Genomic DNA, 67,206 nt, shown 5'->3' on the forward strand with positions numbered 1-67,206 from the left:
TATCTGTCCTCGGTCAACATCCCTCCGCCATCCCTTCGAGTATTGAGGCGACTGGACCGAACTCAAACCAAAATTATAGCCGCACATGTAAAAATATTTAGTATAATAGGATTTTTAAGCAGCCCTTTCAAAACAAAACGTATGAATGAGTTCAAAAGGACTTAGTTTACTGCTGCAGTGGCTCTGTGAGTCTGCAATGGTCATTAAACATCAACCAATAACATGTCAGGAAGGGCACTTTTAGAGAGCAGACTTCTGATAAGATCTGCATGGATGTTTCATCAACAATAAAAATAAAATATATGATTGTTAAAAGCTAGTTTATTGTAAAAACAATATGAGCAATTATGTGTGTGTCATACCTTTAAACAGACTTATTTTGGTCATATCGACAGTGAGGATAATTTAGACTTTAATTATTTTGTTAAAACCTGCTCCTTTGACACTCCTGATAATGTAAAACTAGAAGATCCCATTGACACATGATTGAAGTCCACTTCATAATGCGTGAAACATTACTTCTGGTCAAAATGATTGATTGTTTTTTAAATTTTATTGTACTCTATTAATCCCCGAGGGGAAATTCTTTCGCTGCAGCAGCATCCCGAGGGGGAGCTGCTGCAGCAGGCTGCCACGACCGCGGCGCCGACTAACCTGAGGTGCATGTTTTTGGGTGATGGGAGGAAGCCGGAGAACCCGGAGAGAACTCACGCAAGCACAGGGAGAACATGCAAACTCCGCACAGAAAGGCCCAGGACCGGATTCGAACCCGGAACCTTTTTGCTGTGAGGCGACAATGCTAACCACTGCACCACTGTGCCGCCCTTTTTTTTTTTTTTAAATGTTTAATATTTTTTTTTTTTTTTTTTTTTTTTTTTTTTTTTTTTTTTGAGTGTAAATGTAGTTTGTTTTCTCCTCAGTCTCTCTGGGGGAGTTTATTGTATTTGTTATGACACATATATCAGTTATAGCCACCTTAAACTCTGAGTACATAACAGATAAAAGCTGAGAGAATGACACAAAGCTGATGAGGCTGTGAGGTGACAAATTAAGATGCTGAGTACCATCTTGTTACTCAAATCTAAATATTTATGTAAAAGGTGGTGTTTTCTCTGGTGGCTGGAGCTTTGTGGTATGAAAATGTTTTTAATCTGACAATGTCAGGATGACAAAGTCATTGGGATTCTTGATTGAAAAATATTGATGTTGGGGTTAAGAAATGTTATTGATAAAATTTTAGCTGTAGTTTTAGTCTCTGCCCTTTGAAACACATAAATGTTGAATCTATCCTCGAATAATTTTTTATAGATTAGAGCCCTCTGTGGTATGTAAAGTCCGTCTGTGCTCCCCACAGGCTGTGCTGAGCCTTTAATTGGGTGACACTCGTTCCTGTTGCTCTCTCCTCTCTGTGTTCCTGTTTCTCTGTTTCTCTGTTTCACAAGCAGACAAAGTTATTCAAATCGCTTTGATACTTTCATCTCATATTCTCTTTGTCTCATTGTTATGCAACCACATGGACTCAGATGTAAAAGACACTAAGGCTACAAAGAGAGGAGTTTTCTTTCTGATTTTATGCATCACTTCTCTTCACATCTTGCATTCTCTCCAGACAAATTATACTCCAGATATGAAGTGGCGGCGAGGAGGGGCAGCCGAGGTCGAACAAGGCCAATTTGTTTAAAGGCCGGTCTTGAGGATGAAGTGCACCACAGAGCTATATTCATACATTACATTTGCGTTTTTACACTTCTGACGGGTGCTCTATCGTGTGGCCATTTTCATCTCTGTGTTTGATGATGGTTAAAGGAGAAGGCAGGCATTGTCCTCTCTGGCCTGCAGGCTTGTTTTCAGCTACGCAGAGTGAGTCAATGGAGAGTCGGGGGCCAGCTAAATGTCAGGCGCACATGGCCACGCTTGCATAGCTTAATGCAGGCCTGTGTCTGGCCCTTGTCCCCCTCCGACTCTGCGTGTCTTTATCCCTCTGTCTCCAGCTCCTCTCTCTGTCTCAGATGTACATGCCATCTGGTCTGGCTCCACATCTGTGGATATCCTGTCTACAAAGCCCGGACAGCAGCGCTCTTTGTGCAGCAACTCTTTTGCGTATATAGCGGCTCTTTGCACTCCGAGGCACCTGCCACGGCTTAAATCACTTTACCCATGCAAAAGAGGCAAGCCCCATTAACAGTGTCCACCGTTAAACATCGCATGTTGTAAAGCACTCGCAGGAATATCGTTTATAGCCTGAGGCTGAGATGCAGCTCTGCCTAGGAATACCAAAGCGGCTCTAGAGAGGAAGACCATTTGCAAACCTGTCAGCGACCTGTACAGCTACAGAGCACACAGTCATTACAATGTCAACCTTCTGCCAGAGAGGGAAACGTGCCAGGAACTATAGAGAGGAAGACAGATTGTGTTTGAACAAAAAGTAAACACAGTTCAACCATGAATTAACATTCATCCAATGAGCCTAAACTTTCTCTTTTTATTCCCTTTTTTGTTGGCATCAAACAAAGATATGAATGCAGACGCATGCAAAGACTAATTACCTGTCACTGCGTTTGACCTTGGCACCACTTTTCTCCACAGATGTGTTCAGTGTGGGAGCAGTCGCAGTAAGAACAAGTGTACCAGGAATGAAAAGCCGTGCACCGTGAATCCTTCCCACTGGGACAAGTGAGTAGATTTGTAGACAGCACTACAATATATAAGTTTGTTTGTGAAAGGCGTCTTTGTGATTGCTTTAAAGACTTGTGTCAGATACGTTAATAAACTCCACATACATATACCGTGTTTTTAGGATTTGTTTCCTGGTTCAAACTCACCCATTAGTCATTAGATGTTGAATCATTAGATGTAACTTGTACAAAACAGATCATTTTAAGATCGAATCAAAGGCCAAGCCATTTATTTATTTTTGTTGAGAATATGCTTCATCATTCCCACCCTTGATGGGAGGTGTTTACATGAGATGAAAAATAATAATTTTGTGAGTTGCACTGATGACATTGTTGATGAAAATAAATCTTTGATCACTTTATTTTGCTCAACTGATGAACATAAACATGTCAGCAGTCATTTTCCCAGCAGCCTTTAACTTCTTCCAGCATTTAGCTCTATTTGTATTAAAAGAGCTGTTCCGTTTTTTTTCTTATGTTGTAAATTGGTTCTTCAGAAATGTCCTAAGAAAAAGTCAACATCAGATTCATGATGTGTTCTTAAACTGCAAATATTTGGCACGTGTTCTTACAATGATGAATCCTCATACAGAGAAAGTGTGTGCCAGTTGTTTACAATTAGGACAAGAAACGCCCTGCCAATCCCCATAAAGGCCGTGTGCATGGGGAATCACAGAAAGGAAATAAGAAAAGAAAGCCGAGAGAAACATAAATAATGCCGAAACAAAAATCCAAAAACGGTTGCCCACCGGTGTCCAAACAGGAAGAATAACCACAGAAACATTTAAAGAAATGAATAAAAATCATAAAATACACTGACACCTGTTCAGTGAATGAGGCGGATTATCTTCATGTGTCAAATTATTATTGCAATGTTTTATTACATTTCTTAATATACTGCATGTGGCACCTTTGATATGACTGAAGCAAAGTGCAGCGGTGGGTAATCAAACCATGAAACAGTGCTGTTTGGCAAAATGATCAAACATTTATACTATTCCAACAGACTTAAGCCAAGGCAACTCAAGAGAAAGAGGAAAAGACCTTTATTAAATTGCTGGTTTATAACAATAGAAGCTCTGCCCACTACGTTTGTTTTCTGGCCTTCATTGAAGGGTGAACAACTATAAGACACCAGATGCAGACCTATGCAGAGATGGATTCTTCTGCAGCATTGCACAAAAGGGACACACAGATATGACCCTGACCACGGAGACAACATTTTAATGGAGTTTCTTTGTGCAGAAATTTTAGCTTTTATTTTTATCCATCATGCAATACCATCATGGAGGCACCTGATTGGACCCAAATTCATTCTACAGAGAGACGAACCGGAACATTCAGAGTTGTCATCAGCAACAAGAAGAACAAATCCTGCACCAGATTAATGTAAAGACTGTCAATTTAAAATAATAGTGAAATATTGGCAGCATTTTAGTGTTCATGTACTCTAATTTAGTGTTGCAGTTTATAACTGCTCATTGGATTATAGTATATGACAGCAGATTAGATGAAGAGACAATTTCTCCAAGAGTCTTGGAACAACCTTCCCGTCCAGGTACCTTGGAGTGTACAAAAGAATTGGTGCTGTTTTAAAGGCAGAAGCTTGTTTTATTAAATATTTATATTAATTAGTATTTTTCAGTTTGCTGCACATTGTATCATGTTAAATAATGAATAATTTAGTATCCAAAACATTTACACAGTGCTGTATTGTAGTGTGGTCTGTCAAAAGAAAACCAATTTAAAACACGAGAACCTATTCCTCACACACAGCTTTGTGTGAAGTAAAAAAAAAAAAACTGCTTCAAAGACTGTAAATCAACTGCTGCCATCATTTTCATTTCATGATGTTTACAGAAACACGCTCAATAGTTTAATGCATTCTTTTTATTTACTGTGACTGAAGACTGTCCGAAACAAAAATGCAGCTTATAATGACTCACATTTATGTTTTAAAGTTAAGCTGCCTCTGGTGGTCGTACACTTAACGACAATCTGGTGTTGAGAAGTGACACAGTTCAGATGACATCTATATAATGTGAGTTTTTCCTTGTTGGGTGAATGGTTCGGTACAACAGAGGACTTGGGTGCAGGAGAACGCCAGTCAATGCCAGTCAGAACAGATTATGACTTTAGTGAATGACACCATGACTGGTGGAGAAAATGTATTGACTTTGTATTTTATGAGGGAAGTTGAATGGGTGTCTTTTTTGGAGTCAACTTTTGACTTTTGGAAATTTTGGAAAGGAAACCCGACGTCGTGCTGCGCTGGCCAATCACGTAGGCTGGCAATCGGACAGAAAGACGCTCCCGGGAAGAAGAACCTTGTTCACCTTGTAGCATGTAGCAAAAGCTAGCAGCATAGAGGACCAAAACACAATCGAGTGTAACGTTATGGTTCACATGTACTCGCAAACTTTTTGCATTGTGCACCAGTTTTAAACCTACCACAGGGAAAAGTCTTGCATCCTGGATATTTATTGAAAGTAAATTTGTAGTTTTTATCTTGTAGGACCGGGCGTGCCAGCAGCATGGCGAGCAAATACTGACCACAACAACAATGTGGACTTCCATGTTTGTTCCGTCTTAGATTTATACACAGTGGACTATATCGTTATAAACAGCAGTTTAAAACACGTCATGAGTTCCTATTAGTTGTTATTATTAATCATAAACATTCATGTTCTTTCTCATCTCTTTTCTTGTTTTATGGCATTTAGTAAACAACTTTTCGGTGCATTACTGCCACCCAGATTCAGGGTTTAAATTTTACAACATGACATCATACAAATGGGCCATGCAGCGACAGTGACACGCCCACACCTCCACACAGCCCTGCAGGAAGGTGCCGCATTGCCTGATTTGGTGTGAGTGCAGCCTGAGGCCAGAGGGCTGCTTACTCCTCCGAACATGAATCCATGGACTCTGTACTTTTACAGCTTAGCAGCGCAAACATGTCAGAAATGACGGAGCTCATTGGTTGTGAACCCATATTTCCGAGAATTAAGGGAGTAAAGTGTATTAGTTGGCTGGTAACCTAAAGCATCATCGTCCTGGCGGCTTGTTGATCTACTTGCCTTTTTTGGTTGCCTTCTGTCTGCCTGCAGAGATATAAGAGCAACATGAGTTTGCCAATATTTGATCCAAAGCTGGAGTGGAGGGGTGTTTTCTGCTAATATAAATACCACAGGATACACCCAAATGTTACGTGCTTTTCAAAACTACTCCCACGTTGTCGACACGTCCTTTTTTGGCAGAAAAGCAGGGCGATAAGTATGCGCACGTGCACACACACACACACACACACACACACACACACACACACACACACACACACACACACACACACACACACACACACACACCAGTGGCAGATCAATCTGCAACTTCTCATAGTTTGCTGGTTCCTCTCAGTTTTTGGAGGTTCTGTTTTATTTTGCAGGAAAAAAAAACACATCTGGGATCAGAAGACCAAAGAGACAACACTCAGGCTCTCAGTGGTTTGATGGTGGCACTGAAGTCCCTTGGGCGTGGCAGAGTGGTAACACCACCCCGTTACAAAGCTGACATGCTAAAAGTGATTGCCCAGTTAATTAGTGTTGTGTGTGTGTGTGTGTGTGTGTGTGTGTGTGTGTGTGTGTGTGTGTGTGTGTGTGTGTGTGTATGTATATATATATGTATATATATATATATATATATATATACATATATATATAAATGTGCAGTGGAGAGCTGCAGGCTGCATACAACCATTGTGCTGTAATCTTACCCCTGAATCTCCATCAAACGGCCCTAGTCGGGGAGACTGTGATCACAGCGAGCTGTGTACTCTCTGATAATGCTGTTTCAGACCCCCTGCAAGCTAGCACGGGCCTTTCATATGTGTTATTTATGTAATTATTATCCTCATGAATTGCGGATTGTCAACAGTAGTTTGAAGATGAAGCGCTGTGTCAATTAAAGTGATCCGCATTTGAAGTCCGCATCATCCACCACTACAGAGGGAACAGTTCCTCTGATGTGCAGGCATGAATACACGCAAATGCATGTGATTAAATATTGTTTCCTATTATTGTTTACTTGGAGATTTCTCTGAAGTTAATTCAGAAAGTCTTTCACATTGAATCACTTTGAGCTGCACATCAGAGGGAGAACTTGAAATCAAATGCTTTTGGTTCTCGGCTTTCTTATGGAAAGTTATTTGAGAGATTTATTTCAAACAGTTACTCTTGTCAGGCTGATCTAAAGCTTTGGAATTTCAGAAATGTGTGATTCTCTCCAGAGCCATCATCAAACCAGACTGAACTCAAACTTTCCACAGCATGTGTTCAGTCAAACACATGTTGGCTTGTCTGAATTCCTCTCCAGAGTGGACATGTGCATCGAGGATTGTTGTTCATGTTGTGTAACAGTTGATTTTTCATTTAACAGCACAACACACCTCAGAGTTGGAATTCACTGGAGGTCTCAGACATCTTGACTCCATTTACACAACAAGGACTCCAAATTCAACAATATAACACATTAAATCCCTCCAGGATGACATGCAAGCATTTTCTAATCTGTCACCAGAGTGGAGAGGAACGTTTAGGCACCAACACTTTGTTAGTACCGGGGAAATGTCATGGTTTGAGTAACTACTTTGTTCAGGTTAGCTTTTGTCATCATGGGTACAAAAATAATAATTTAGGGTAGTGAATGATCACATTCATTGTGAAAAGTAAACAACAAGAGACAAAAAAATTGGCGTTGTGTTGAAGTCCAGCGTTTTGTTGACCCATCCATCCACCGCATCCTGCCAACACCTTGACTGGATCTTAATATGCTAATTTGGTAATGTTTGTAGACAGTTTAAGGGAAGCAATGCAGCTGATTTATGAAAAAGATGCCTTCTGAAGAGTTTTGATGGGTTTACTTTTATAGCAGGGAGAGAAAGGATTAGGGGAACCTTCAGTTTGTTTGGTATCTTTTTCGTTCAAAGAAAAGTTTAAGATTTTGTGAAATATCTACTTTCAAGAGTTAGATAAGAAGATGAATACCACTCTCATGTTTGTACCTCCAGCATGGAGTTAGAGTCAGGAGTTCAATATTTTAGCTTAGCATAAATGACTGGAGGCAGGAGGGAAGAAATCACAAACTGTGTTGTGCTGTAACTATTTCTTGGCAAGCAGCTGTCTCTAACACTGCAACTGTTTCTCATTGGATTATGGATAAAAAAATAAAATAAAAAAAGTGTAAATCAGTGGTTTAAAAGATGCTGTTACAGGCAGACTTTTGAACTCTGGACAGACTCCATCTGTTTTCTTCTGCTTCCAGTCTTTAAGCTACACTCATCTAACCTGGCTCCGCCCACCGATTGCTCACAGCTTCAGTCTTTGCTGTTTAGAAACCAATCAGCGACCAGTGGAGGTGGTTAAGTGTGATGTAAAGTAGCACAGCACTAAGTTATTGTTTCTAAATGTAGTTCTAGCAATGGTGACACTGCTGGAGTTTCGGTGCACAGCATTTTACATGGTGATCAATGGCAATTGGTGAAAGGCCCCTCCAGTAGTTCAACCCGAGGTCTACCGTCATTTGGCGGAAACGATTGGAAAAAAAAAAAATCCCAAAAGAGGTGTGTCTAGACCCTTATATTGACACATGAATTAGGGTCTGACAATACCAGGCTGATGCTCATTGGCTCCAGCTGCATATTTTGTGGTCTTGATTCTATAACATGAGTGTATTTAAGAAAACATTAAACTATTTCATTAAATTTGTGCCCTGTCCAAACAGCACAGGCTTAATTTGCACTTGACTGAGAAGTGATCACAATCCAGTCCAGAATACCTCCAGGTTACAGTGTGCTGTGTTCATTTCCACCTGCATCAATGTATGTTATTCACAGATACAGATGTCATGACAAACAGATTTTGTGTAAAAAGGGTCCTTAACCACCACGTTGTTCCTAATAATCTCACACTCTCAGGGTCAAGGCGTTACACCGTAATATTGGCACCATGTGATCATTTCTTTTATCAGCTGTTTTACATCTAATGTGTCCACTGACCCTGCTAATATGTCCAGCTTTGACTTTGTCACATGCCTTATTGTCAGATGGCTGTGTGTCTAAGATTTAAAACATTCAGTGCTGAAACATATCTGCAGATCTTCAGTAGATCGGCGCTGACGCAAGCGTTGATCTTGCTTTCACAGTGACTCGGAGTGAGTTTAAAGGTTTAGTATGATGCACAAAATTCAACAAAACATACCGTAGCTCTGGTCAACGTGGAGGAGCTCTCTAACCCCTCGGCCACCCTGTCATTGTCAGCCTCTCCTACTTGTAGACTTTTCAGTTCTGGTTCTCCATCTCGTTTGGATGTGCAGCGCACCATGGATGCTCCAAGACACAAGTGTTTACAGTTTTCACACAACTCACTGACCATTTGTTCCAACAAAAGAGCTCGGCAACACAACGCAATCCCAGCGCACAGCTAAGCATCACAGCAAGCCAAGTAATTAAGAAATAACATTGTACAAATTCTCTTTTAATAATAGAAGGAGGAGGAGACGGAGGAGAGAGGAGCAGGGGTGGGGGCGCTGAAGAACTTTGAGCTTTCTGAACACAAACTTTGCCAGGCATTCTTAAACTTCGTTTGGCCAAGTCTGAATCAAAGCGAGCGGACAATCTTCTCTTTCATCTCTGTGAGGCTGTGAAGGAACGGACTGTGTCCTGCCATGGCTGTGAACTTGTACGGCTTAACACTGAGGGCCATGATGTTTTCTTTTTTTTTCTTTTTTCTGGGGGTTGTCCTTCGAGTGTATTTTTTTCCCCCTCTCTAACCTTTTGATCTAAATCTTCTTAACTTTAAATGAAGTGCTTCACCCTCTTGAAGATTCAGAGCTTTCATGTCACTGTCTTGAGATGTAAATCCTCTCGGAGACGTGATGACTTGACCATGTTGATCAAGTGCGGTTAGAACTTAAGTATGGACACTTAGCCTCTCTGCCATGGCTCTATTCAGTAAAACTAACCTGTCTTACTAAAAGACAACGTTACTTCACTTTAGGGATGAAGACCAACTCCACGTCTGACATTTGGATGTTTTTATTTGATCTACAGTTACTGTACCGAGGGTGAATATGTTCTGGTGGCCAAAGTGTATTTATTTAACCTTTTAATCCTGCTACTACTAATGTAATACTTAATACTTTTTGTACCTTTACATACAGATATGGTAAAAAATAACCACTGTTGTAAATAGTTTCCTATAAAATAATTGTAATGATGGAACCTAACAGTCTACTGTGAAAATGGGGTCGAATTCCTTTTCAATAAGCTAAATTAAATTGTCAATTAACAGCTGGCTTATTATACTGCAATAGTCTGATTTTCATGGGTTGCAAAGTGTTTATGGGAAAACATAGAAATGTTTTTAGTTTCTCTGCATTCCCAAATAAATCTACGTACTTGAAACATTGTAACATTAATAATAAATGCACATCCCAGGTTTGAGGTTAAATGTATTGATCAATAAAAAATAAGGAAATAACAGTGTTTTCACTCTTATTAATGCTGATTACCAAAAGACAGGAAAAAAATACTCATAAAAGAAAACCATAACATAAAACTATAGTCCATAGTAAAAACGCTAAAAGCTGTTGAAAACCCCTCTCTGGACAACAACTATTTATATATATATATAAATATAATATATATTTACAACATTCTGGTTCTGCTGCCTTTCGTCCCGTAGTATAAAGACTGATCACTGGCCATAACCTCCACACCTAAATGTTTTCCTTATTTACCATTACCTAGTGTACTTACCTATTTGCTGCTAACTCAGTAAGATTAACATGCAGGTGAGATTGAGATGAGTTTACAATGAGAAGCTCCTGATATGTATTAACACAAAAACAATAACTGTTCATAAGTGACCATATGTAACAGTTAGACAGATAGAAATAATAAATAGTAGAGGGCCCAGGACGAGGTCTTGGGGGGGAAAAACACAGGAAAGAAATACTGAAATGATGACTTCAATCCTCCCATTCTAAAAGAAATGTGTCTATCAGTAAGGATGCAAACCATAAAGAGCTGTGTCTGTACCGACCAAAAAGCTTGTGTGATCAATAGTATCCAGTGAAGTACTGAGGGAGGCTGGAATGAACACAGCCGAGTGTCAGCAGAGCTTTCTCTCTGCTGTGTGTGTCATAGGAAAAACAAACTTGTGTACAACTGGAAAGTTTTCTTTTTATGTTCAGGTGTAACATGTTCATCCCTACTATGATCTGCTCGGCATGTCAACAGCACATGGATCCCTTCGTGTCCGCTTGGACAAATAGAGGCAGAGCATCAGTGGTGGGAGCAGCCTCCAAAGGGGCCACAGGAGCCTACAGATCTCACTCCTCCACATATTCACCATGCTTCATGTGCAGGACAGTGAAGAACAGACATTCCTGCACCCAAACCCATCCTGACCGAACTGTGCCAGTGTTTGTCCGGGCAGCCAGAGGAATAAAAGGAATCCCTGGTGCTCTGTGCTTAGTGCTGCTAAACAGGCTTTTGTATGTGCTGTACACAATACTGCACCACTGGCACTTTGGACAGCGTGAGGGCTCCGCTGCCAAGGGAGCTCCTAGCTGTTGTTCCTTTCATTTAAGTTAAGCCACTTGGCCCGCGGCAGAATGGACATGGTGAAGAAAAGACGAGCAGAGGGGCTTGTGGGAGATGGCAGGATTCCTCCCAGCCTCTCTCTGGGACACGTTTCCCTTGCATTTCATCCTCACACTCTTGGTCTGATTCACCATGAATTCTTTGGAACACTTTGGTACCGCTTAATTTACATGTATGCCAACAGGCTTTTAATGTATTTAAAACTTGGATGATGTTCAAAGGACGCTATAATTCCTCTGAAATAGGCCTTTTGAAGGCTTTATCTTGTTCTTTCTCTTCTGGCTAATCTTGGAGCCCCTCAGTATGCCAGAGCAATTTTTCTAATGCCAATTAAGCTTGACATTAGCATAAAACAGCTTTTTAAAGTTTTTTTTTTTCTTTTTGAATGAAAGACTCGTGTCAAATGGACACTTATTTACACTCCAATCGTCTGGTTTTGGAGTTTCAAGAGTGAGCAACCGCAGTAAAATAAAGGATGCCGCTCTTTGTTTCTTTTGTCAGGATATTAACAGATGGGAATATAAAGAATTCTCTCAATAACAACTCAACACATTTTTTTGCAAATTAGCAGCCCCTGTGGTACGACATCGCACATTCTGCTTTGTGTCCAAATGAAGGTTATGCTATTAATGCAGAACATGTTGGCAGTCTCTTTCATTTCTCCCAAGAACTGCATAATTGCCACACAGTGTTAGGAATCAATTAATTACCATTAGGGCTTCATTCCAGAGCCGAGTGAAACACACAGCAAATGGTTTTTCATTAGACACAAATGTTCAAATGTGACCCAGAGGAGAAACAATTCTTAGCAGATTTCTTGCATTTCTGAGTGCGAGTTAAAAGGCGGGTTCTTTCGCCACATGGAGAGCAGGGACACATTCCTCTCCCAGGGAAAAAGTACAGGTCCCTTTCAGCGGATCGCTGTGGAGATACTCAAGCTGTTGTCTCACTTCGATCTTGTTTTTCAGAGTCGAGAACAGAAGCACCAAATAAATATGCAGCATCACTTCTGTTACTTTGTGTAGATTATTTAAATGATGATAAATGGCGTCACTAATCAAATCCTTTGAAGTAATGTCATTTATTTAGTCAACTTCACAAAAGAGTAAACTGTGAAGTAGAAAAGGAAACCTAATAAAGCGGAGCTGATGAGTAACTTGTTGCAAGCTCGTACACATTTGTGAATACTTGCTATGAGTTTATCTTTTTTTTTTATAGGACGCAAGAAAACAAAGGTCGTTCATGCCAACAAGCAGCTATTTGTACGATTGCCTTCGTAGCTGAGGAGGATGGAGGTTGGTCAGTCCACTCACATATTTCAGACTGAATTTATACTCAAACATGCATTGATGTATTTGTTATTTTTAATAGTGTCATTTTTGCCATTATTAAGATGGTGCAGTGTAAAGAGAGCAGGTTAATGAGATACAATGAAGGTCTGCTAGGTGGGATTTGAACAAAGGACTCACTGCTGACACTTTTTGCACCCATGTTATTTGTACCCTCACCACTATCGGGTCACACTGATGTATAGGTGTGTTTTTGAATGGTAACAAGTGAAATCTTATTATTTCTGTTGCCTCCGGGGGATTATTAAAGAGACAGAAACCAAAACAACCTGTTCCACACAGACTTGCTGAACAAAATGGCTCCGTAAAGTGCCTGTAAGAGATAAATAAGAGTGTTTTACGCTACAACTCATGCAAAGATATGCCAGTAGAGCTCCCGGATAAATGTACAGCCCTGGAAATGTGCATATGCCGCGCTTTAAGCCAAAAGGTGTTTTGCATACATCTGACTGGGAAAGAAATGGAAGAGCGCATCTATTTGTCTGATTGAAAGTTTTAATGTTTATTTAAATAGAATATAGTCTGCAGATGTTTTTTTTTTCTTTAAGAACAACCTTAAGCCTGTTTTGCCTGATCAAACATTTTGAGAAAGTGTGAGTTGAAACCTCCCAGACTTTCCTGTAAGTTTGTTTCCACTTGATGGCTGTGCCCAAAACCATCGCCTTGTTCACTTATTCCTTATAACAGACACTGCAGTGCAGTAACATTGTAAATTTCCAACAAGTGTGACACATTGCATTGTAAGATTTTTGTTTTTGTTTAATTGTCTATTTAAAACTTTTTCCACAGCAGACATTTGGTTTGTCATTGCAGGAAAAGCACAGGTTTAACTCATAACAATGAAAATCCCTAAATTCCAGAGTCCTGGTAATGAGCATGGTTTACGGGGACACTTAATGCAACTGAGCCATTGTTGGCAAAATATGTTTTACTTGTACTTTTCCTGTTTTGTATTAGAGACTGTTCTCAGTTGACATTTTGTTGTTAATTACATGAAAAAAGTTGTTTTCTATTAAACTATACAAGTTCCAAGGCAAGGGCATTAGTTAATGTCTGCTATATATGTTTTTTTTGTTTTTGTTTTTTTTTATCAACCAAGAAAGTTTTCTAATAATATTTCATATTTTTTTCAATCTTGTAACAGCAATCTCGAGTCATTCAATTCCTAAAAGTAGTTTTTAACTTATTATTTCAGTCATTACTGAACAATCACCTGACTGTGATTTAAAATGTTACCAAAGCACTGTATGTAACACACTCGACAGTCAGTTATGAACCTTTTGAGACGATCTACTGTATCTTAAATTATAAGCTGCACATCCTGCTCAGTAACTCCCCTTCCACCCTGAACATCTCACCCTTCCCTGCAGTGTATTTATAGACCGGAGTAGCAATCTTACCCTTTTACTCTATTTTTAGTATGCTTTTTTTTTTATATCACTCTCCTTTGAAAAACTGTAATTTTACATCCAACCTGTATATTGTGGTAGAGGTAAAACTGGACAAGAAGCTACTGTACCCCTGCTGAAATGTTTCCATGTAATTAGTGGGGACCGGTTAAGTCGTAAATGCAAGTCAAGTTATTTTCATTTGAACGTATTTACTCAAAAACTTTAGGTACAGTTTTAAATTCCTGAAGTGTTATAGGTGCAGTATTTTAACGGTATCCTGCATGTGCAACGTAATTCATTTTAATTACAGGCTGTAATCTAAAGTCATAATTTTTTTCTTGTGGCGTTTATTGATGGATGACAGAAGTGCTCTGAGTGTGTCAGACTGACCATGAATAGGTAACCATCCATTTAAAAAAAAACAAAAAAAAAAAACATTTTCAATGAGCATAAAAAATAGAGAATATAAGTTTATATTTAAAGAGAAAATAAAAGATTTTTCTTGGGTTGGCTGAGGTGTAAATGTTGGGATATCCACACAAACAAAATGTGACAAATTACAGTGGACGCATGTGACTTAAATGTCATCTAAAGCTTCTGCTCCAGTGAATAGAAAAACTACAATTACCACTGCGTGGTTGTCTGCCTCCGCCCACCAGTCAAGCTGCAGTTTACATCCAAGTCTATGCAGACTTAGATAATATATGTTGTCAAAAGTTGGAAAAAACATAATAAAAGTATATTTTAGGGATGTGTAAATATAATGATTTGACTTGACTTTGTAAAGCTTTGTTGTTCTTGTTCTGCTGTGTTGATTAGAATTCCTTGTATGTGTTTACATTCTTGGCCATGCGGGTTCTCATAGAGCACAAAGTTATAGCCATGACAGTAAACAATGCTTCAAATATGGATGTTGCTGCATAGAAAATAGAAACTCTAAAAAACAAAATCAATGTCATGAATAATATAATAACATAATAATATCTGACCACATATGAAACATGGTTACAATCTTACCTTCTGTTCGCAAGTTATGGTGTTGAATAATGGCCAGAAAAGTACTTTTGCAAAACATATGGCGCCACAATGAAGATAACCTTTGACTTTGTAATATAAAATGTCATAACATTATCATTTTATCTGTTAGACATTTGTGTGAAATGTTGTCATAATTAACGTATGAATTCTTGACTTATGGCCACAAACGTGTTTTGTGAGGTCACAGTGACCGTAACCTTTGACCGTTGAAGACCAAAATCTTATCAGTTCATGTTCGAGTCCGAATAGACCAAATTTGAAACAAACGTTCACATTAATTGGGCAGGCAGATGGACAATCAAAAAACATAATGCTATGAAAATAGTGGTCGACAAAAACATCAGATCTTTGTTGGGCAATGAGGAAAACATAAAGCTAAATGTGTACATGAAACAAACTGGAATTTGCAAATTCACTTTTCAGTTAGCTTCATAAGATTATTGTCTATTCTTCATTGTCTTTCATCATTTGAGGTTTGGCTGGATCTCTGTTAAATTCGACATCTTGTTGCCTCTTCTTCTGCCATGATTTCTAGACATCCAGCTGGTTAACTCAACTACTAATATTTGCATTTCAATATACAAGTCCAATAATTCACATTTTCTTTTGTGGCTTTTCTTGAAATATGGCTAAACATTGTGCTACATTTTAGATGGAAAACTGTTACTTTTCATTCAAGTCACCAGTCAGCTTACCTGCCTGCTGAAGGGGAGTTTATCCAATAACAATGATGCAAAACCATCGCAATCTTTACATATTTTCGACCAGCTGATCAGTCTTGAAGCTGTTGTGTGAAAAATGTAATTATGTTTATGCCATACAGCCACAAGGTCGATTGCCAAAGCAGCACTTTACTGCCACAGCAAGTGTAATGGATCCACAAACAGGCACTTCAGTGGTATCAGCTAAGTGGGAAAAAGTGAGCAATCCATCAACAACAAGGGATGAAAATATAATCAAATGAACTGTGAGGCTGAAGTGTAAAGCTTTTGCTCTTCTGGTTTCTGAGTTAAGTGAACTCAGTACAGAGTGCGGCTCACATGTTCCTGAAAAAAGTGTGAGAGTAGTGCTGACAGGGAACAGGTCTCCGAGTAAAGAGGCTTTGAGATCACTTCTGAGGAGTCCGCGAACATGTCTCTCAACACTCTCTTGTCTTTCTGTCTCGTTATCTCATTCTTTAATCGCATTTCTGTTGCGCTGTGACAGTGCTATGCCGCTGTCACCTCACAGCTACTGTGGGGTACCGTTTCCAATCCGAGCCGATTCACCGCCTCAGAACAGAGCAGCCGGAATCACAGTAAGAGAGATTTAAAAAGAAGAGCGACATAAAGCGGGCTGTCATTCTGTCTCAGCAAAAAAAACAGAACAATACAAGAGCAAACACTGTAATTTGCCAACTTCATAATTTTCTTGAAAAGAAATACAGAAGAGCTGCTGTCCTTATTTATCAGACAGATAACCCCCCCCCCCCTCCTCCCTCCATCCACACACACACACCAAAAAAATGGGAGTGCAACCCATTAGCAGCAAGTCACTCGCACTGAACGTCAGCATTAGAAAGCGCTTTCAACTCTGCTGGCTGTCAGCAACTCTGGCAGCTTCGAAGAGCTTTAGCTTCGACTCAGGATCTCAGCGAAGGGGCTGTGGTCGGCGGTGACAAAATCAGTTTGAACTCTTGTGCGGAGGATCTGTTAAAAGGGGTTTCGGATCAAAGCAGCCTAAGTGGGTCAAAATTACCTTGACCATCTGAGAACAGTCACATTTTGAAGGGGGCGGGGGAGGGGGGGGTAATCTGCAATATAGAGGGTAGATTAACATTTTGCCGAGAAGATTCCTCCCGAAGACGTCAGATCAAAGCGGAGCGAAGCTTTTATTTCTTCTCTTCCGACGTTCCACCGACTCTGTTAATTTGGTAATTTGGCTGGCGCTTTACTCTGCGTGTACAGCAGGGTGAAAGTGTTTACCTTTTCAGTGTTTGGAGAAATTGTCTGGGGGGCCTCTTCTGCTGTGCTTTTCACATGAAATACAACAAAGAATCCAACGTTTATTTTGGTTCTGAGGAATATGAATGTGTTCAATAGCACCTCCAGTATGTGATGGTGTAAACCTTTCAGAGCGAAAGTGTTTTATTGTACACATCAGGGAAACTACTGCAAATGTAACACGGTCTGCTTTCATTTGGAAGAGATACTGATAAACAAAATTAGAAACAGCAGAGTTATTATTTAAAAGGAAAGACCAAAGATCAAGGTTTGCAAAAGGAATTTGACAACACAGTTGTGTGGACAGTCGTTTCATCACTTTGGTTCAATTAATCAACCATGTGCAAAAACTCATGAGACATGGGACCACCTACACATGTGATTGTCCACATATGGAACATGTATTTTGCCCAAAGGAAACCTGTCGTTTGGGAACATTTTCATGGTATATTGTGTGAAGCCCAAGTGGATTACCATGTGAAAACTTTTCCACATATTTTCCACATGTTATCATATGTTGCAGCATGTGGTAAACATATGTCATACGTGTCATAGAGAACATGGCAAATTCATGTTTTTTCCATAAGGATTGGGTGGATTGTCATGACATTTTTTTTTATCAACTTTTGTGTCCCCCACAAGTTGAACTGTAATAAATGTGGTGACTTTTCATCTAGCACCATCATCAGGTCAAAATTTGAATCTTAATACTTTTATTTATGACCAAATACCTGTAAAACTAATGACACTCTGCTACTGACAACAAATGTTAGCATGATAAACCAAAATGGTGAAAATGATAAACATTATACCTGATGAATGTTGGCTGTGAGCAAATTGATTGTAAATTTTAGCCCATGCTGACGTGGGCATTCAGCTCAAGGGACCACTGTGTTTATAAGTACAGCCTCTTAGAGCTGCTAGCGTGGCTTCGTTTCACTTCTCTTTCAGTTTTGGGCCGGTGATCTCATCCCTGTTCCGATTAAAAACTGATTTTTTTTTTGTAAATTTCTCTTTCTCTCACCTTACTTTTCCAAAAGGTCAAGAGCTGCCCTTGCCTCACACACCACCAGTGTGAGCTGTGTGGAAGAGAAGCGAGATCTCAGGCAAAACCTAATCCAATCTGTCCAGGCAAAAAAATGTTTGGTATTGAAGCAGTAATGAGCCGTGGCAGTTACTCAATGGGAGCTCTGTATGAGCAAATGGACAAGAGTAGAGGAGCCATAATAGATTAAAATCACACAAAAACCTGTATTGACAAATCACTGCAGCTCTTCCTGTGCTTTGGGCGAAGGAGTGAACAAATACCTGTTTGCTTCCCCTCCTCCTGAGGACCTGTCTGCTCTCTTTACACCACCCTTGGCTACGTGAACTGTAGCTGCGGTGCTTTATTTTAAGTCTACATTTGCAAACAACAAACAGAACTGTGCTGTGTCAGCATGAAAAATAAGCATTTTCACAACAACACATATTTGTCTGTATTTAAATCTGAAAAATACACATGGAGGCCTATTTTTTTTTTAGCTGCATTTGCTTCACAAATATCTGTGGCTTATTGCATGTTTACTTTAAATAATGGTAAATGACACATGTAAAATATTTTGTTTAAACAGAAGATTTACTGAAATCATCCTTGGTCTCGGATCATTAGCAGAGGTAATTTCTGTTTCGACCTAGACCGTGCTAATTCCAGCCTGGCCTTTGGTACAGGCGAGGCAGCCCTTTAAAGACGGCTCGCTTTTGAAGCCTGCTGGTCGAGCTGTTCAAAGCTGCAGCTGTTTTTGGTGGTGTTTGACAGCTTTAATTGATGTTTATTTTGGCATCGAGTTTCATTCCTTTCATGCAAATGTCCTGCATGCAGCGAAATGGGTCAGGGCAGCACTAGGTGGGCACAGTTTGTGTGTACTAGGATAAGAGCAAAGTGCTTAACGAATTTACATTTTAGATCACAGAATCTCAACGAGCGGAGCGCAACAAAAAGCAGCCTCACTAATGCTTAAAATGAAAAAAAAAAAAAAAGGCTTCACAGGTCTGCCTTTGATTCGATAATGGATGGTGAAAACATTTTGCAACATATTTATGTCTAAAATTACAAAGAGGCCTTTTCTTCAGATACCAGTACCAGATAACGAGGGTATGATTTCCATGTTCACCTTAATGTTCTGTCAGAAAAATATCCAACCCTTTTCTCTTTTAATTAGGAATTTTCTTTTGCAAAATGTTTCTTCATGTTTGATATCTGTGTGTTCGCCTTGGCTCGGCTCACCTGTAGACCTGCAGAGAGTCGGCCGCCTCTCAGACATTCTGGCTCACCGCGTGTATCCGCTCCCCCTCCCCTCCCCGCCCCTCCGCCCCCCACCCACCACCGCCCGTATCCCGCAATCCTTTTCCCTCCACCAGGGCTGACATCACCATGGAGGCACGCAGGGGCCTCCTCATCTGCTCCCAATTACAGCCTCGCAAACTCCTCCACGGAAAAGACTTCAAACTGCTGTGAGCCCGAGAGGGAACAACCTGAGACCTCGAGAAAACAAGCCGGCGACGAGGCTCGCCACCAGGTGTGGATGTGAGTGTGTTCATCCAGCGACACTTTGCTTCAAATTAAGGCATCCGCAGGGATTAGAGGATATTATTAGAGGCAGTGTTGTGGTTGTGGAAATGGAGGACACAGCAAGCGTATGAGCAGCAGTCCAAGTAGGAAAGAATCGAACTATGTTGTCTATTGTCCGTCCATTCCCACTGACTTTGTGTGAGAACAGACAATCTGACTGACTTGTTTTTGAACCCCTGAGTCGTCGTGTGCCAAGTATAGAAGACCATAAAATCCAGAGGGGTCAAAAATGGAACGCCACGAGTGGCCTTTTCATATTTGTTGCTGTTTTTGGTTCTATGTCAACGTCTTTTTATCCTCGCTGATTTATCCTGAGCTGTTTCTCAATTTTTCAGAAGCATTTCAGCTTTGATAGATGGAGGCAGATTTGTACTTAGTCCTGAGAAAACATGTCTAATCTTGGATTAAGCAGCACTATCATTTTAAGGTCAGAGTTCTGCGAGCAGCCATCGTGCATCAAAGTGAGATACAAAAGAGAAGAAACAACACAGATAACACAGAGGGTCCTTTTTGAGTCTGTTCTGGTCGGCAGGCTAAAAATGGGTGATTTGGATGTTCCTCTGCACATGGACAAAGGGGATGTGCACCACTGGTGAGTTTCTGCTGTTTATCCATCCCATGCTCTCTGTGTATCGTTATCCAAGACGGTTTGAGCTAAACACTTCCATTCATGTAGGGATTTGATGCTTTCATCGCAAATGGAAGCACCCAAGTGTTTCACCTGTGTAAATCAGACCCAATGAAAGTGCAAAGCTTCAGCGCAGATAAGAGTTATGGAGGTGGTTAGCATATATGAGGAGCGATCAGAAATAGCCTGTAACAACCAATAATCATTCCTGGTATAAATCTGGCTCCCTATTCCCTTCAAATTAGCCCTCTTGTGTAATGATATACCACTCCCAGTGCAGTCAAAACAGACACCTTTCAGCTTTCCAGTCCAAATGTTCAGGTCATTTGCGCTGTGAGCTGAATCAGAACGTCGCAGGAGAACTCCGTGTTGACAGTCTGACTTTGGGGGACAAATTCACGATGCACAACCCTGTAAATATGAAAGGAAACCTACCCTTGACCTTACACTCCTTCTTTAGTCTCTGACAGTGATGCTCTGCTCCTCTTTGCTTCATTGCCGTAGGCTTTCTGTCTCTGAAGCAACATTTGATGAAAATCTACTCCAAGTTTCAGGTCAATGGTAAAACTGCAAATGCACACGTACCAGTGGTCACAAAAATGGGTAACTGAGGTGCTGATGTTGATCTGGTGACATCACTTGGACTATTGCTCACAAAGGTTTTAACTTCCCGATGCTTCATAGGAATCGCTGTGTTGCGCTCCATTCAGGCACAACAGTCTTAAACTTTTTAATCGCACCTTTTATTGAGTAGCTTGCACACAACACTTTAACAAGTGATGGGAACATTTATCACCACCATTGACAATCTTAATCAGAAACTGGCGTGACCCATACACTTTCCACTTGTTTCCCATCATGCAAAGAGAGACAGACTTGACTCATCCACCGATACAACACATCTGAAAAGCAGAAAGCACTCGGAAGGTGCATTCCTCAGCCAAAGATTCACAATAAATATATTTTTAGAAGTAAATTCATGAGCCGCAAATGACATGCCACAGTCAAAACAGTAAAATATGTAAATGAGAACAACAATATTGTGATTTTAGATGCATTAAAACACAGTAGAAGTGATCACAGAGAGCATACAGACCGGATGTAGCCTGGGGGGAGGGGGACGGTTCTTGCTCTTCTTCCTCTTCTTCTATCTCTCTCTCAATGATTGCAAACACAAAAAAAATGTTTTGCTGAGTATATGTGAAAACAAGTCAGTATGAAATGAAATGCATCATTAAAATTTCATTTTGGGTCTATAACCAATGTGCTATTTCCAGTTCCTGCTCCACTCTGAGTTTTCTCTTTGTATTAGGGCAACAAAAGGCACAATCTCCAGCAGAATGACATGATGGACCCTTCACCTCCCCCTTCTCTTTACCTTCACCCCCACCCCCACTTTCAGAGTCAGTGGTTGGACTGCAAGCCATCCAACCGGCCAGCCTTTCTCTCTCTGGGAACAAGACTTCATTACGGAGAAGAATTGTCTTATTGTAAAGACCCAACTGCCCTGTCTCGCGGGAGTGGGCGGAGCCTCTCTGGACACAGGGGCATCATGGGGTGACCTGGCTTCAGGGGTCAGTTCACTCACTGTTTGGAAAGCATCTCACGTAACGCATCACTGGGTGAATGCCCCCTCTTCTCAGCCCGGGGCTCTCACAGCCCCACCGAGTGACAGTGTACTGAACATCATTATACATTCCTATTACAACTAAAATATTCTAAATGTGTATTCATGTGTGCAGATGAAAGAACTTTTTAAAATTGGATTCCTGATGAATTTCAACAAAAAGTGTTGCCTCTTTCCAGGTTTTGTGTTTAATATGTAAAAGTCATGTACAAATTCAAGTATGTCAAATTAAGTTTAATTCATGCACCTTAAATTTTATTTTTGTTTTACTCTTCAACATGACCCTAAAAATTCAACCTCCTCACATTATGAAAGGAGGATTTTGATGGTAATTTCCTGGCACAGGCAAAAATTTGACACCTTTGATGTTTTTTTTTTTTTTTTTTTAATTTTTTTAGGACTAACAACTAACCTTGGTTATCCTTGAAAGAGGACAATTTCTGCACTGTCATGTCCAGCCAGCTTTACCAGCCGTGTATTGAAAATCAATGCTTTTTTTTAAAAAAGTAGGCAGCAGACATGCAAACCCTTGGAGGCAAACATCTGTATAAAGAGTTAGGCGGGTTGGAAAGCATTTTATCAGCTTCTGGAGGAAGCAGCAGTTTCCTCCTGTGGAGGACACAGTCCAAGTACGCAAGTGTAAACTGTACAACCGGAGAGTGTGACATAGTGCTGCGAAAGTGAAAAAAAAAAAAAAGAAAAGATAAAATAAAGACCCAGCCATAGTTTTAGAGTTATACCCTGCTATCTCCTTGGGGTAAAATTCCTGGTTCCAGCCAGTTGAATTAGTGGTTTACTCCAGGGAACGCCGTGACATCCCTGCTGGATGGAGCTACAGACAAAGCTCCCTTCTGAGGTGACAGGCGTGAAGCTTTCAACCAGAGAGGGCAGTGTAACACACGGTGTTAAGTTACTGTCGCGTCTCACCAAAGCAGTATATAGGAGCAAATGTTAGCATGCTAACACGCTCAACTAAATTGGTGACAAAATTAACACTGTACCAACTAAAAAGCAGTCCATCACAATGATGCTCCGCCATTTTTTTTTTCTTCAATAAGGAAATTAGATGTTTGCACTTTTCTTGATTTGCTCCCATTTGCTCTCTTAAAGTTACTGCTGTTGGTATAAACTCAACACTTCCCGTATTTGTTTCTAAATAAAAGCCCTCTGGTTTTCCAGTTAACAGAAACCTGCCATTTTTTTTTAACAGGGCTTTTATTGCGAAACGTGCAGTAACAGAAATCGGACAATAACACTTCAGGTGATAAATCAGAACAGCTGAAATGAAAACGGAGTGATTATATGGTTGAGTCATGAAAATATGTATGTAAACTTCCCAGCGCAGGAATTATGCTTACACAACCTTACAAACAAATATGCACGTTCAATGTGTGTGCGAGTCAGGTGCACCGTGACACTTCAAATAGCACTACGCCCCTGATTGCTGGTAAGTGAGAGCTGATACTAGCATTTAGTGTGTAGCTTTGCTGCACAGCCTCACAGAGCCAGAATTGTGGCTGTGCACTTTTGTTCAACTTGTTTTAGCAGGGAAGTCAGTTGGTGAGTATACCTGTTGTTTCTTTGGCACAACTTAGTTTCATATTCTTAGCGTTATGAACATCAATGAAACTGTCCACTGTAGTAACGTATCCATAAATATGTCATGGGGGAAAGAGCTGAGGCTCCCCAACGATTTCTCTCAATACATAAATGATCAAAACCATGACAGTTTTGAAAGAAAGACGCCTGCATAGAGTTGAAAACTTGAAGTCAAACTTTGTTCTGTCATTAGTTTGACCATATTACACTGGTTTGGCTTTTGACACAAGGAGCGCTATAAAAGGAATCTGTATGCTTTATTATTTATTTGTTCATTGTATCGTACAGCAGTTGAAACATTTTATAGAGGTAGAAACCAGCTAGTAAAGAATTAGTGTTGCTTTTATTGCTTTTCTTCTGAAAAGCTGCTCTCTTGCTGCTCTCTTGCTAAGCATCTACATGCAGAACTCTGCGGGCTCGGCTGTGAGCCAACTCAGAAATGTTTTATTGTTGTGGAAAAAAACATATTTTAAGTACTTGCTTTACAATGCTGCTTGAGGCATGCCTGTTTCTGCTGACAGCACTCTGCAGCTTTTGTCTGGTTAAATGATATGCGTTACAAGATGTTTTTTTTTTTTTTTTTTTTAAAGTAAACACATAAAAAGAACACAGACACAACACTGTCATGAAATACTCTTTGGATTACTTCTTTTGAGAAGGTGACATGTATAATGTATTTTTCTGTGGATTTATGAACGTATGACTCTTTCTGTGCACCTGATCACTTCTCGGCAATAAACTTCTCTGTTAAAAGTGCAGTTTTCAGGGACATTTTATGTTCATGCGTGCATTAAAAACAACCAAATTGAATTCTTAAGAGTAACAAAGAACTCACTACGTCACACATATTCATGACACAGAAGAAATCTGATTTTCAACTATTTGGAGAGCTGCATGAACCCCTGTTGTCGTGCCCGAGATCTGTCTTGCTCTCGAGACCACTTTCTGACAGTCTTGGTCTCGTCCTGGAATCTCCCACATTTTTCCTCACTCTTATCTTGGTCTCAGACAAACAGGACTAATTTTAATGTCACTGTTAAAAGCTATCCCCACCCTCCTTCACACACGCTCCAAGAAAGTGAATGTCAGACAAGTGAAGAAGCTGCGTGAGTCTGGGAGGAGATGTTGGTCAAATCTTCTTTGATGCGCCAAATAATGCAATGCTCACTGAGACAGTTGAGACCACATCAAACTTTCATCGGCAGCTAAAGGAAGCATCAGAAAAAGAGCTTGCTAACATTAGCAGTCTGCTTTTGTACACACTGTATGTTTCAGAGCACGACATTCAGTTGCTCTCCAGCTATTTGCCTACTAGTTTGGTGTGCAAGTGAACTATACTCACATGTATATGGAGATCAGAGGTGTACCTATAGTTTACATGTTTCACATTTTATTGTAAGAGTGTCATGCAAGGTGGGAATCACGTGAGTCTGGTATTGGTCTTGACTTGGTCTCAACCCTTGTCTCGGTCTCAATACACTCTTGTATTGGTCCTGACTTTAAGTTGTCTTGACTACAGCACTATCATGAACCGCTGACGTCTCGTTCCCACACTTAGGCTGTTTGGGTCATAGTCTCAATTTCTCCAGCTTAGTATGCCACAGCTGCACAAAGAAGCAAATACACAAAACATTTATTGCAAATTTCAGCCTTTGCATTGAAGTGATTCTGCTCATTTCTGCAGAATTTAAAAGTTGTTGTTTTTTTTTAAATCTGGGTTGCAGTGACCAATGCAGTGGACAAGTGGACTTCACCTTTATTTATGTCAGGAACATTTGTTCAACACCATACTAACTTGCAAAGATGATGACCCGTGATATCCTTCAGTGCCTTTACAGCAGAGGTTTGACTTTTGTTTTTCCCAGACAGAGAAACCGTCCTGCACGTTTTCAACGTTAACATTACAGCGGCTCAGCTCATTTTTGCAGCATTTACAACTTTGGTCTTCACTTTGATGGTGGGATGGAAGATCTGTAGGTGAAAGGTCACATGTCTGTGGACAGGAAGCCTGACTGCGCCAAACCAAAGCCTCTTCACGGGGGAAAGTGCTGCTAAATATTTGGGTATTAGCCTGCCATAGTTTTCCTGTGAGGACCTCTGTCTCACTTCTCAAGCCGAATGCCCCGAAGATGATATAACGCTCGACACGCAACTTGATCGTGGCTTCTGCGATTGAACCCAAGCAGAGAGTGCAATTTCAAAGCCTGCTGAAACTATTCAAAACACCAGCGGCCCGTTAACGGCCCAGGATAATGAATTCCATGGCACTGCGGGCCTCTATGTGTGGGAGACTTGCAGCTTAGCTAAATAAACCTTGTCTGGCTGAGTGGCCCCACTGGTGCCTGGCCCTATGGGGACGAGAGCGGCCTGGTCTCTCACAGGTCACTGGATGGGCTCAGTGTTAATGACAGTCTCATTTACCCTAAACTCACCGTGACATCCACTAGCAACATCCCACAAGTCACACCTCTGCTCTGTCACAAAGGATAGGCTACTGTTGGCAAGGGCATTGTTAGCGGCTCAGCTTGAAATGACAAACTGCATCTACAGAGAGTTCACAGGAGTTGTGCTGGTTGAGGCTGATAGCAGAGATCACTAGTCTTCCCTGTGGTGGGAGTGACAGGCTCTGATTTTTTTTCTTCTCTCTTCATTAACTATTCACATTTGCACCTTATGTGCAGATCACCATTGCCACTCGACGTGAGTCCAAGCAGTTCAAAGACAGAGTTGCTTGGAAGTGTGCATGCCACCCCGGGAGTCGCCGGGCCTCGGTCGCCTGCAGAGTGGTGGGTGCTGAGAGCTTGGGCGTGTTCAGATCAGGCCCTGAATTTTCCTCTGAAGATGAGGAAAAGGTTTATGGCACGCTCCCATGAGAGTGTCTCCTGCTCTTTGAAGCTCCTGTCTTGGTGGCTGCTCTTATCTTTGGGAAAGGATTATTTTATCTCCCCCTGTTCATTTCTTTTTTTCTTCTTCTTCTCCTTCTTCTTCTTCTTCCTCTCTTTCCTCTCTTCCCATCAACTCAGGTTTTGTGCGGATCTCTTAGGAGATCTTCTCCTTGCCCTTGCTCTTTCACTCCACTCATTTCCAATTTCTCCCCTTTCAGAGTTCACCCAGCCATCTTGCCACTACCCCCACTCTCTTTTTTTTGCTTCCTCTGCTGCACCCCACTCTCTTTCTCTTTTTCCCTCTATCTCCTCTATTCTACCCTTCCAACACATGACAGACTGTGTAATTAATGAGCATCATAAACCTCTCTTTCTATTAGCTACCCATTAGTAAACCTGGCAAGCCTGTCATTTTGGACAAAAACACACAGCTCCTTCATTTGATCCCCACATCAAAGGGGGAACCCCACTGTTTTCGGCTGAATACACTAATTGTGTCCTCGTTCTGGATGGGGCTACACCCCCACCGCTTCAAAAAAGCAGTCAGTGCCGAGTGCAGATAGCAAAGAGAAGTACAGAAGCAGAAACTATTGATTATTTAGGCCTAAATTTTGAGAGCTTTTCGATGTTGGCAAAATTACTAGTCGTTCAGCGGCGCCCCTAAAAGTCTGCACGTGAGTGCACACCATTCACTGTCTTCATCACTTGCTTTATTGCAGACACATTTTGCCAAAAAAAGAAGAAATGTCAGTGGGCTTCAGGCCCTGTTAGGGCGTTTTATATGCCGCTGTTAAGATAAAAAGGAATTTTTAAGTGGGATGGTAAGGGTTCCCCTATTTTACACTACAAACCATTAATGTAAAGTACAAGATCAGCAGTCTTATTCAGATAAGAAAGTCCCATCTGGAAGATTTTTTCAAAACTCATGTTTGCATACATTATTATTTCACCACTTCTGCTAATTTTGTGCGGTTAAATAAAAGATTTTGCCACCACGACAAAACAAATTAAGACCAAAACAAGCTTAGAGGGCTTACTATAACTACGTAAAATACTACTTCCTGAGTTTTTGGTGAAAACTTCACTTTTTACACAACAAGGGATTTTTAATATATAATGCAGAGTGTTTTAAATAGTAAAATAGAGGTTTTGTTGATAATTTCCAATGCAAAGTTTTGTGCCTGTTATATATTTTTTTTTTTATTGCTTTTTGTCCTGCCATATAATATGACATGATATGTTTAAAAAGAAGGAGCTGCCACCTGCCACTTAGTTTGAATAAATACAACGTTGTACATCAAAGCTGTCATTAACAGTGTGGTTGCATCCCATTTGACCCAGAATTTTACTCAAAATGCTATATAAGGTCAACATTTAAAAAAAAAAATGGATCCAGGAATATTCTGAATCCAGATTATTTCCATTACTTGCAAAATGCAGAAAGGCCAACGCATGCAAGGCTGCCTTCCCTTCCCTGCAGACCCTTCGCCTGACACATCACATGCTGGGCCGCCACAATGGGCTGAGTCACAACCGCTGCAGGAATCAACACTGTACTTCAGTCACGATTGTCTTCTGCCCTTTACAACATCCATGCCCTTTTGTTCCTCAAGATAAAGGCAACAGTCACATGTTTGAGCTTTAAGCGGCCAGCAGCTGCTCTTCTCTCCCTCTATATGCTTCACATCCCCCTCCTCACCACCAGGCAGCATTCCCTCCGGTGGGCTCTCCAGGCATCAGGCCCCCTAACATTGTTACAAGGACATAAACACAGACAAACCATTAGATCCCCCTGAATCTGGCTGTCTGAATGCCCCCCATTATTCCTGTTTCCAGGGAGAATGCCCGTTTTATGGTGGAATGAGCCCGAGTTGGCCACCAAGGTAGGCGCTCCCCCTGGCCAATAAATACCTACATCAATCAGGCAGGTGTCTGAAGAATTTGGCTTTGTTCTATGAAGCTTTTTCGCCATAAAGGAAGAAACATCACAGAAATCAAGAAACAGATTTCCACTGGATTTGACAAATGTCTCAAAAAAAGCTGAATGTTTACTTCATTCATTCTCTGATTTGATGATGTGTCGGGCCAAAATAGCTGCATCCCCACAATAATGGGGAGTTATTGGAAGTTTGGGGGTTCACGTCCATGCGAAGGGTTTAAACCCCCACCACCTTCTCTCAGAAGCATCAAAGGCGAAGCTTGGAAATAGGGCCCGCAAAGCCATCTCTCCGTTGGCCTCTTCAAAGGACAGGAAGTGTGTCAGAGGAACAGGCCTTCTTTCCCAGCAAATTCAGGCGAGTTGCTATAATAACAAGCTCATCTGTGTGTCCGTGGCAGACTAGTTCAAAGAGGAGCCTGATTCCTCTTGGTACAACATGTGATGATAGAGTCAGGATGCGGAAACCACTGTGTTGTAGAAATGCAACTGGGGGTCTGGATTAGGGACATGTGTCCGCTGTGTATCTTCAACCTCAAAAACGGGAACGTCCTTCCCTGGAAATTGGGGCCAAATTAGGTTTTTGATCTTAACTTTGACAGAAATCATCCCAACTTTAGATTTGGATATCACCTGCGGCTATTAGCTGCTTGACTGCAGAATTTATTGAACCTCTCCTGCGAGGAACCTTGTGCATTAAATTCCCTCTATAAAGCCTCAAACATATGATGTACGGTATGTGTGTAGACTCGACAAACTGGTCAGAGTGAGCGACCTGTGTTTTCACTGACAAGCTGCTGCTGATAGTGCAAACAAAAGTAAGGAAGTTGAAGTTTTCCGGTGACATGTAACAAAGGCATCTCCTCTGAAACGTCCTGCTCATCAACATTCACATGCTCTCACGCTGATCGCCTGGCTCCAAATGAGACAAGGCAAAAGAAAAGTTGATGAAACTCCGCTTCTACAACATGTGTGGCTGACAGTTGCTCTGTAAGTAAAGAATGTAAAACATATACTGTCTGTGGGGAATATTATAAAGCACAATAAATAATTTACATAAACTATAATACCAGCATATATATAAGTAGATAAATACCAGTAAGCGTAGATGAATACAGAGACCTCATTGTACTTCCTATTTGAGTTATTTCTAAGGTTAGCCACAGATAGGAACTGGTCTGTACCAAAGGAAGGACTGCACAAAGGTACCTTAACACACTGAAGGATCCTGCCTTTATTCTTTTGTTTGGGGTTTAGGATTTTAATCTGTTAATATTGGGTCCTTTGTTTCCACCAGAGCCACAGAGGAAGACTTGCAGGAATCTTGTGAAGTCCTGAGTTGAAGATAATGGTGTAAAGATAAAAGGTGTAAAATGCGAAATATGCACACAAAACAAAACCAACTTTTTTTCATTCAACTTAATAGAGTAAATATGAAATTCTGCCAGTGTGTGTGTGTGTGTGTGTGTGTGTGTGTGTGTGTGTGTGTGTGTGTGTGTGTGTGCTTGACATGCTGATAGCAATGCTGTGAGACACACAGGTACAAACAACATGGCCTGTAAACTTAAACACAGTTCTGACATCCTGACAGTAGGGACCAATGTTAATTTAGGGGCCAGTAAGAGTACGTCAGCACGTCTTTGCTTTTAAGTGCTTCTAGCTTTTAATAAGATGTCCCAAAACTGAAGTAATATTCCCCTGTTTTTAGACTTAAAAAGGAATAAAATACACCATGACTCAGAAATGACAAGTTAAGACAAATTTTAGACATCCAGCATTTGGAATAAAAAAGGAACCTATTTTGAAAACACATAAAACACTACTGCCTGCACCATGCAGGCGACAGTTCTCAGGAAACCTTTTTAAATAACATTTGTGTCTTATTCATGTATTCAAGTGTTCATTCATGAAACTGATACAGCATATCAAGGAGACTCCTCTTTTTATTAGTTCATCGAAGCTGATCGATCAGATCATTTCAAAGTCGAAAACACATGATAGTTTCTCATGAAAAAACAAAAACTTTTTATCTTATATAACAATGGAAGCACATTATACATGTTCAGCCTGGTCCTCCAATGAGCATACTAATCTAAAGACGAAAACATTGCATTGTATAGTGTATCTTTTTTTTTTTTTTTATTGAACAGAAACATATTTCCAAATTTTTCACATCATACAATCGACTCAGTTGGTATTTTGGGGAAAACTCAAACTGCCAACCAGAGATAAATAATCAATTTTAGAATGTGATTAATGTCAAAGTCTATTCTTACATTGATAATTATTGGAGCATTAGCATGGCATCTCTTAAGAAAATGTCTGGAGCGTTACCAGTTCTTTTGTCACAAGATGATGCCCACTGTGTTGTATTACTGTCACACTGAGCTACTGGCAGCCTGGCATGAAATGGCGCTGCAGCTTCTGTTTTATGAAGACATCAAAAGAATCTTAGCCTGCCTTCATCTGCTGCCTCACTCCAATAAGACCCTTATTCTCATGTCAGAGACCCCAAACACAGATGTGCACTGACCACAGAGCCACATGTGATATCATTTTGTCCCCAGGAAACCCATGTGACAGGATAATTGTTAATATGGTTTATATTACAGTCAAGAGGGAGCCCATTTCAAGTTATGCTGGCATGCTACGGCAAAGGTGTTATGACAAAGATCTTGTGGCAAATGATTTGTGATGTCAGATGTAGAAAATGTATCAGAGCTGACCTGAGAGACAATTTTCACAACTAGAAACTTTCTTTTGCATTTTGCTCAATTTCCACTTGCCCTCAAATAAAACATTAAAAACTCCACGTTTTGATTTGGATCCATTTGAACTGACATGGTTTCCCCCAAAACTGCAGACGCCACGGCACACCTACACGAAGTCCCCAGAACTCCCGTTTATGAGAACGACTGAAAACAATGCAGGGAAGTTCAGAGCGTTTACACGCACTTGCTGGCACTCTGGGGTGACGTAGCTCTAAATCCTGATCTTATTGTTGACATCTCTTCAGCGCTTTGAAGAGAGACACGAGCGGGGAGAGCTGAGCGAGCTGCATCAAGTCAGCCAGAAGAAGTCACCTGAACCCGGAAGTCATGACTTTTTATTTTCATAATAAAAATATATTAAGCAGCAACACGGACGGGTTGCTGCGGGGTTGTTTTTGATCAGTTACTTTAATAGTTTAAGTAGACAGTTTAACTGCACCAATTTTTGGTTTACAGACGTTTACAAGTTTAAAAATTGCGGGGGGACAAATTAAGGCACTGTTGATATTTTCGGGCTTTACATTTATAATATGTAAGAGCATGAATGCAATGCAAGTATTTGTTCTTTTTCAACACTGTATGTCATCTCTATTTCGTTTGGCGCATGCCTAGTTTACGTGCCATGGAGTCCACGGGTTTTATTCTGAAAGCGCCGACAGGAAGTCGCACAGCCTATTGTCTTTTGTGTGTCTTGTCAGCGGCGGCGCTCTGGATCAAAGGCTCGTTTGGCTCCCAGTCGTGCGGTCCTGTACCGAGCGCAGTCTGCTCTCCGTCTCCACGGACGCTCCTCTGTCTGGATATCGCAGCCCGCCTCTCTTTATTTTTTCTTTTCTTTGGATTATATTCATCTGATGGTTTTCAACTCCAACTCGATGCATAGAAATGGGTAAACTGCACTCGAAACATGGTAAGCTTTCCTATTCCTGAGAGGAAAATCACAGCTGTAGTTGCTGCGATACTTTCGAGTAACACATTCATTGTCTCCTGTCTTTCTTTCTCTCAAGCCGCTATTTGTAAACCGAGGGAGAGTCCTGAAGGTAAGCGCACTTCTTCTTTCCCTCTTTTGTGTCATGCACTTTCATATATTTCTGAGCAATTTGGGTCAGTTTGAGAACAGCGAAGCAGTTTCTGGTCTCATCTCCGTCTCCAGCTCGTTGCTGTCCGACTCTTTGAAGACCGGACTGCTTGCAGCACCGAGGAAACGTAGTTTGTAGCCGCTAATAATGCGCTTGTGTGTGCGTGTGTGTGTGTGTGTGCGTGTGTGTGTGCGTGTGTGTGTGCGTGCGCGTGTGTTTTCAGGCGACAGCTTTGTAGTCAATGCCTGTTTGGCGAGGAAGGGAATCGACGACTGGCTCGTGAAGCAGAAATACTACTGCACGAGCTCTCGCCTCGAGCAGCAGGACTGTCACCACAAGAATAACTGCGGCTTGACGACGCGGGTGAGTGAGACTCTGTCCACCGGTTTATTTACAGTGAAGCAGAAATTCCTGCTGTTTTCATATCAAATGTGTTGCCTCTTTACGATGTTTGTGTTCGTTTCACGTGCGGCGTTTAAAAAAAAAAAAAAAAAAAAAAAATATATATATTTTTTTAAAGCTGCGCTTCACCTTGCCACTACTTTAGCACGAGGCTACATTTCCTCTGCCGATGTCTCAAAGTCCTCACAAACTTTTTGATAAACTTTTTACAGTGGTGGAGGGAGAAGTTCATGTTGGCTGCACACAGGGAGGTAAATGTTGCTGTTTTGTTTTTTTTAGACAGGGAGATATTTGCAAGCTTAAAATGTACTCCGAAGCTCTTGAAGTGAACAGGAACATCTCAGTTTCATGTGTTGCAGTCCCTTTTTTTTTTTTTTGCTGTCCTGTTTCGCTGACAAAATGAAACAATACATTTTAATACTGCTTTGGTTGAGCTCTAATCTACGCACGTAGGGAACCAATGATCAGCCTAAGCACTGATCTGAGGGTTTGTTGTTGTTTTGTTTTGTTAGGTAACAATAGATCAAGCCTGAGTTGAAAGCATTGCAGTGTGACAGTCTGGTGACAAGTGTGGATTGTAAAGGCTGGGGAGAAATGTTGGAGGTCATGCTTGTTTTGTATTTTGGCAGTACCGTAAACACTGGGCTGTTGTTGTCAAGTGGGGAAATCCTTTGGAATTGCTTCAGAGGAGCCTTAAGCCTCTTTGGTTAGCGATGCCTTCCTCAAAGGCAGCATGTTTGAGGAATTGGAGCCCATCAAAAAAAAAAAAAGAAGGAAAATCAGTTCCTCCGCCCACGATCCAGACACTTGCAGAAGAAATGCATCTATCTCTTGAATACAGCCCAAAAATCCAGGATCTATTTCATTTTGAACACATTGACGTACCTACTGTAATATTCAGTTGTGATTTGTGTCGCAGGATTTTCCTTTTATAATACTTGACAGCTCCTTTAGTTGCCCACCATTTGTGAAAAAGGAGAATCCTATCATCAGCGGCATGTAGCTGCTTGGCGTAGTAAACAGTCGATTTCATTTTCCCTCCTTTTTGCCAGTCATTTGCTCATTATGATGAAATACTCCGTTAAGATGCAGCAGTTCTTTTGTAAAGGTCATGTTATGCCACGTCTTTATACTGGTTATCACGCAAGCTCGACACACGTGCACACGCGGGGTGAGATCCTTTCAAAAAATGTGCCTTTGGTGTGGGGAGTTATCAGCATGAAGGTGAGCAGTAGGCAAACACAAATTGAGGAAGTCTTGGACAACAGAAATATTTTCCAATTCCCACCTATATCAGGTCTAAAGTCCGCCACTGTTTTTTCTCCAGCTGTGTTGCATGATGGGTTATTTATGACAAAGTGCAGGTTAAAGTGTGTTACAGGGTGTTGGGAGGTTGGCACCTACGTGGTGTTATAGTTGATGATTACAACGTGTCCAGCGCTGCAGTTTACCTATTCATATAGTAAAACGTTGGTTCTCAAAGCAGGTGTTGTGTCTAAGGGACGTTTTTTTGTTGAGTGACTGTAAGAAACACCTGAATCTATATTTCCCTTTGGAGCATGAAGACGCTGCTGCAGCAGAAAATCCCTTCTATTTACGTCGCTGCTCATGTGTTTAGTGGGGTTCGTATGCTTTGGGCAATTTAAGCATTTGAACCCACAGTATTACCATTCAATTACCATAAATTATTACCACAAAAACAAACATTCATTACTTTGTTTCACGACATTTTCACGTGCTTCTTTTCCCAACAACAGTGGTGTGTGTGAAGTTTTGGCCCAGGGTGGAAGGGGCCCCTGCCGAAAGGGCTGGATGTTTTTTAACAATTTAGAGTTGGCGTAGTTCAGCTTGTATAAATAATTCAAGTCTGGATGGCTAATGGCTTTTAAAATTCAGAGGGAGAATGAATAAAAGAAGAGAGGTGTTTCCACATAATTTATTTTGGTGCTTTTCTCTTTTGTTTCGTGATCATTAAATTAATTGAAGTAAATCTATAATGACCACTCCCTCCAGGAAATCGGGATATTGTGTCATTAAATTCAATCAATATCTGACACATTTGTAGGAGTTTGCTGTAATTTTCACCGCATTAAAAGTGCTCAGAAGAAGCTCTGCTGAAGGCTCTTCTGCACAAAGTAAACCTCTCCCAAACAGAAAACGCCTCATTTACAGTGAACAAGTCTCTTTAACCTCTCATGATCAAAATAAACTACATCCTTACATCAAAAAAAGTGTCTGAAGTGGTGGTGATGGGCTTCACGGGAAATCTTGTCTTATCGTAAGAATTAGGTCACCGATCGTTGCCTTTCCCTGCGTTATTCTTATCATACAGTATGTGTTAAACCACCTGAGTTTTTTTTACAGCTTTACAGTTTTATGAGATTATACTTTGTGCTGAGGCATACAGCATGCATAACATGAATATTGGCATTTTTACAGAAGATGGAGTCTTCTTCTGTAAAACGATGTCACTTTTAGTGGGTCAAGGATTCAATAAAAACAAACTAAAGTATTTCCATTTATTTCTGGGATGTGCAGTCTACGTAGTAATACAGGAAGTGATTACATATGTTTCGTCATTAGGTCTTAGTTTGAAAAAAAAAAAAAAAAAAAAATCTGTTTTTTTTCTTCGGCTTGCAAGTTTGGCCAATTTCTGCAAAATTATTGCAAAAAAAAAAAAAAAAAAAAAAAAAAAAGACCTAAACTTCTGCAAATTGCATTGGAACTTTTCAGAAAATCTGCAGCAAAAACAAACATGTTTGACAATAACAATCACAAAGAAGGTGAAATCCTAGAGGGACTGATTTATGATGTAAAGTCACGGTTTTTCATCAATCTGTGGCAGCGTAGTTTACGAGCAGTGTTGAGATGTGACGTAACTTTCAGTAATTTTCAGTAGCTTTCCCAAAGCTTAAAAATATTTATTTCATAGTTATGTAAGCACCATGCTAAATAAGTTGATGTTTGATGTGTTGATGTTTCTGCCCTCTTAAGAAGAATTACACAAATGGTACAGAGTCCCAACCTTTTCCAAAATATTTATTGATTAATTCAATGTGTGAAGATTATTTTTCTTGAAAAATATGCTCTAGAAAATATTCCTGTTAAAAATGATCTAGAATTTTGAATTATTCCTCAAATTGAATCTATTCCCCTTCGCTAGAGGAAATCTTCGCCGTATCCCATTAGAAGTCTTAACGTTGTGTGAGAGCTTTAAAAGCTCGACCCCACGGTGCTCTCAGACAAAAACAGAAGCTAACCTTTTACGTGAGAGAATGCAAGTCTGCTCTCTTAGCTTTAAAAGTTGTCTATATTGTATGGAATACCTGGTGAGATAGTTATTTATAGCCGCTGTTCTTTGAGCCCCCCCTCCCAGCTGAACCAGGGTCCGGGAGAATGTGGGTCGGGTGTCAACAGTGGGGAGTCCGTGCTTGGAATTCTTTTGATCCAAACTTTCCCAAAACCTTATTCCCCGTAGGAACAATGCAGATCCTAAAGAAATCACTGTGGTGAGGAGCGGCTCACATTAGTTTGTCTCTATTAATGGTTCTGATATTGCTGAGTATGCAGAGAAGATAAAGATGCACCTAAAAGACTGTGTGGTGTTTCCATGCAGACTCTGTGCTCTGCAGCCGTTCGTGAGGTGTGCGGTCAGATACGCCGTCGGTTGGTCGAGCCGGGCGGACTGTGAGTGAGTGGTGTGGACAGGTGGATCTGCGGGTCTCAACACATGAGATCCAGGTCATATGAACCTCAGCACACTTTCTCCCCTGTGTACAGCATGGTGTCTACACCCACCCATAAATCCGATGTGTTCTGTGCGGCCTGTAGATTTCTGTTGCTGACATAGACATCGATATGGCCGAAGATTTTCACAACGTAGGACTTGGGAGTTCAAATTTCTGGTGGCGAGTTTATAAGGTTGCTTCCTTTGGCATCGTATAAAAGACACGACCATTATGGTTGTCGGGCGTCAGGACTGACTTCAAATGTATTCTATTTTAATGGCTTTCCTCACAAGTTACCCCTTTCTGTGGTTAAAACCGCCCCCTCCTCTGGTGCTCCCCTCTCCTCCATCTTCCCTTCCTAACCTCCATCTGTTTGTTGCGTTTACCCTGTGGCCCTGTGTGACGGTTGCTGCTGATGAAATGAGACTGCATTTGAAGTGGGCCACGCAGGGAGGTGTCTGTAGTGACACTGATGGCTCCTCCTCCTCCTCCTCCTCTGTGAAGCCTTACCCTCTGTGTAGTAAAAAGACCACCTCCCCCCATCCCCTCCACTCTCCTTCCACCTCTTCCAAGTCTTCCTGAGCTGCTGCTCCTACAAATCCAAAACTTAGGTTTTTTTTTCTTCCACTGAACTTCCATCAGTTTGTATGGAAGACAGACAAAAGCAAAGGTACATCTGACGACCGAATGCAACTCAAAAGTGAATCACAGTGGAACTTCTGCCCCCAACCCCCTTGTCTCACAGTTGGTTGCAAGGTCTTTGATTTTTTTTAGGTTTTTTTTGAAAGTAGAAAGGTTTCTTTGGAAATAGGCCTAAAGCTTTTAAACGCATTCCCTCAGCCTCCAAGTCTGATAAAAGACGTGGCAGGTTTTGCGCCCCCTTCGTTTTTCGCTTCTGCTGTTGTGCTTTTTCTTTCCTTGTCGTTTTCCACAAAGCGAGGGCCCTTGTCTCGAAGCTGAAAGCACCTTTCAAATACAGACTCCTCATCCTCTTTCTCTCCTGCTTTCTGTCTTTTTCCCTGTGCGTTTTCTTTTCCCACCGGCTGGCCTCTTGTGCGTGCTGTGTGACGTATGCCCCTCTCCCACCGGGCTCTACCCCCTCTGTGCTCCCAAGGGACCAAGGGCCTGTTGTTGCTCTTTGAAGAGGCTGGGAGAAAAGTTTGGAGCCACACTCTAAAGAGAAGAAAAGCCCTCGCCTTTGGGAGGAGGGGTAGCACCTGGCCATAGAGGGGCTCTGTGATTTTTTTTTTTTTTTTTTCTTCCTTTTTTCCCATGAGAAGATGCGGTGGAAGTCTTGGGCTGACATCAACGTAGCTCGGGGACTGGGAGGTTCGAGGATGTGGAGGTGGCTTTAATGTCACATCAGGCATCGTATGTCGCACAGATTACTAAAAGCTTGTGAATGATGCCTTCTGGAAAGGATTTCTGTGAAAGAAAGATGCTGGTTGAGAGTAAGATAAAGCTCTAGTGGCATGTCGACATTTGATCAGGTTTTTCCTTCTACCTTTTTTTTGGGGGGGGAAAGCGAAAGCATTTCCCTCCCCCGCTTCTCCCTCTGTATTTCTCACTGGCCATTATACCACACATGCCCGATCTTAGGAAATGCAGGACTGAATCTGTTTAGTTTCTGAATTATTTAACAGGTAAAAGGTTTAAAATTTGTAAAAGCCATCATCTCCTGTCACTGTTGGTGGTGTGAGAAATAAAACGGCGTATTTGCCGTATTAATAGTCAGGGCGCAATGCTCATTTATGTGCATATCTTTTCATGCGTGTGCATGTAAGTGTGCGATATGTCGGGAGTCAGCTGTCCGGATGCACTTCAGAGATCAAAGGCTTCTACGAGAATGTGCTCTGAATCTCAGGGGATTAGCAGCTGAGATTGTGCTTTGTTTCCCCAAATATATGCTCAGTTTGGAGCAACGGATAGCTGTTGATCAAAGTGTCTCTGTGGCTGCAAGGCTTTGTTCCTCACTTGAGGGTGGCATTTATCTCACAACTCTAAAGAATAGATCAATTTTGAGCGCGTTCTGCTCTTTTGTTTTCTTTTGTGTTAAAACTTGACCGGATTGAAATGGAAAGCCACTGACAGGCTTGTGTTATACTAAATAGTGTAAACAGTGTGGAAGTCGGAGCAGACAATTCACCTAAATGTTTTATATTAGCTAGACATCATCATTGCTGTAAATCTCACATATCTGTATGTATCTGTATCTGTAGTATCTTTTGACGTATCTTTTGATGTGTGAATATGCTCTTAGACACACTAATGCCGTTTTAAAAAGGGTCATAAACTATTTTCCTTTCATATTTGAGTAAAGATAGACCAGAGATATCAGCAAGGAAAGCTCTTGAGTGTAAGTGTCATGCAATTACCATACCAAACCTGCAAAACCTTAGAAACACCAGCAAAGTAACTGCATGCTCTATACATGCACAGCACAATAAATGTGCTGTGCACATTTATATATATATTTATATATATGTATATATACAGGGAGAAACTCTCGGTTTCACTGATAAACTCTCGGTGACTGAGGCCTCTGTGGTGGTTCTGGGTTTTCTGTGGGAGCTCAGTGCCCGTTTTAATCACCCACTTTAAAGACTCTGCTGAAGTGGGTGTTTAAGTGTTTAAACCCTGAATAATTCTCTGTTGTTTGTTTATCGGGTTCCCCTGCGGGCTGCGCTCTGGCCCATGCTGTAAGTGCTGAATAATTTCACTAAGCACTCAAAGTGGCTCTCAAATAGGACAAGATCAACATCTGCATGAAGCTGCTATCAAGCTCTCATGAGATTGTGCCTATGAAGCACAGAGGCACTCACAAATATACACACACACACACACACACACACACACACACACATTGCCCATGTGTTTACCATAATACGTGAATTCATTTATCACCGCTAACAGAGTCCCAGCATGATTCCCTTCCACTTGTTTGTCTTATAAACCTGATCTGGGGAAACACCAGTGATGGCCTCCACAGCTTCCCTGAGCCCTGCTGGTGTATTTATCCTCCTTGTGTTTGCGCGCTTTGGTGACCAGGGCTATAAGGCCACCTGAGGTGGAGGGAATGGAGGAAGTAGATTTAGGTAAACAGAGGTGGGAGAGCATTGTGCCGCTCACCGACCGTGGTTCCAGGGCTCTTCAGTTCTTCCTGTGGCGCCTGGGCTGGAGGAGGTCTGGATTGTCTGTTAGGGGATGTTTTTAGTGGAAGGAAAGCTAAACAGAAGATCGGCCCGGCTGAAAGGAAAGCTGTCCTCCCCTGGTGTGTTTATGCTCCACAGGTGCCACAACCCAAAGAGGACCTCACCCTGTAGATTCTCAATGGAGCAGACCAGCCCTGTGCTCCCCAAAGGGCCATTTGCCCTGTCTGTCAAACCCACCACTCCCTCAGCCAACTACTTAATAACACTCAACACTCCTTTTTTAAGTCTTCAGGGGACTGCAGTGCAACCTTAAAGCGTACAACCCTGTCTGAAATTTGAGATTAGTTTACCTCAGAGTTTACAGTATGAGAGATGGAGTCTGTTTGACGTACACTGTTTCCTTTGTTTTATCATAAAAATCTGTCCTTTCCATATATTCAACTTTCCCTCCTGTAAGACATTCATTTTTTTCACTGTCACTCTCCACTGATAATTAGGTAGGTGCGTGGATATAACTTCAAACCTTTCACCTTCAATATTGATAGATGGTGTTGTTGCTTCTACAGTTGCTGGGGATGAAATTATTTCACCCACAGCTGTAGCACACTATAGTTCACGCACAAAACAATTGTGCTGTGAAACCAATAGGAAGTTATGGGTTGAGGCTAAATGATTAGATCATGTTTAACCATAGCTTTTCATAAATACGTTTTTTTTTTTTTGCGTGTGTATTTTTATGTTTCTGTGTGTTAATATGTGCAGGAGTATTGGTAGTACCATTTCTTAGCTGTCTGCAACTGTAACTGACTCTGCTGCAAGTTCATTATAGTGAGCTGTGACACAAGCCACTAATTCCAGTCAGCTATGAATAGAAATGTGCTATGGCACCAGCACACTCCTATATAGTAGTTGAAGTGTCTATTTCTGCTGCTATGTTTACTTGCTAAGTTGAAACACTCTCTGTAATTACAGAGATTTTAAGTCCACAGTTATAAGGTCAGATGTGAGGGATGTTTTGAGGTAGTGGCTTGTGGCTGGCAGGATGTCTGTTCGTGTGTTGTGTGTTGTGTGTTGTGTGTTGTGTGTGTGTGTGTGTGTGTGTGTGTGTGTGTGTGTGTGTGTGTGTGTGATCGTATGGATATCTAGTATGTGTGCACAGGCAGAAAGGAAGAATTTGGCCACCTTGGTGTTGAGGTCTGTCCCATCTGGTCAACATGCACACGTCGGAGGTTTTCACAAGTGCCACCTACCGCATGGAGCTCCGCTGTTGATGACAGTGACAATGTTTAGTAACTGGCTTTGAATAAATGTTTCTGACATCTGTCATTTGGGGGAAATTGTAGAAATCCGATTGTAAACATCGGGCTTTATGATATTTTCCTCATCGGCAGCTTTGTTTTCATGTGCGTAGTGGCTCAGACTGCACTCAGAATACACCCTAACAACTTACAAAACAGGTTTGGTAGATCAGACAATAACATGAGGAAAACTTACTATATATATCTATAAACAGGTTTCGCTTTGTTTGTTTGATTTTTTTTTTTTTCATTCAGCAGCTTTTTAATGTTGTAGATCAGATAATTAAAACACAATTTATTTAGGAAATGCAATTTTCAAGACACTATTGAACACTATTACATTGCGAAAAATCCTCAGTATGAATATATGCTATTATAAAGAGATCTTTTCACTGTAGCCACTATCATGACAAGTTACAGAGACGTGTGCTCTCATTTGGCTTTGGTAAAAGGCTGAAGTGCCTGTCGCTTTCTTGCTGCCCTCGAGGTAGACTTCCTGACTAAAATCCTGTTCCTCCCACACTTTGCTACACTTCAGACTGGCGTCTGAAGCCACCCAGACGACTGAAGGACTGTCTCTCCTCAAAGAGAGCTTTGACTAATTACTAAGACCCTCCAGACCGAGTGGAGCACACTGTTACTCTCAGACACTTAATGATGGAAGCAGGCATGTTGCCAACCGTTTGTCTAGAATGTATAATCCATCCTGTTTTTGCAATAGTGATTGAAACTCGTGCACGCGCTCCCTAAGCTTGTGTCACCCCAGCAGGACTGCTCTGCCCTTTTTGCTGAAGAAGTTAAAGGTTTCAGAGCGAACTAATTTCCTTCTGCAAGGGTGACATATCCAATTCTAACCACACAGGCTTTTGGAGATGAGGTGTGTCATTTTGTGTGAGACACCCTCTCTCCTCTTTCTTTCTTTTCCTTTTCTCTTTTCCTTATTCTTTGGATGTGGGCTTCACTCTCAATTCAGAGGGCCATAATGTTGTGATTTGTTGCTCTTGGCAGGCGGAGACACCCTGTAAATCAAGGCCAAGCGACAGGCCGTCTCCATTCCCTTCCAAGCCAGAGCTTCCACTTGGGAATGCAAGTTCCCAAAGTGGAGTTCATTGGCTCCGGAGAAAATGTCATAAGGATTCACCTCCAGCTCAGATTCCCTGTTAACTCTCTGGACTCCTGAGGAAAGTTTAGGACAAAAACAGAACAGCCTTCGCTAATGCCATCTGCTCACATGTTTACTAATGCCTGTGTGTGAATACTAGAAGTTCAGCTGCAGGCCACTTAGCAAAAGAAGAGTCAAAATGACAATTATTAAAATGAAGTAACAGTGGTTGTATTTCTTTATTTTATTCTGATGAATACAGTTGTGTTTACAGCCACAGGACCACAGCAAACTGTTGCTTATCCTTACATCAACTTTATGATTCGCTGATAATGTTTTAGTTTTTTTTGTCGTTGTAATTTTTTTCAAATAAGTTTCAGAAAAAGCAAGTGAACTTTTTTGAATTCGGGTCAAATATTTCTCGTAGAAAATGAAATGAAAGCACTCGTAGCGACGGGCTTCTCTAAACTGCTGGAGGGGCGATCACGCTGTTAGACTCTTGATCTTGACACATTGTATCCTCCCTCTCCTCCTCTCTGGTGAGATACGGCTTTGATAAACAGTGTGATAAATGTTAATTGTTGCGGTTACATATTTTTCAAAAGCTAATAAAGGCCGTTACCTTGAGTAACAGGTAGGGTTTAGCGCCTGAGGGGCTGGCTGAGTTGTAAAAGCTTATCTTTGCAGGTGTAAAAGTTTTGTAAATGGGTCATTAAAGTGTTGGCCAACTTCACACATAGAACACAGAAAAGTGAGAGGGGGAGGGAGATTACTTCAGATCAGCAGGTTTCTGAAGCATAGAGATGAGGGCTGTAAATCTCTGCTAATATTCCACTGAGCCTTTCAGGAGGCAGCCTTTGATGTGGGTGAGGTAATGTGACCAGCAGTGTTTGCAATGTTAATCTGATGTGGAGAAATGACTGGTGGCTGCGCGCTATCGCTCCACAAAGGGTACGCGTCCAATCACGGCACTTGTTGGTCCTGTAAAAGAAAAAGAAATGAATTCGGAGAGAAAACAATACGTGTACAAAAAGTCACACATCCACCACACAGATACGTGTCTTTACAACCTCCTGTAGTCCAATGTTTAATTTACACACACATATAATTTAACTTCATAAACAGGGCAAAACTCTTCTGAGCCACTCCTCCGCCTCCATATGCAGGGATTTTTTTTCAGCCTCACTAAAATGTCTCTGGTGTGTGTTTATCTGTTTATGTGTTGAGAATCTCAGCATGACCGGTGTCGTGAACTAGAGTTAACACGGTAAGCCCTCTGGCATGTGCAGCCTCCTCAAACCCCTTCCAGCTTTGTGTGTTTGCTGACCATGCACACTTTAATCATAGAGCTGCTTCCTCCAACCTGCCTGGTGATGGATTCCAACTCCGTGGCTATAATTTCCTTCCTGGGGTGCAGGAAGAGAGGTGGGTGTGCCGTGACTGAGGGGTGTCAGGCATGGGGCCGCCGAGTCTGCAGGGAAGGTGTCTGTCTTTGAAGCTCCATCCGAGACGTCAAATTATAAGTTAACCCTGTTTGGTCCACAGAGTTTAGGGACTTATAATTGTCCAATTATTTATCTAGTTTGTTATCCACTCAACCTAAGTAGTGCCCTCTTTTTATAGGTGCTGAAAAATCAAGGCAGACGTAGTGGCTGAGAATCAGGAGAGAAAGCTTTGGATGTAATTTAGAGGTCTATGTGTGGTTTTAAAGTTTGCTGTCGTAACCACATTTTGACAATTTTCCAATCTGATTGTGCCAGCTGTGTTTTTTTTCTTTTTTTTCTGTTGCATACTGAACTGATAATAATGTTGTTCAGCTGTGTGGTATTTGTACTAAAAAGTACAATGTGTACACTAAATGTACTGCAAGGTGCTTCATATTTAAAACATCCCCCTCTGTTTGTTGTAAAGCTCTGACATTTTAGACAACTTAAGCATCTGTTTTCCTGGAACAACTTCAACAGAGTACCTCAGTGCATCGTGTGATGATGGGCCTCATAGTCGCTTTGTAAAAAAAAAAAAAAAATAGGAAAAAGAATCAGGTGTATCTCGTTTGGCTGGAGAGAAATGCAGAGATATTGATTTGCCATGGCTCTTGGTCTGTGGGTGTTGTCTGCAAATTGGCCCCGTCTCCTCGCTCTCCACAAATGGGACTGTTTCACGTCAGCTCTGCGATGCTATATGATTATCTGAGATCTTCATTTCATGTGTGAAAACTGATCCCCTTTGAAGCCTCACTCACAGGCACTTCACTACCTCACATCAACACCCTCTATCTTGGCTCCATCTCGGGGCGTCATGTTTTACTGCGACGTGGTGCTTTGAATGAGGCTGTTTAATGCTGCTGGAAGGTGAGGAGCACTCCAGCATGAAGAGCTGGAAGAGAGGCCCGGACCCCGGTTTAAACTGTTGTTTGATGATGACTGGTGGTCCGTTTTTCTCCTCTTGCAGCACCACCACACTCACCACACGTTGCAGGATAGGCTCTGCTCCAGATTCCAGGAGTTGTACTGCGCAGTCCTTTGAAATTGCCTCCGGTGTATCTCAGTTTACTCTTTGGGATGGTGGAGGGGGATGGGTATTTCCTTTCCTGAGGTCCTCTGTGAGTAACACTACACCTATAAGCTAATTTGCAGCTCTAAAACTAATAAGAGCTGGGCTTTTTTTGTTGTTTTACTTCTTGGTTTTCAACACTGGGACTGTGTGTGCACTGGAGCGTTTGAAAATTCCCATGCTATACAGCTGTTTTCTCCATTAGTAATTCATAAACTTTTTGTAATGGCTACTATCCAGATTAGACGAACTCCGTCATAATCATTTCATCTGCCAAGCCCACCAGATTTAAGGGACAAAGTACAAATACATGACGACAACTTCAGTGTATCTTAACACACCTGGTTCAAGGACACCGGTGCATCGCATGTTCTGCACTCTCCTGGTATTTTGTGGTGCTGCCTGTGGTCTTCGATCTATGCATGTGTACAGATATTGGACATGCTGGGGCACAAGTGGGAGTAATCCCTCCTCACTTTCTGTTCTGCTCTGTTTCACCTTCTCCAGTGCTGGGTGGCTTTTATGTGAGTGTCGGCAACCTCAGCCATCTCCTGTCTGAAAAGCCCAGGGGAAGCAGACATACTTGGAGAAGCATGGCCGGTATTCCCACATCCAGCCTTGTCTCTGTCACTCTGCCTGTCTCGCCCGTTTGGCTAAATGGCTTTTCATGTGTCGCTCCCCGCTTCGTGTCGGCACGGCTTCTCTTAATGTTGCACTTCCTGAAGGTGGAGGACCGGGCAGGAGGCACCCAGCCGCAGCCCTAATGAGATTTTTCCTGGGTTTTGATGGAGTGCCAGTGGTGCTGCCATTGCTCGAGAGGCCTGCCTCCACTGAGCCCTGGCGTGCGATCAGGTGGAGCTGTCGTCGGCCGCATAAATTGTCAGCCTGTGTGGTGGGTCATGGAGGCAGACAGCATAGAGACCAAGAGGCCTTGTGGGACTTTCCCACAATCACATACAAGTACATATTACTTGCACTTTAATGTACCCCTTTGCTTCAAACACAGACTCGCAGAAAAAAAGTTGGCCCAGTGGGTCAAGTCTGCAGCGCCAGAGTAAGGATGACGCGAGAGGCAACTCTGTGTCGTAACTCCACCAGTCGGTTGTGTGCCAACATGCGCCCACTGTCTTTCTCCCTTTCTCTGCCTGTCTTGCTCTATCCCGGGCAAAAAGACAAAAACATTGCAATATATTCGAAAGTAAATGGCAAAAGCTATTTCAGACCTTTTTAACTCAAACTTATCTGGGATAGTCTAAATGAGCAGAGTCCTATAGGGCTGTCACTTTTTCCGAAAATTACATTTGAACGAATATGAAATGACACGCAATTGGTTTGGTGTAGAACCCAAACCTTGATGTCGTGATTGTCCACTCTGCACGGCTCTGCACAACTGATGATCACACTGGGTCAAATAGGGGCTACCATAGGTCAGATCTGATGGTGATTTGTAAGAGCGCCCTCTGCTGGATGACAGGCAAATGACTTCAAATGGTCTGCTGCACATATAGACTGTGAACTTTAAATTCAAAAGGGTCATTACAGTAATTACGTTCAAACAAATGTTGGCCTTTTGAAGAAGTGGCAGCCTTAGATTGCTCTTTTCAGCTACATCATTAGTTCAGGATGCCAACCTTGACGAAGTTGGCCCTAAAATGATGTAATTCTAATCATGAAATTTCAGTGTATTTTTGCGATAACGACATACACATTTGTTTTGACAAAATATTGTCTCGTTAGCGAATCAAATACCATTGGTGCTCTATTATTGATTATTAGTTTCCTGAGATTGATGCTAGTCAATCTCAGGACAGGTGTTGAATGAGCGCCCCTCACTATAATGTTTTACAGCTGATATTTACTTTAGTAAACACAACGTACTGAAGGTAGTTGAGCGGTCAACATTTTTAATGAAATAACACCACAGATGATGTTAGCTCCGTAAATATTATTCTTATTCTTATTCTTATTCTTAAATATGGTCATGTGTCTTTGGCACATCCAAATCCATATTTATAAAGTGTGCCATTGATGAGGTTTGCCAAATAGTTCCAGGGGCCAAACCAAACAGGCCTTCGAGCCCGCGAGCAATGTAGATGTGATGTTGTAATGGGGCCGGCACACTATGTTCTGTGTTACATTCCAGTCATAAATCACTTTCTGTGAGGGGGATTGAACAACTTTAAAACACACGGGGGCCACACAATCCCTGGTCCCAGAGGCCCTGAAGAAGCTCTGAAGGACCTGGCTGCTATTGAAAGCAAAATGCTTTATGCTCTGGTTTCCACAGAACATTTAACATCATGTCTGGAAAATTGTTTTAGCTGGTCCCATGAAGTGGAGGAGAAAAATGCCTGTTTGTGCCCTGACGCCTGCACCCCTGACCGGTTCGGTCCGGGTTCCGGCAGTGCCGCAGGAAAGTGACTTCCTGCTCCAGCTTTCGTGACATAGTTTGGGTCCTATGCCATAATAACAAACAAGATGGCCAAACACTGCAGCGCCCAGTATACAGCAGAGTTGATAAGCAGTGCGTCTGCATCATTTAGAGCTGATTTTAACAATATGATTATTGGCTCTGTGGACATTTTACTTGTTTACTTTAGCTGTGGTTGAGCCACTGGTGGTGTGGGGGTGAGATTGTTTGGAGGCTTCATCCCCTTGAAGTGCTCTCCCACATTGACCCCCGACCTTTGAATTAGCAAAGGTCCCGTAGAAACCCAACAGTGGCTCATTGCCTAGCCAAAAAAAGATGGATGGCTCTTTTTGTAGTTTTACGTACATGTGGTTGTCATGAATATTGTGGTCATGTTCAATGTAAACAAGAATTTAACGAGACCCAGTTCTCTCATTGATGTCGACCATTCAGACTCGCAGACTCGACATTTGTAAATGTTGCATCAGCTCAGCCTCATCTTTGCTCATTAGTTGTAAAATCATTTTCATTGTAGTTTTGAGTAAATCCACACTAAGCTTTTTAGTTTCACGTCAAACTGAAGCGAATGAGTTAAAGCTTTTTTTCTCTGTTGCCCAACGAACTGCACTGACTTACTTTGTAGTCTAAAACCAGCCACAACTGCTATTTTTGTTACTTTTTATTTAGTGTGTAATAATATAATTTTAGTTACAAAAGATATTCTGTCTTTTGATGTGCGTTTAATATTCTTCATAGCTTGGCCATCTGTGCTACTTTCAGTTTGGGTCAATAAAGATTATATTACAGCTTGTTACCATAAAAAAAAGACCCTGATTTCTGTAAAATAAGTAGACTTTAGTGGAGTTTATGACTCATATCATGAACTAAAACTGGAACTTACAGCAACAAAAAGGAAATTAATTTACTAAATTAAACAGAAAAGATGGAGATGTTTTGGTCTAGTTTAGTAAGAGTAAGTAGTAGAGTGGGAGTTCTGTCAATCACGTCTTAGTAGGAGTGACATAAAAGTTACGATTATAGGCTATTGAGGGCATTTTTTTTCTAGGTGGGTAGGTGTTAATAATCTCTTTGTTACTTCTCTGGTTAAAAACATCCCTTTTTCTGGAATTAGAAAAATAAATGTCTTCATTGTTCTTGTGACCAGTTGGCTGGCAGGAAGGCAGAAAGACAAACATCTCTTATTTTTAGAGCTCCTGCTCAGTATTTTGACGACCTGATCAATCACTGCCAGAGCCAGAAACTAGAGAGCCGTGTTTGACAGTGAAGTGGTTCTGTGGGACAGATTTAGACTTTATATGTGACATCCCCCCAAAAATTTGAATTCAGTTCAATTAAAAGTTGCAAGCAGAACTGTCAAAGTAATCATTGATATATTCAGTGATCTGAGACTTTTCAACAGAGGACCAGTGTGTGTGTTTGTTTGGAGTTAAAAAAAAAAAAAGAAAAAAAAAAAGCCTGGGATATTTCTTTCTTAACACTGACCAGAGCAGATCCCAGAGTAACCTCAGCATACTAATAATACGGCCCTCATCCATCACCACAGACAACAACCAATTAGTACATTCCTCCTCTCCCTTTTTCTCATGTTCTTGGCTAACCCCTCAATAATTTTGGATCATTCATCAAAAAAACTGAAACACATTCAAGATGGTGTGTGTGTGTGTTTTTTTTTTATGTGCGTGAGGAATCAAAGGAATGTCTATTGTGGAGTGATTTTTTATTTTTGTGAGGCTCAACAGAGGCCCGCGTGAATGTTACTACGATATAATTGACTGGGCTTGATGTCTGAATGGGTCATTGAGCATCAGCTGTCTCTCCTTCGTGACCATCCTTTCCATCTGAGTGAGTGTGTGTATTGGCAAAGGAGACTTACAGTAACTTTGTCTCGTAATTATGTAATGCTTTTCTGTGTAATTTTAGCAGAGTTTAGCAGAGAAATGTGTGTAACTGCTCAGCAGAGTCTCCGCTAACAGTGACAACCAGCGTTTAACCTGTGACAGCCGTCTCGGGTTAAATGCTTTCTTTTAAAATAAAGGGTGATTATGAGAAACTAAAGCATCCATCAATAAACAGGATGGTATTACTGTGCAATTAGTTTCTCCCAAACCTATAATGATGAACTCCTTTTCTTCAGCTAAATGTAGCTTCTTTTTTTTCTATTTTTTTTACAGTAAACCCTAAGAAAACAACCTTGTTTTGAAAGTTTGCATTTCTTTCAATACTTCTCAATTTACATAAAAAAAAAAAAATGTAATGAAAGACAAACCTCTGAGAAAATATTTTACACCAGGAACTTGGCGAGGACCAGAAATGCTACAAATGCAATACAACACAAATGAGTTTCTTGACAGATGGAGTGGTGGGTTAGCAGATAAATGTTTTAAATAGTTATTTCTTGGGAAATTGATGCAGTTATGTAAATTTCACCCCCGATTAATAAAGACCATTTGAACCATAAAATTTCATTGTTGACAAACATGTACTTTTAATTCATAATTTTTCGTCATTGCTAAACATCTTTCTGTCTGACTCTAATGTGATCCTGAAATGATCATTAAAACTACTGTTGGCCTTCTTATCACACCAAAACTGAGCAGTGCCAGACCTGCATTTAAAGCCCAGAAGCAGCCGTAATGGAATGTTTGTTGACCCACTCACACCAACAACAAACAGGTTTATCCCGACTCCCTGCTTTGCTTTTGGATATTCGTCTATCAGCCTTAGTCCTGCAGTTTGCTGTATTCTCTTCCTGAGGCCACCCACGGCGCTGCAGCCCGACCAGCACCACACTGAGGAGGGCAGGATCAGACTATCTGACCTTCTACCTCTCTGGATTACCCAGAAATCCCCTCTCACGCTGTCGCAGCCTCGCCTTTGACATGTACACATGTATGAACACACCAGCATGTATACAGTAAACACACATGCTTTCTACACGGACATCCCAGACGGCATTTTATGAAGTTAAACATTTAGGTTAATCAGCACCAGTGATAAGTCTCCTGTTAATACGTTTATCTAGTTTTTGATGACTCAAGAGAAATGTTTTTCCAATAGTTTGTGTGCATTGGAGAAGTTGTTGTTGTTGGGTCTGTGGATGTGTTGGGCCGTGCGTACTGGTATGTGCATGTATATGCATTTGTCAGCCTGTGAGTAATGGTTTTTCAGCCAGATGAATGCAATGCCACACGGATACCTGAGCCAGACTTTTTCCGTAGCAAAGCCGGGGATCACATGTCCCTCCAGTCTCTGAGGTATGCACTAAGAGACAGGGCTGCCAGGCGAGGGGTCCCGGGTGAAAAACGGCCCGGGATAGAAACAAGCCTCTGAACGTATCCCTGCAACGACAGTCCATCACCGAAATAGCCCGACTACCAGGCCTTTTTCTCAGAATCCGCTGCAGGCTGGCAGCAATGATTTAGATTCTGCTTTCACAGTCTCAAATCTGACTGCCAGTCTTCTGCTCAGTTTGTTTCAGTCCTGCAATTACCATCCTCTTAAACTTTCCGCTGCTGTTTAAGCTCAGTGCACAACTGTCAAACTTTGTTCATATATAGATATATAAATGCTGTAATTTCAGTTGGGGCATGTCACTCTGTGTTGGAAAGCTGTGGTGTGGATTTGCACCGTTGGAGATGTTTGATTTTATGTGACAAAAATATGACGACTACTCCTTTTATATGACCTGAAACAGTGATGTATGTGTCTTGTTCTCTTTCCTTTTCTCTTCTCAGGACTCCATAAATGAAGCATGCGCTGTGGGGATCGGCGATGAACACTATCGTTTGGAAGGTAGGCCCTCTGCTCTTCATCATCATTTCCCACACCAGCTCATCTCAATGATTTTGTTCCACTCTCCGGCAAAAATAGCCGCTCTGGTGTTTGATATGAATGAAAACGTGCAAAAATACTATTTGGAATTGCCCTTTAGGCACTTGTGTGGCTCTCTGATTGAGTGGTTCATCCTTTCCCCTCCGCTTCACACCCGTTCACTAAGCCCCAGCAATGTGCTGATGAGGACCCCTTCACCTTCCCTCCCGCCTCTCGTCTGCCCCTCCCCGGCCGTGCACTGCAAAAGTGCCTCCGTTCCTCCGTCTTTTCTCCCCGATGTGATGTGATCCTGGATTAAAAGCTCTGGGAGGAGAAAGTCTCTTCCTCCCGTTTAAAGACAGGATTCGACGTGAGGTGCAGGCAGAGGTATACACGTTGAACGAGACCGGCCCAGAATTTGGAGGCACTGCAGAAAAATGTACTTTTATATCAGTTTCTGCTTCACTGGATAACAGCAGAGAGACGACAGATAATGAGTTTGAAATGATTTTAAGTCACTGAGTTTGGGCCAATCTGGTCCTCCCTTAAAGACAGATGTTGCTAATCAAAGCTCTGTTGATTCACTATAATGAATAGGCAAAGGGTGAGATAACTAATTAAAAAAAAGTCATTGTTTATGTGTGAATATTTCCATAAAATGGACCAATGGAATGCAAATCTGTCATACTTGTTTGTTTTGGTTGAGAAATGTCACAGTATCAGATTTAAGTTGATAGAAGTTTCAATTGCCGATTTTCTGTATATCAAAACATTTTGTTCCTCATCAGGATCACTAAGTCCCAAATAAAAACAGCTGTGGAGGATTCATGATGTCCCCGACATGAACTGCATTTAATTCGAGTGATCCGATCTGTTGTTCATTGATCTCGCAGTGTGGAGCAAAGTAAAGAAAATGAGAGAGAAAACAGGGGAGAGCAGAAACAATAGGACAATCAACGCACATGAAAGACTTCTTTCGTCTCGGTATAAAGAAGCACATCCAGAGAAAGTTTTGTGGGGATTAAAAAAGAACTTTACTGCAAAAATTTCAGTGGAGAGACGAACAGCTCAATGATGAAAGTGTCTTAAGGATACTTAACATCAGTGCTGCTGGCATGCAGGAAGAAGAGCCTGCACAAGGTTTTTATTAAGCCCCTTTAACCTTTGTTTTACCAAGGGTTGAGAGTCCTGTTTATCAGCACCTTGTTCTAGATTACGAGTATGTTACAGGTTCACATGTGGACTACCCAGCAAGTACTGCTGGATTATTGTACACCTTGTTCATGAGTAGTTGAGTGCTTCGTCGGTAAAGGAGGAGAAAAAGTTACCTTTGCCACAAAGACCATCCAATCCTGGCCATCCTAAAATCCCCCTGGTACCCAACACTGCTGCCTGTCCAAGGCGCGGCAGGCCCAGTTCTGTGTAATACAGTATCCTTGCTAAGCCGGGTGTGATTGCTCACAGTTTGTGGCAGCTTTCCCAACCTGGCTGCGCTTCTGTGTGTGCGTGTATAAAGTGTATGCATGCACGTGTGCAGCGGGGCAGCTGGAACGGGCTTGGCATGGAGGGTGCCAGCCTCGGCTGCCCTCGTCTTGCCCCTCAGATCTGATGTGCAGCCAATCCCCTGGCGGCAGCTTCACTCATAAAGAGCCAGCTTATGTCTGTGTTGGGGAGGGGGTCAGAGAGGGGGTGTGGGGTGTGTGTGTGTGGGGGGGGTGATAGCAGATTACTGTTACTCCTCCCGGCATTTCATTAGCTCTGAGATAAGCATCTCGCCACCATATTGAGGCTGCTACGGAACAGATTTGCCCTCGCACACAATGTTCCCTTTGAGCACCTCAGATGATCAAACGGCGGGACCCCAAATGCTGCTCCTCTCCAAAAAGTTGGTAAAAGCTCCCTGGGATGAAGCCTTTCATTTCTGGCATTTTCCCCTACCCAGGGATGAGACAGGTTTGCTTTGATCTGCTTTGGATCAGGAGGAAAGAAATTGGGCTGTTGTGTCTGCTCTGTTGGCGAGCAAACAAACAGTGTTTCAGATTTGACTCGGCTTAATTAATTAGTGATTCTGTTTTACAGCCGGTCTGATCCTCTTCCAAAAGGTTTGAGAATGGAACTTCAAAGTGTGGCGGGAGGAGGGCGGAGAGAGGGGTGTGGTCTCTGTGGCTTTATGGGTGTGTGCAGCCTGCAGGACTGTGACTGGATGAAGGGGGGTGGGGGAGGGTGGAGGGTGGAGGGTGCTGCTGATGATGATGAAAGCTAAATGAACAGAGGTGAAATACACGGCGGCTGACTTAAGGCCAGAACAAGCTTCTGAGATAAAGACACATTAACATCTACGGGTGAAACGAGGATGTCTGTCTGAGTAACTGTAACTCGCAGCGGCCAGCGAAGGAGCTGACACGTACGTGTCCCAAATCTCAGTTACATCTTGTGTGTGTCGGCAGTCTCGTGTGTCAAACACATGCTGGATTTCAAAGCGAAGAAGGATATCCGGTAGCGTTAGATCTGGGCTAACATCCAACGCTGAAACTGAAACATTAAACCAGACAGCGACTGTCTTGCTATTTTGGGCTACCAGGCTGTGCAACCTTATAATGTGGTGTAATCCAAATTAAAAAAAACACCACCTTTAACTGTGACCTCAGACATTAACCTGCTGAATCAACACTTTTCTTACAGATTCAAAAAAACAGTAAAGGCTACGTACATTTGCCACTTGCATACATGAGTTCACATCGAGTTCACACATTGGTTCATTGATTTATTGTTCGAGAATTGTTGAGGTCTGACAGTTGATATCACCAAGACATCCTCACTTTAAATCCTGTCTGTGTTTGTACAGTAAAGCTAACCATGACTTCTGTGATAAGGGAAACCCACACAGGTGGGTCTGGCCGTCAGTTGGAAGTGCATGTGACAGATGATTGCTCCCTGCAGACTGTCTGACTGTACTTTAAGTGTGGATAGTAATGTAGGCTGAATGTCATTGCAACAAAATGATGAGCTCTGCTGCACTGAGCCGCCGACTCAGGGGCGTCCTGTAGACCTGTTTGATGTTCACGCGTTGTTTCAGTTCCACCATTTAGAGTCGAATGCCAATTGCCATATTCTGTCATGTTTTAAGCATGTTGTGCTGTTTAGTTTCATGTTTGACATCCGCTCTCGGTGTGAACCCACCGGGAGTTTAGATACTGTCGCTAAGAGGTAAAAAGTATTAGTGTGTGTGAGGCTGATTGAAGAGCTTTTGTCATTGGAGAATTCGTGCTGTCACAGTTTCCACATTTCTACTTTTTGAATTGGATTGACATTTTAGATTTGAGTTTCAGCCTTAATATTACAGTTTTTATTCAGCAGTACTTCTTTCTGGAACAATGAAATGATGAACTGGTTACCTAAGATGAAACATTGCAAAATGAGGTGCTGCTTAATTACAGTACCATTTTTTAATTCTGGTACCAAAGTGAATTTTCAGTATTGAAGGAAGCACCTTAAAATGTCTTTAAAAAAAAGACTAAGATTCAGGGTCTTGTGACTTCCACACTGTCATGGTTCAATTTGCTTTGATTGAAAATCTAAAATGCTCAAAAGACAATTTTTTAACTGAGAACCAAACTGTGCTTGGATTTTATTACATTTTTCAGCCTTTCAGTTGATTACAAATACCATAATCCACACACAATAGTCCGACAAGTTCAATGTATCTGAGCAGCCCAACAAAACGATTTGCAAGTTGGTGAATAGAGTGTATGTATCATCTTAAACCCATCAAAGCACTGTGATGCCAGTGTAATATACTACTGTTAATAAATATGATGATATGGATGCAAAAATACAATTTCAGAATAAGAGCAGTGCGAAACGACCTACAAGGACTTTGGCTGTGTGGGATTATTTCCGAACAGGAGCGCTTGGATATTTGACACATCTTAATTGCGGCTGCCAAAATCGGAAGAAGGTGGTTACAAGGAGGCACCTAAAAAAAGGGCGACGACATGTCCTCAGGTTAAGACTGCACCCAGTGTTTCCATCCTCAGGCTCCCTCTTTTATCTTTGTGTGTGTGTGTGTGTGTGTGTGTGTGTGTGTGTGTGTGTGTGTGTGTGTGTGTGTGTGTGTGTGTGTCGTTACAGTGGCTTTACCCCCGGAGAAGACAGACAGCTGCTGTGCGGAGGAGAAGATGCAAGAGAGGGACAGCCAATCTCCCGCAGGGCCACAGAAACAGCTCCAGTTTGAAGTGAGTGTCAACACAGAACGGGACGTTTATTCCTTCCCCCCTCTGGATGAAACTAGGGCAATGACAGGACACGCACACAAATACACACCCCACGTACACACCGTACGATACTGAGTTCAATGCTGTGCTGTTCCAGGAGCTGGAGTGTGCCGTGTCTGTGGAGGAGGATAACAGGCAGGAGTGGACCTTTACCCTCTACGACTTTGACAACAACGGCAAAGTTACCAGAGAGGTAATAATCCTGCAACCAACCTTTGAAACAATGAATGAATAAACAAGTGAACAACTATGATAAGCAGGCTGTAAATATGTCTAAATATCTGCCACCACCCCACAGTAGATTTATTTATTTTACTGTATTTAGTTTTCTTTGTTGTAGTTTAATTTCATTTTGTCATTTTGTTTTACTTTGAAATTGCATAATGATAAAAAATAAAATAAAATAATAAAAAAAAAATATATATATATATATATATATATAAGAAACATAAACTTGAACTGATTACCACAGAAAAAGACGGGGGCAGCAACTCACTTACACACAAAAACATCCCACCTTTGCCTGGGCATGAATCAATAACTTCCCCGATCACTTTTTCTGCTATTGCCACACCCAAAAGGAAAGTGCGGATATAAGGAGAGTCTAACCCAATCTCACTCCTAAGAAACAAACCAGCAAAGTCTTGAGTGTTTCTGCTCCGGCGAGGCACCTTGTGTCTTGTGTCTGCCTGGTACAGATCTGAGACAACATCCAGAAAGGCCTGTGTTTTTTGAGAACAACTTGAAACAGCGCAAAGAGACTGGAGCTGTCCTCTGTATGGTTGGCTGTGCAGTTTTTTTGGCATTGCCTGTGGCTCCGCGGCTCATGAGACGGCAGGCGGCGGCTTGGAGGGGGGAAAGAAAAGCTTTCTTTTCCAACTCTTTTTAAAAAAAAAAATTTTTTTAATCCCTTCACACAAGTAAAAAAGAGGAGGAAACCAAAAATGGCACAGGAAGGTTTTAGTTTATTTTAATTTTAATATTTTACAGTTTGTCTATGACTGAAACCAGTATGTGGAACCAGTCCCTGAAAAATTCACAATAGTCCTTTTTATGAGTCAGAGTGGTACAGTGAGCAAAAACCATGGTGCCCCAGTCTTTGTGTGGCGCAGGTTCAATTCTCAGCAGTTCTGTCAAAGGAGCTCTGTGATGAAGCCGTGTTACTCCCTGCAGGGAAACGCTGAAGACATTTGAGATACAGCACATGACATGAGTCGATTCATTTCACTTCCAATTTTTTATGGACAATTAGAGTTTGCTTTGCTATGAGAAGATCCAGCGCAGTTGCTACACCCAGGAGGAAGTCATTAGCTCAACATGGTGCACAAAAACGCTCTTCAGTACAAAATATAGCTTCTTAACAGCCACAAGAGACATCGTTGTTATTATCATATGTACAAATCAAGCCGTCGAAATGTGATCATTTATGTTCTGGGGTGACCCCTTTTAATCTGAAACTATTAACAATTCTTCTTATTTATTTTTTTAATATAATCTTTTGTGTTTCTTGGTGATCTTTATTGATCTGTAGTCGAAGTTTTTATAATAAACCTCAGTCACACTACACAATACAAACTTCAATATATATATAATTAACAGTAAGAGTTCACGTGTACGTGTCCTTGTCTCTTTTATTTGATAGCGTTCACAGATGTTGCTCCATATGCAGATGTGATTGTTATTGAAGAGACTTTGGGGAATTAGATAGAGAAGGTGTGGAGCTCGCAGCTGTGATACGACTCGCATCAGGCCTGACAGCAAAGTCAGCCCTCTGCGCCGCCGCCAAAGACGTTTTTTTTTTTTATTTTTTATTTTTTATTTTTTATTTTTTTAGGAATTTCTAACTCGTCTTTCCACCCGGTCTGATCACTGAAGTAACTGATGTCAGTGTGTTTCTCTGTTTCACTGTTGTCTGAGTCACGTCTCTGAATTCTTGGCCAGCATGATATTAATTATGCATGTTTTTAATGCATAAAGCTGCAGATTCTTGGATGTTGTAGTCACAAGAATAGTTTCTCATGTTCCCTTTCTCTTGCGTTCTTGTAATCTTTGTTTTTCTGTCCAATATGTGCACTGAAAATCTGTTTTCTGCACAAGCGTCACTACAAATCTCAAAGATATTTTGGATGCTTATCACACAAAGCATTTGATAAACGGAAGCTCCGATTTGACACATCCTCTCCTCATCTCTCCCGCAGGACATCACCAGCCTGCTCCACACCATCTACGAGGTGGTGGATGCCTCCGTCAACCATTCTCCCAGCAGCAGCAAGACGCTGCGGGTCAAGCTCTCCGTGGCTCCCGACTCCAGCCAGCGGTGGAGGAGTTGTACGCAGGGTGCGGCAGGTAAAGCTCGCATTAACGCAGTGGGTGGGAGCGGCGGCGAAGAAAGGGCATTCCGGGGTCCCCCTTGTGTTGCCTGCTGTCAGCTCACCCAGAGATGTGTTTGTTTTCACGCAGAAAGGCGGCTGCTTCAGGCCTGTCAGAGCTTTGTTCCTTGCAGTCTCTGCGTCGCTCCATCTCTCCCACTCAATGGGGTTCATTTTTAATGATGGGGGGAGTGACAGAGCCAAGAGAGGGCCCCCCTCCCTCAGCGCCTTCAAATACTCTGAAAGAAACCTTAAGAGATGTGCCGAGTCCTTTTGATAACCACAGCCATTTTTCTTTTCTCCAAAGTTCCCTTTCTTCCCGTCTTCTCCCCTCCACTCTTGGTCCCCTCTTCTCAGAGCTGCTGGGAAAATATAGCGGCGTTCAACTTAACTTTTCTCACTGACGACTTGGTAAACAAGTAGTCAGAGAAAAATATCTCAAAAAGTATATATTCCTGTGTGTTTGCGTCCTATTGTTTCGGCTATAAATATCTGTTCGAGAGATTCAGACAGAGCAAGCTTTGAAAATATTGCCGGTTGCCTTCATGCTAATTTCAAACTGCATCAGATCTCACGTCCTTAATAAACTATTTCTGAAGTCTGCATGTTTTTCATTTCATTCCACGCCTTATAAAAGGCTGCGAGTTGAAAATAGAATAAATGAAGCATTGTTGTTTTTCCTTTTCTATAGATCTTCAAAGTAAAACCCCAAAACAAAGGTTGCTTTCTTCTGAGGCGCGTGTGTGTGTGTGTGTGTATGTGTGTGTGTGTGTGTGTGTGTGTGTGTGTGTGTGTGTGTGTGTGTGTGTGTGTGGCTGTGCTGTGCTGTGCTGTGTTGTGTTGCTCTCTTTGATAATAGCCTACTGTCTTTCACACATACGCAGACATGCCCCACCCCAGAGAGAAAAATGACAAGTGCATTGAAGACCCGAAGAGTGCCGACAAGAAGTCTCGAGCGCTCCTCAGGTAAACCCGCCTCCTCTCTGCTTGTAATGTGTACATGAAGAAGAACTTTTTAAACATCCACCTCTTAAAGCAGAGAAAAAGAAACTGTCTCATGGGTTTAGGGGCAATGGTTGTTAAAGGAGGAATTCACACTAGGGTTCTGTAAGAGTCTTCTGCTCTTTAATTAGGAGGAGTAAACAGGAGTGTAAGCGCTCTGACTGTCCTCTTCAAGTCCCCTTCAAGTCCTCTTTAAGTCCTCTTTAGGTCCTCTTTAAGTCATCTTTCGGTCCTCTTTAAGTCATCTTTAAGTCATCTTTAAGTCCTCCCAGCTGAGATTCAAACCTGTGATTTTTGAAATCACAATCTCACTTCTCTTAACAATTATTCCACCACTGCCTGATCATAAGGATCACTTGTTTTACTTTCTCCAAACACTACCAGAGTGAACGTCACTGGCCCAAACTCTTACCTAATGAGAGGTGCCGCTTGTGTCCACAGGCGCCACCACAGTGACCACCACACCCAGCCTGGCTGCCAGCGCCACTGTGTGGATGAGAACCTGGAACGCAGGAACCACTACTTGGACCTGGCAGGCATCGAGAACTACACATCCCGCTTCGGAGCCGGTGAGTGGACCGGGGCCAGCGGGGGGGGAGGGGAGGGCGGAGAGGGAGAAATGCAGACCGTGGGCCCTTTGAAGCTGCATCCAGGGGCCCTCATTACTGCGGCACCTGCTTGGAGCCATTAGGTGGAACTACCAGCCCACTGCTGCTCCTCGCCAGTACAAACATCTGGGCTCAGGCACGCACAATACATCAAGTGTTCAAGGCTAAAGCCCCGTCAACAGGACGGGCTGTTGTGAAGTGAAATATTAGGTCTAACAAGCAGCAGCCTTGATCTGACGGTCGGTGATGACATACGATTATTTTATTGTTGGTTCTGTTAGGGAAGCGCTAACAGACAGCTGCTTTGTGTCGTGTTGTGTTATCTGTGTTGAGAAAGATCCTGCCAGAGGCACACAGTGCGACTTTTCGAGTCGAACTTTATTAGAGCAGCACACAAATCTGCTCATCGTGGTTTTTAGATGGCTCAGTACAGACAGAGAGGAAATGTGGGGAAAGAGAGCAGAAGAAACCATTGACTCAGCTGCTAACGGTGTTTAAGCCCATGTGGTACACACCATAACTACTCAGTCATTGGGTTGCCCCGATTTTTCCTCTCTGTGACTGTCCACTTCATGTATTTTGACACTGGACACAAGTCCCGTTTGTTTGCAGTTATGTAGAATAAACACTTGTATCTTTCTCACTCGCAGCCCCCACCGCAGAGCCGACTAAAGCCGAGCCTCAGACCCGGGCGTCCAACCAGATTCGTTCTCGCTCCCATGAACCAGAAAATGGCCACTCCCATTCCCACCACCGCCGCTTGCAGACAGTTGTGGACGCCGTTGTTCCAGATGGCCTCCACCCCGCCCGGACGCGTGGCCAGGACTCAGGGAAACATGCCCTCCGCTCTCCGAAGACCCACAGCCGCACGCCTCCTGCGCAGATCAGCGGCAGGGTAATGAGGAGCCGAGGTGTCCCGCCTCCTCCGGCCCTCCCAAGTCAGACCCCCCCTCATCAGTCCTCTGCGCCCTACCGCAAACACAAGCAGCGGTACAAGGAGAGCCAGGGCTACCGGGCGCTGGGCTCCCTGGCCGCTTCAGGACCGGTGGTGGAGAAGGAGCAGGTGAGGGACCTGCCCAGCGTAATGCTCTATGAGGGGGGGCTGGCACAGGTGGTGCAGCGGCATGAACATCACCATCACCACGAACACCATCACCACTACCACCACTTTTACCAGTCCTGAATTTCCAGCCTGTCGGGGACGGCTCAGCACCCCGGCAAGCGCCACAACACCAAACCGGGCCAGCAGACACTGACTGCAGGGAGCTTCCTCCTCCAACACTGTGCTGTCAGCCCTGCAGTGGCCTTGTTGTGGACACATGGGGAGGACAGGAGGAGGATCATGGGAAGGGGGGGTCCCAGTGCTGAGACGTTATTAACCAGTGTTATAAAGAGGTCAGTCGGACATACAGAAGCTCGCAGCACGACGGTTGCACAGGTACAGGACTGAGGATCGGGGCGGGGCTCCAGAGGAGGCACAGAGGGACCGAATTAATTAACAACTCAGACATTCCTCCCCCCCTCACCCCTCCCGGCTCTGTGATCCTCCACCTGATGAACTACACAGCTCCAAACCGGCACCGCATCCCTTCCAGATCACCAAGCCAAAAGGTTTTTAAGGACGAGGAGGGACAAGAGCGAGAAAGACTGTGATGTAAAAATGAAAATATATGAAGGAATATAGGCGATAGCAGAGCAGGGCGTAGCGTGTGTGTGTGTGTGTGTGTGTGTGTGCGCGTGTGCGCGTGCGTGTGTGTGTGTGTAAAATGTGAGAATGTGTGAGTGTAGTCTTGTGAGTGTGTGAGTGTCACGACACTGGTGTCTGTTGAAAACCACTTGAAGTGCGCTCATGGGTGCGTGAGTATTTAAAGCAGGCTGTCGAGCGGGTTTTTGAAGATGAACATGACGATTCTGATTTAAGCACGCAAATGCCCCGTAAGCAGAAGTGAGAAGGAACATGATGAAACGTTATAAAAGTACACAAAAAAAACAAATAAAAGAAGAGAGATCCCAAATCCGCTGCTACCTCTAATTTTATCCTAATTGTTGTTGTAACGGTGACTTTAACTAAGCATTCAGAGGTTATTTTCAAATTGCTTCGGAAACATTTTTTGAAAGAAGAGAAATCGTGTCACATTCTGCAGTACTGAGATGTCAACAAGCTCCTTACATTTATTAACTAACATTTGCTGTACATAAGGTATATCTTGTTATCAATTTTATAAGCTTTATCGATAATGTGATATCTTTGTATTCACTATCTGAAGCTGTTATGTTTGTTTTCCCTCACAGCTGTATTTTTTATTAACACCACTAGCAGCCTCATTTTTACTTTCTTAGTGACGCAGTCTCACGCTCCTTCATTCTGTCTCTGTCTCAACGTCCTCATGTAACTGTGACCCTTTAATTAGGCCTGAGTGACTAAAGATCCCAACTCTCAACAGTGCTGCTCAGTAGCTCCAGCTCACATGACACAACAAGTCTTAGAAGAACACAGGGTCTACTGTATTTTTTAATACAGTAAGCCCTTAATCATTTTGTTTTTCATACGGCACCATTTCAAAATATATCTGGTAAAAAGCTCGTTATGCTACCTGTAGTGTTTTTATCAAAACATCTTTTTTTCTTTTTTTTTATTCAGCTAAATGTCAGCAGTTGAGCCACACAGCCTCAGTTCCACATCAGAGGAATAATTAGTGTCGACATTTTGTCTCGGACGTACGGGTGCATCAGTGATACTCCGGTGATATTAAGTGTCCCACGACACCATGATAGTGAACCATCGTGCAGAAAAACAGGACGTCCTCTGAGTGGGATGCAGCCATCTTGAATTCACATGTCAAAATGACTGATGTGAAGGACTATGGGGTTTGGCCTTGAAGCAGACTTTTTGTTGTTGTTTGTTTTTGTTATTTATGCAGCGCATGCGTGTCCCATTTTACCTTTTAGCAGTCGCACATGTTGTCCCGCGCCGTGTTTCCCTTTATGGACATCTCGGCGAGCACTTTCCCTAACTGGTAGCTCCTCTGTCGTCGTGGCCGCGGGGTCACACGGCTGCTCCCTGTTTCCATGGCTTCTTCCTGTCCCCCAGCTGTCAGCAGGTCTTTCACCGTGCCGCCATGTGGCCTCAGCGCTCCAACAAGGCTCTGTTTGTGGTGCGGACGGGGCGAGGGCTCTTTCAGCTGTCTCATTCCTCCGGTGCCGGATAACACTGGGCCCGGCCCGCAGTCTCCACTGCACCCATAACTCACCACTCGCTGCTGCTGGCCTGCCAGCACCGGGGACTGTCTGTTTATCCTATCCCATGATGCCCCGCAGCCGGTGCAGTCTTATGTGCAGATGCTGATGGCGCACTCACCTTCACCTGTGTGATCTGTGATCTGACAGAAGCAGTGAACTGAGAGCTGTCAGTGTGGGGGCGTTTTTATTCTTGGTAAGCACACGCGCTCTTTTCAAGCACTTTCCAGTATCACATTGATAAACTACCCTTGTGCTTTGGGGGGGCGATCCATGCACAGGAAGTGAGCTGTTAACACATGGATTGTGCGTCCCGGACCCCAGGGCACACGACTGTTCAGACTGCATCCACTGTGTTTGGTTGTTAGTCCGTTATCAGGGTGTGCGTGTGTTTGTGGTGAGCAGGAATGCGGTGTATTCCAGTCCCGCGGCGTCCCGTCACAGCTGCAGGCCGTCCTTTAGCAGAGGCACCAGTCAGACGGGGCGTCTCACGGGACCCGCCGGTGCAAACGGGGGGAGGGAGGTGTCACAGCTGCGCTCCATGCCTCAGCCTCCTCACCTTCCTCACCTTCCTCACCTCACACCGATATTTCCTCGCTACCGGAGCTCCTCATTACACTGTAACTTCTTAGCCGATGCTCTCACCTCACTCGAAACAGCACTGATACATCCTCTAAATATATGCGGTGTGGAAATGGCCGTCTCGTTGTGTTAACGGACAGCGAGCAGGCGGCTGTAGGTCCTGCTGGGTGGTCCGATTCGACCCGGTGAGCGAGGGCTTATGGAGGAATGTGGGTGAGTCGAGACCTACAGCCAGGTTGCAGTTTTTAAACTTCTTTTACCCAGAGAGAGTTACGTTGAACACACATAACTCCCTATTTTATTTTGATTTTGTTATTTTTAAATATTTTATAAATACCCTGAAATCGCACTCGAAACATCAAATGCGCCTGATCGAGGGCACGTCAGCAGCATTTGTTAAGGGTTGGGAAAACAGTTATTTTCTGAGACTGTCTGAGAGGCAGCAGACCTCATGGCGCTATCCCTCCTCTGCCTACCACACCGTGCTCAATGATCTATATGTTGTGAGGGAGAAAAGTCATGTTCAGGTGTTTTTTTTGTGTCATTTTTGTCAGCAGCCAAGTCATCAACTGTCCCTCTAAATCTACCAGAATCTGTTTTTAAAATTCTGTTTGATAAGTTATTATGAGAACATTTTATTTCAAGAACTAACAATTGAAATGACTTCACATTCACCATCCTCTGTCCTGTTGTTAGTATTCAGTCACTTTTCCATGTTAATACAATATCTAATGCACCACTAATTTGCTTTGTGAGATCCGTGTATAATTTTTTTTTTTTTTAATCTGATGTATGTAGTGGACTGCAGAAAGGTTAAAACAGCATCATATAGAGAGAATTTAAGGCTTATTTATAATTAAATAACTGTCAAACTATCTCACTCGCCTACCGTCAGCTAGTATCCGCCACAGCAATCCCAGGTAGCAGGGAGGAGTAATGATCTGCACACACGGACACACTCTCACTTAGTGTTTGTTGTAAAAGAAAGTTGTTTAGCCCTAGCTGTTCTCTCCACATCCCCCTACTCCCTCCTAATATTTTTTTCATGACTTTGTTTAGTTTATATTAGATTGTATTTGATTAATTGCTTTATTTATTTGATAGCAGAACTGTGCCAAGGGGAAAATACCCTTTTATTAAAGTATGAACCTGTTCCTTATAAACTGACCGGCCTCTGGAGTCATTGTTTAATAATGAAGCACACATTACACGCTACACAACATCAGTCGTATTTACAGAACACGTGAATAAACTCGTTTTATTACCTTCCAAAGTGTCTTCGCACAACACAAGATCAGTGTGCTTACGGTTTATTCAAAATTGCAGTGTATTCACACACTAAAAAAACAAAAACATTACGATAGTCCACTGTACTCTTACTGTACTGTTTAATACACATCTACTGAAAACATGTATTTATTACATTGATTTCCTCGTGGCTTACCTTTGTTAAAAAGCCGATCTAGTACAAAACATTTTTTAGACGGACATGGCTGCAATATTTTTCAAATCTGTATTATAAATGTATGTCAACACACACAAAGGATGCTGTTAAACAAAACGGAAGCAAAGCAAGAGTTAGGTAACAGCTGCTAGTGGTAACTGTGGCTATCTGGTGTAAAGGCAGCTGGTAGTGTAATGTCTGGTGTTCAGGGAATCAGGCATACTGGGACAAATCCTAGTGGACGGCTGCATAACGACCGTTAGACCGTCAAACAATCCATGGAGCTTATACCAAAGCTGTCTCTCTGTGTGGCTATAATTCAGGTGCCCATGAGGTTCAGTCAGGCTTTTTTTTATTATTATTATTATTTTTTTTTTTACACAAAACTTCTGTACTTCTTCTCTGTGTTTATATGTTTAGTTAGCAGTTTATTGATAGGCGGTTCAGAGCAAGTAAGAATAGCTGTATATGTTGAGGTTGATTAGCTCGTCATGTAGCTGTCTACCAAAGTGAGTCAACTTCATGTACCAAACAAACAGGGGCGCTGATGTTTGAACAATTCAGAATAGATCTTTAGTGCAGCTAAAGACAAAACAAACTGCACTGAAAAACATGCCAAAGGGCGCCAATATTTGGTTTTGCGGTGGCTGTTTTCTTGCCACGATGGTCGATGGCTAAATGAAAACTTATTTTTTTGTTTATCCACTACAGGCCCCATATAATGCAACTTTACAATTATTAGTTCTAGTAAAAGACATGTACTAGCTAACGTCAGGGTAAGAATATGTCACTTTGACCAGAAACTCTGAGAGCAAGTGTTACACTGAAATCTGTCCCCCATCAGATGTCTGAGCCGCCCTGATATTCTTACCCTCACTCCTCCTTCCTAAAGCTGACGACCGACACGGTCGGGTCACAGATTTCTGTGTAACACCGAACTGAGGGGCAGAATGGCGGGACGCTACAGCGACTCACCATCGCCACCTAATGTACAAAGTGGTATTACACAACGGGCATTATTTTCTACAGATTTCCCCTTTAAAAAGCAGTTGCCACCCACGTGCACACCATAGATAAAAGAACGCCTGTAAGAGGGTAGACCTGAGACAAGTTGCTGTTTTATCACAAATCTGATCCAAAACCCAGGATTTTATTCCTGACTTCAGAGAACAACTTGGCCTCTTATGGCCATACAAATTCTATAGAATAAAAGAAAAGGTACATCCAGACCAAATTTCAATATCTTTTGTCTTTAAAAATAATTTAAATCCAGTGCTCTCTGGCAGCTTTCACTTTTTGGTGGTTTTTCCCGTTTTTAACTAGAAGTAAGCTGGACTGATGAGGAGGGTGTGTGGAGCTGAGTGGGTACAGTGACGTAAATCTCCTCTTCACTGCTTCTTAACTGGCGGTGTCACAGAGGGCTCCCAAATCTGGCTGACCACAGCCAGCTGCTCACCGCGCCACGCTCTCAACATGAACACACACACTTTCATCTGCAGCTTAGCAGCTTATCTCTAGTTGAGGCAACCGCAGAGAGTCTGCCTCACGGCAATGTGATACAGCTTCTTCTCACGAACACGGCTATTTGCGTGAGCGAGCCAGAGTAACCCGCAGAACTTGTATCATCGTTATCCTAACACGGCTTACCAGACTATTATTACTGCTGCTTTACACATCTCAGCTATTAAAGGCATCAGGCATCCATATCAGAGGTGTAAAGTAGTTACAATTGTAATGACCTGATCTTCTTAAGGGCTATAGTAAAACAGCAAGTACCTGTAACTATAAAAATTAAATGAAAAAAAAAAATCACAAAAATATTTAACATATAAGCTATACGAAGAATACGAATTTCAGAATCAAAGTGTAAATAGTGACAAATGTTGGATAACTTTATGGCTTTTTTTGTTTCATGAGATAAATCAATCATTTTTCTGTGAGGGTTTAAACTGATGTTCGCAGGCAGTAACAAAGCTCAAAGAAATGCTTTAATATTCAAACTATATGATCCATTTCTATCAGATGCACTTTTGAAGTCACCTCTTTTGATAAGACGGGCTTACTACTTATCCTGGTGATTTTTAAATTTCAAAGATGGAGGAGCAAGTATAGTCCGGGCCTGAGGTGTATCATTAGGTGCATACAAATTAAAATACAATAAAGGAATTTCTTCCAACGTATCCTCTGAAAGTAATTCAGAAGTGTATGAAACATCATCGTAACTCCTGCAGAATGACGACTTATTTGAAAATAGGCCTAATTTGGGCACATTTTGCAATTTCTTCTCTCTTTCCACCTCACGGCCTGTTAGCCAAAAGCTCCTGTTTGCATTAAATGTGGACAGAAACAAAGACAGAGGCAAAATACTTAGAAGTGATTTAAAGATGGCACAAGGGACCGTCAGTCAGTAAAAAAACAAAAAAAAGTTTCCTAAGATCTTGGCAAACCAAATAAATTCCCTCTTTGCTCTGTGTAAAGGTTCCTTGCTATGTTTGCCATAACTAATGTAGTGCATGACAGCTGAGCGAAAGAAAAACTTAACACAGAACAACGTTTGTAGGCTGAATTATTGTGAAATCAAAGTTCTCAAACCTAAAAAACGGTTTCGAAAGGAAATAAAAAAATCGAATTTGATAGTAAAAACTAAAAGAATAGTAAATAGTAAAAAAGAATAAAATGATCTGGATTACAAGCAAATTCCCCCTTACAGCTATGTTGGTGTAGGTCAGAGTGTTGTTGATGGTGATACGAGCAGTATCCCACTAGGTAATATGCTGCTAAAGGGATCAACATACCAATGACATTAAATATTTCAAAAGAATGGAGTAATATAATGTCAGTAGACCTCCATGTAGCTCAATATGGTCCCTGTTGAGAGTTTGGAGTCGGACCGAGGGAATTGTGTGTGTATAGCCATGCTGTGGATTCAAATCAAATCCAACAATAGAAACTCTTATCTCATCCATCAGTATAAATCCTACCCA

General features: G+C 42.1%; 1 protein-coding gene across 2 annotated transcripts; it reads left to right on the top strand.

Annotated features, from left to right (window-relative positions):
* The first annotated feature begins 31,879 nt into the window (after positions 1 to 31,879).
* On the top strand, positions 31,880 to 60,626 carry nkd1 (NKD inhibitor of WNT signaling pathway 1). 2 transcript variants are annotated; one of them, XM_069174163.1, is made up of 10 exons: positions 31,880 to 32,061; positions 32,159 to 32,191; positions 32,454 to 32,593; positions 50,631 to 50,688; positions 54,838 to 54,941; positions 55,078 to 55,173; positions 57,179 to 57,326; positions 58,234 to 58,315; positions 58,793 to 58,920; positions 59,610 to 60,626. In XM_069174163.1, the coding sequence occupies exons 1-10, from the start codon at positions 32,037 to 32,039 to the stop codon at positions 60,140 to 60,142; spliced, it is 1,347 nt and encodes a 448-aa protein (XP_069030264.1). In that variant the 5' UTR covers positions 31,880 to 32,036; the 3' UTR covers positions 60,143 to 60,626. The 2 variants fall into 2 exon arrangements, with proteins under 2 accessions (XP_069030264.1, XP_069030265.1); XM_069174164.1 differs by having other exon boundaries at positions 57,179 to 57,317.
* Positions 60,627 to 67,206: the final 6,580 nt, after the last annotated feature.

This window comes from Embiotoca jacksoni, unplaced genomic scaffold, assembly GCF_022577435.1.
Source record: "Embiotoca jacksoni isolate LCO1_2020_lvr unplaced genomic scaffold, fEmbJac1.0.p SCAF_6, whole genome shotgun sequence".
Lineage (NCBI taxonomy): Eukaryota > Metazoa > Chordata > Actinopteri > Embiotocidae > Embiotoca > Embiotoca jacksoni.

Bases quoted from the DNA above. Each gene is read 5' to 3' on its own strand.
- nkd1 (XM_069174163.1), top strand. From the start codon at position 32,037: ATGGGTAAACTGCACTCGAAACATG. The intron at 32,062-32,158 runs GTAAGCTTTCCT...CTTTCTCTCAAG, and splicing joins TAAACTGCACTCGAAACATG to CCGCTATTTGTAAACCGAGG. The intron at 55,174-57,178 runs GTAATAATCCTG...TCTCTCCCGCAG, and splicing joins ACGGCAAAGTTACCAGAGAG to GACATCACCAGCCTGCTCCA.